Source organism: Panthera uncia, chromosome A2 (genome assembly GCF_023721935.1).
Source record: "Panthera uncia isolate 11264 chromosome A2, Puncia_PCG_1.0, whole genome shotgun sequence".
Lineage (NCBI taxonomy): Eukaryota > Metazoa > Chordata > Mammalia > Carnivora > Felidae > Panthera > Panthera uncia.
The window spans coordinates 16,861,279-16,927,059 of record NC_064816.1 but is presented as its reverse complement, the minus strand read 5'-3'; the positions used below and the strand labels follow the sequence as shown (position 1 = coordinate 16,927,059).

Here is a 65,781-nt window from a genome sequence, read left to right as displayed (position 1 = left end):
AAAAAAAAAAAAAAAAGAAAATTTGTCACTGTGAAGTATTGGCCAAGAAAGACATGATCTCAAATCAAGAAGTAGCCTAGGATTGTGACTTTACCTAAGAGAAACATTGACATCATTTAGAAGGAATTTGCAAATGACCTGTCTTTTCCCCTGTGCCTCAGAAGTCAGCATCTACCAAAAAGAGAGCATTCATATACATATATGTATGTATAATAAATAAAAATACATAATAAATATATTTATGTTAATATATAATATACTGATGTTATATAATCGTGTAGTATATATTAATATTATATATTATATATATATATATATATAATTTTATATATATATATAAAAATCTTCCAAAGAAAATGGTCTGCTCTTTACCTCTTGATATTTATCCATTACCTCTGAAAGGTTGTTAGGAACTGGATGAAGCCCGAGGTAAAAGCCAGCTCCTCTAATTAAACCAGAGACTAATTAGCCCATGCAGTTTACATGGTGCAGTAATTAGCCCATGCAGTTTACATGGTCTCTGCAGAGTGAATGTCTAAATAATTGTGTTAAGTGTACTGAGACGGGACTGCAAGTGTGTGTGACTGGACATGTCCAGCTGTGATTCTGGAATCAGTCTAGGTCATGTTTTCCACCTGCCCTAGACTAAAGCAAACAAGGATGGTGGGAACCAGGAGGTCGAGATTGCCCGTTGCCATAAGGGGCAGTACTTTGGAGAGCTTGCACTGGTCACCAACAAACCCAGAGCTGCTTCAGCTTATGCAGTGGGAGACGTCAAATGCTTAGGTAAGAAAAATAAATTCTTTATGCATAATACTTTTTTTTTCTAACATGCAGTATTTTTTTCCCAGCAGCAAGCCTTGACTCCACCAGTTCTCTCACACACCCAGGCATGAACAGCTTGTGGGACCAACTAGAAATGGGTATATATCCTTTAGCAATACAGCAGTATAGCCTGTGAAAAGAGCAGAAATGGAGGCAGGTGTCCAGGATTCTGTAGGGATCAAGAGAAAGGTGCTGCCAGGCTCTGCAAAGTCACAAACCGAGATGACACAGTCAGGCTGTACTCACGTAGAAACATCCCTCCTTTTTCCAGGTGCCCAGGATCCCACAGTCTTATCCCCTGTAACGTGAATGGGTATACTTAAGAAAAAGTTTGCGGGGCGCCTGGGTGGCTCAGTGGGTTAAGCATCCGACTTCGGCTCAGGTCACGATCTCGCGGTCCGTGAGTTTGAGCCCCGCGTCAGGCTCTGGGCTGACGGCTCAGAGCCTGGAGCCTGTTTCCGATTCTGTGTCTCCCTCTCTCTGCCCCTCCCCCGTTCATGCTCTGTCTCTCTCTGTCTCAAAAATAAATAAACGTTAAAAAAAAAAATTTTTTTTTAATTTTTTTTTAAATTAAAAAGAAAAAGTTTGCATGTGGGAAATGACTTTGAATTAATGATGTAGAGAATTCATTCTCTCGTGCACCTCTTTTTAACAATGCAGTTATGGATGTGCAAGCATTTGAGAGGCTTCTGGGGCCGTGTATGGACATCATGAAGAGAAACATCTCACACTACGAGGAACAACTGGTGAAGATGTTTGGCTCCAGCATGGATTTGATCGATCCCGGGCAGTAGGTGTGCCACACCACAGAGCCTTCTCAGTGTGACACCAAAACCTTCTGGTCAGCCACAGAACACACATGGAAGACAGACACAACAGAACTGTTCCTGCTGTTGCCACCGCCACTGCCATTGCTATGGCCGTGGGCATTTAGAAAACTTGAAAGTCAGCACTAAAAGATGGGCAGAGGTTCGACCCATACCTCCTCCACTTTGCTTCTGAAAGCCCATTATTAGACCACTTGTAATGATTATTCCAACCCAGTTGTCACATCTTTCGTTCAAAACGGCATGTCTCTCCAACAATTTAAGTGCCTGATACAAAGTCCAAAGTGTAATCATCTTCCTTTCCTCTCTGGCTGCTACTGTTGCTGTTGGAAGTCACCACAGGTCTGCACAAACCTGTGTATAACTGTAGACACCCACCCCCGACCTTTCTCAAGGGAGGAAATGTTGTAGCCCTCGATCTTCTCCTTTGTCCTTTGAGAAAGTCCACACGTTTGTTCACAATTGTAGCCTTTGGTTTTACAGTAGAAAATGGCAGCTGGTAGGACCGAGGTCTGTGGTCCTGTGGCATTGTACTGTCTGCTGACAGCTATACCCGTGACAGCTGTCTCCAAACTCACAGTGCTGTTTAGGAAAGGGCCCTGCCCAGGGCCCAGCAGGTCAGTGCGCCAGGGCACACCGATTGGTCATGAGGACCTGTGTTAGAGCAGAAAATTTGGGTTCAGCACATTCTTCACGTAGCAGAGAGCCAGGGAAGGTTTTCTGGGTTGGGGTGTTTTGTTCTGTTTTAGTAGGTTTTGTTTTGTTTTATTTATCTCTGTGCAGTTTGCATGAGTGAATCACTATGCATTTCTAAGGAGCCAGGGTCTGGACGTGCCATCACTTTATCTGACCCAAATACTTCCCTGGGCGACTCCTGCCATCTTGTTCCCAGTTGTCCCTACCAGCTAATGGCGGTGTGCCAGCAAGAGGTTGTACTACTACAAAGAGAGCCCTTTCCTTCTACTCCGGTGTTATCACATAGCTTTGCTGTTGAACTATCAATTTTAAACTCTTTAAAGAAGAAGCAGCTATTTTTTTTTTTGAAATAAAAAAAAAAATTATTTCTGTGTTTAGGGAATTCTTATTAGACCTATTCGCGTGTATCGTTTGTCAGCTGACTCAGGCATTCATCCTGAAGATCAACGCTTTGTTTTTAAAAATCAGAATTACTCACAATTTCATAGAATTACTGTAAAAACCTTTCTAATTAAGGTGTTGGGATATTTGGGGTTCCAATTATTAACCCCAGAGGAAAGTAATTTAGCTTATTTTAAAACTTTTTTAGCCTTTTAATTCTATCAGGTAGAATGCTGATGAATTATCCTAATTAAATATATTTCAGAATGGATTTTTTTTTCCTTCACAATGACTTAGAATCAAGAAACTACAAGAGATCCTAAGAGTAGTGTGAAGGCTGCATAGAGATAATTTGAATGTTGTAGCCAAGTTTATATTAAATCAAGAGGCCCTTCCCAATATGATTTATTTTTTAAATTTGTGTAACTCAATAGATCCCTAAGAGATCACATGCTGGGGCTTGAGTCATTCCTGTTATAGATAGTGATGGAGCCCACATGTCACTTCCATTGTCCACATAAGCCAGGCTCTCTGCTTTTGCCATGGACAGTGTGGTGGAGAGATTTCCAGAAGGGTGACCTACCACAACTTTGGTCAATTCTCCCTTTTTCTTACGTTCTGTGATGTGAAAGCAGAAGGACTCTTTTCACACTGCCCTAGGTAGCCTGCATCGCAGGTCTCAGAATCGTGAGAGGTTGTAACTAATACCCCAAAACAGGCAGCTAGCACTGGGAAAGCCCATGTGGTTTTTCCCACGATTTTCCAAGGTTGTTCTTCTCCAGGGTGTTGCTTTATTATCAAGTAAGTTAGGAAAGCAGATCTTGCACTTTAGCAGACAGGAATCACCCCTGTTTATTCCAAAAGTGGCAGGTACATTGAGCTTTAGGAGCGTCACAGAGGTCTGGCCCCAACTATGTGAGGACACTGTTTAGATACTGAGCAGATGCCCTCTTTGTACCCCCCATGCCAGCTTTAGTTAGGGCTGGCTGTGAGCTTAGTGCCAGAGTCACTCCTGCAGGCTGCTAGGCATGGGCCTTTTCAGCCTGCCTCCTTGCACATCCCAGTTCAGTCTTCCTCTTCACAGAAGCCTCTTTGATACCCCCAACTCACTGATGGTTGCTGTTTTACAGCGTAAAATCCATCAGTCTTAAGTCCTCCTGCTCTAACTACAGATTGATATATAGATCATGAGTCCAAACCGTCACTGCATACAGGGCCCTTTGGGGGTTTGGCTTGAGGAAGACCTTAAAAGGACCAGGGTGAGTGAAACAGGATACAACCATTACCAAGGTGCCAGGAGTCTGACAGTGTCCCAGTTCTCTTTGCAGCATGGAGATTCAAAGGTGGCAGACCAAGCTCAGCTGAGGGCTCTAGTGTCCACATTATGTCAGGCAAGCCCTGAACTGTTGGGTGAGCCTCAAGGGGAGGAGCATATTAGGAAGAGATCCCTGTGTTAATTGTTTTACATTGTTCTCTTCCATGGGTTAGAGCTTCATGCCCTCTTTCCTGGATTTTAGCTATTGTTTGGAATGGTAAAGAATATTCCTGAGAGCCTTGAGGTCCAACCTACAGTATTATCCTTCCTTCTGGCCCCAGTTTATCACACCCACTGTCTTCTTTTGGCTGTATTCTCTGAAGAAAGGGTTGAAGTGGGCTATCCTCTTAGTTGATAGTCTTTATATATAAGTGCTATAGATTCTCAAGTGAGAGTGCAGTTTTTCTTTGAGCAGTTTAATGAGTGAATTCAGCAGCAAAGTGGCAAGAAATGGCTCTGTAGCCAGGAAGGGGTCATGTTCATCCTCTTATTGCCCAGATTCTCTGCTCACAATGGTAGTCAGTGAGAAGTGCCGCTGGTGCCCAGCAGCACCCTGGGCACACAAAATTTCCATGTCATGTTGCAGTGTAGAAACAATCTTCTCTCATTTCAAAAAAGTGAAAACATTTTTGCACAGAGAAGAAGGGAAAAGACCCATGAACGTCATCTTTTAATTTTTGTTTTCAGTGGGCTAATGTTGAAATTTTTGTTCTTGACATGTACTTGTAAACCATTCTTGACAAGATACAAGTTGTTTGGTTTTTCACTACAATTACCTCTTGTTCCTCCTGTCTTGACTGCTGACGTTCCTCAATGATTCTAATGTCTATTTTATGGGAAGCAGCCTTTCCCTGTGGGTTTCCTTTTACACACTGCAGGGCTATCTTTATACGTAAAAAAAAAAAAAAAAAAAAAAAAAAAAAAAACCTGTCACTAACCTCATGGGGGATTTGCAGAAAACCATTTAGCCCACCTTGAGCAAAAGGTAGATTCCTCATTGTTTTCTTAAGCTCATTGTAATAAAAGAAATCTAATTCAGCATTATTGTGCTACCTCAAAGGTAAAATGTTTTAAGGTCTTTTTTTTGGTCCTGAGTTCTACACATAGTGTTTGAAATGTCTGTCAATTGGAATTGTTTTTAAATCATTGGGGACAATCTTATTTTAACTGTTTTACACTTACATTTTAATCTCAGAAGAATGAGTGATTAGAAAGTGATCAATTCTTGCTCTGTAGTATTGAACATATAATTAAATCATTGTTTGCCATAAACAAGGTTGGGTTTTTTTAAAAGGAAACTCTAGGGCTCGGCTTTGCTCTTGGTTAATAAAGGCTGACAAATCATGTCTGACTTTCTGGTGCAGCCCTGTGTTGTTTGTCCTCTCATTTCAGGGTTCCAGGCCATAATAGTACCCATCTGGCAGATACATTGTTGGGATTGGGATGTGAGCTCTTGAAAATTAGAGAGGAGACCTAGGAATATGTATTAGGGTTCTCCAACAAGAACCAATAAGGATTGTGTGTGTGTGTGTGTGTGTGTGTGTGTGTGTGTGTGTGTGTAAAGAGATTTATTATAAGGAATTGACTCATGCAATTATGGAGACAGGCAGGTCTCATGATCTGTATGATGAGCTGGCAAACTATAGACCAAGGAGAGCTGATGATTAAATTCTAGTCTGAATCTGAAAGGTTAAGAACCATAAGAGTTGATAGTGTAGTTCCTTTCCAGAGGCTGGCAGGCTCAAGATTCAGGAAGAGCTAATGCCCCAGTTTGAAGGCAGTCAGGCAGGAAAATTCTCTTACTTGAGCGTCAGTCCTTGTGTTATATTTGGGCCTTCAACTAATTTGATGAGGCCCACCCACATTGGGGAGGGCAATGTGTGTTACTTAATCTACTGATTTAAATGTTAATTTCATCCCAAAACACCCTTACAGAAACTCCCAGAACAATGGTTGACCAAATATCTAGGCACCCCATGGCCCAGTCAACTTGACACATGAAATTAACTATGACAGCATGGTATTTGAGTTGTTGAAGATGGTGTGGAAGGGCATCCAGTATATCCCTTGCAGGGAAGATAAACTCACCAATGAAGCTCAGCGGAAAACTCCTGTCTGGCAGTGTTACTTCTACCATTTCCTTCTCGGTAACGTGGCTGTAACAAGAACTAGCAATGATTCTGTGATAACTCAGTGTGCCTGCAGTTTCTTTCCAAGTGACCAAAAGAAGCTGTTCTACGATAAAATCGTGTTCCAGTTTGATCTTGCCTTGACCTGGTGGTACACAAGCGTCAAGTAGTGGGTGAACATACAAAATATCCCCTAGGGGCTCAAGAAACTAGTAGTTGAACTCTCTCAAAGCCAAAATGGCCTTTAAAATTAAATGGTTTGGCCTTTGTGGTTTTAGTGGTGGTGTTGCTATGAACAGTTATTAAGCGCCAGGACAATGTTAAGATCATATTGTTCACAGTCTCAGAGTACATGTCACTTGAGGACTTTGCTTTCTTGAATGTTCTAACATGAAGCTCTGAATTTGCCCCATCAAAGGTACCTGAATATATCCTCGGTGATCTTAGTGCATTCATTTTATAACAGAATTAAAACACTTTACTTATATTGTGATTAAGGAATCTGTGGTTATCTCATAAGGCATCATGTTAAGTATAAATTTCGCTTCCTTTACCCATCTCCTCTACAGACAAATGCTCCGTCACAGATGACGGCACAGATACTGTTACCTGGTTATATGGGGGATATGCAGATAAAATGCAGGGTGTTGACCAGGAACATACTGAATAATAACCACTTGTGAATTTAGATGAGTATTACCCAAGTTCTAAATGAGAGTGTTAGAAATTCGGTCTGAACTCAGTTTATTTATTCATTGAGCACATTTTGGTGACCTGCTGTGGCCATTCCTGACACTGTGTTTAAACTCCAGGAATTAGCAAGAACAATGATAGTAAGATTCACCAAGGCATTCTGGACCTTTCTTCCACTGATGATGGAGCCCATGTTTCCAGACTCACAGGCAGCAGCCCGGATCTCCTATTTCAAGGATGATCATGTTCCCAATACCTTATTGCTTCCCTTGGTCGTGCTGTTTTTCTCCTTCAGGGCTGCCATTGCCTCTTCGTAAAGTGAGTGCCAAGCATGCACTATCCCTCACTGCTCTAGCCCACATCACACCATTCTGGTTACATAAGCATCTGAGGCACTGTAAAAGGAGAAAGACTAGATTTGAGATTTGAAGGAGACTCCCTCCAGGTAGGGACTCCTCAGAAATTGTCACCGTCATCCTAGTCATCCTAAACATCATGGTGAAACTTGGCCAGAGATGCCTTTTGGGTCTAGGTTGCATTTTGTAATGTCATGTGCTAAAAAATCAAACTTTTCTGAAATTTGTTTCTACTGGGTGACATTTCTACCCCTTTTTCTTTGAGTTCTTCCCAACCAGAATCCTTGCTCCTGTGAGCACTTCTTTCTCTTCTATCAAACCAGTTATCTGGCTTGTCTTTAAGTGCATAAGTCAAGCAGTGCCCAACCCATTTGTAGACTAGAGGGCAGGAGGCTGCCCAGGCTGGAGTGTGAAACGAAAGGAGCTACCCACAGACACTAGGAAAGCCAGGACCTGACCCCACCAATCAGTCCATCCTGATAGGCAGAAGGATGGGCATTTGCCGGTCAGCTGTTGGGGAAGGAGGTCTAAGTAGTACCAGCCAAATCTCCATGGCCTTCTTGGCCATCGCCCTACCACTTCCTCCCTGTGCAGAATTGCACTGAGCCAAGGGTCAAAAGTCACTGTGTACTCTGAGGAAAGCCAGATCCAGCAATCTCCTTTCTGGCCAGGTCCTCAGGCCCCCAGAATGAGGAAGCAGGGATTTGCAGTTGGTTATTTTTCTGGCAAACTGGTAAAAAGGAAAAGCTTAAGTCTAGACCCACCAGACAAGCAAACCAGCACTTTCCAGCATAACATCCAAGCATAGCTAGCCTGGACATTTTCATTTTGAAAGTGAAAGGCCTAGGCTCGAGGGGACATCTGCAGCACACTCTCCCATGCCTGCCATGAGCCCAGCCTGGGCAGCTGGAGGAGTGGGGGACCTGATGCCGAGGCTTGGATCTGTAGGACAATCAGGGCAGAGGCCTTTGGGGCAGATGTGCATCAATCCCAAGCAAGATGGAATAGCACATGAGCCACGTTGGACTCCTGGCGTCCTGTCCCAGAGCTGGCCCACAGCCCCATGCCCACGATGCAAAATGAGGCCACATACAGACTCATATGACCCCAGATGAGGGGCTGTTGAAGCTTCCAGCTCTGGAAGCCAGAGTGCTCTCCTAACCAGGACAGAGCTGGGAGACAGAAAGCACATGACCCCCAGCCCCCCAACTCAGGGCACTGACCCTTCAGAACTCAAGATGGCTCCACTGGACTGGCAGCTCCAGGCTAAGGCTGGTCAGATGAGGAGTTGGAGACCCTCCAGCACCTTGGCTTCCTCTTCTGTAAAGAAGGAAGCAGGCTATTGGAGGGCATCCACTCCACTGCCCTTGGCTTTGCCTACATGCCTTGGCCCAGTGGAATTCCAGTCCGGCCCCTCCCTGCCTGTGCTGGGCCTAGGCCCAACCACAGTAGGGGGCTGGGGTTCAGTGGCTGGTATGGTCTCTCCCTTGTGATCACTTTAAGCTGGGCATCTCTGGCTCACAGCAAAAAGCAGGCCCACCCCCTGACAGAGAACTGGCCTCACAACTGAAAACCTATGTGAGTTATTCTCATACCTGAAAAATGGATAAAGCTAGTTTTATATCCCAGGAGGGCTAGCCTTGCACCTGGGAACTGGTCATAGGCCAGGTTTACAAAGTGAAGGCAAAGGTACATTAAGAGTGCCAGAGTAGGGCTCGCTGAGACCAGGCGGCCTTCCAGCACAATGGGAATTTCCAGTGTCCTTTGTGGCTCTTTGCAGCCTGGACATGGTGAGGACGAGGTGTGTGTCCAGGACAATGTGCTAGGAGCCGCCTCCATCTTGGTCCTGTGGGAGCATTTTCTTGGTAATTTTCCTGCCTTTTGTTCCATAACAACAACAACAAAATCGGGAGTGATTTGCAGCCAGCCCCTCCCCAACTGGCATACTTCCCAGGGCTATGGATGCAGGGGAGGAGGTAGGGTTGTGGGGGACCTGAGTCCCGCCCCTGCCCTGGTGGGAACATCATGTTCTGAACTGGGCTCGGAGCTGCCTGTACAACCCTCTGACACTGGGGACCTCGGGAGCCCTGGGCCCCGGGGGGTTGAGTTGATAGAGAATGGCCAGCTTGATTTAAGGAACAGGCAGGGAAGGGTTTCTGATAGATAACTGACCCCAGAACAGCTCTACCCACACACTCCCTCCCGACCCTTTCCCTTTCCCTGGCCCTGGCCCTGGCCCCAGCAGAGAGGAGCCCTCCCTTCCTCAATCCCAGGCCAGGGCTGTGTGGGAAGAACAAAGTGGTCCCCAACTGGGATCTCTAGCACAGAAAGGCTGCCTCCATCTTCTGGTCCAACTCTCACTCCTCCACTTTTGGACTTCTTTCGCCCTGGCAGATCCCTGCCTGGGGCCCAGCTACTTGCACCCCAGAGACAAGGTCTCTGCTTAGCAACCTCCGCCACGCTTCATCTCCAGGCCCCTTGCAGTGCTCGCTGTCTGGCCCTTGGCTCATCCTCTAACCTTTTGTACCCCTGCCCCCCTTGGCAATGGCCTCACCTCATCTTTAAAGAACACAGAAACGATGGGTCAGAAGCCCCGGGCTCCTCCTCCGTTCCCCATGTGCCCCCCTAGCTCCTGCCCCACTGTTCTCTTTTCATGGCAAAAGCCTTGAGACTTCCCTATAGTCGCCTCCTCACCTCCTGTTCTGGCCACAGTACAGCACCGCGGTCCCCAGAGATTTACAAGAGCGGAGCCAAAGCACATGCTGGCTCCCCAGAGTCTTAGCTGAAGTCACCACAATGGACTCCTCCCTCGTGCTTCAAGGACCGACCACCTTCTCAGGAACATCCAGTTCTCCTGGTTTTCTTCTCACCTCTGTTGCCAGCTTTAACTCAGACTACAGTTAAATGTTGAGTGTCCCAGGGGCTCCTGGGTGGCTCAGTCGGTTAAGTGTCCGACTTCGGCTCAGGTCATGAACTCACGGTTCGTGGGTTTAAGCCCCGCGTCGGGCTCTGTGCTGACAGCTCGGAGCCTGGAGCCTGCTTTGGATTCTGTGTCTCCTTCTCTCTCTGTGCCTCCCCTCTGTCTCTCTGTCTCTCACTCTGTCACTCTCTCAAAAATAAAGATTAAAAAAAAAATTTTTTTTTTTTTAAATGTTGAGTGTCCCAGGGAGGGCTCCACTCCACTCCCCACCTTGGGACCCTTCAGCATTTTGTTAGAAGCAGTGTGGCTTTGGGTGTTATCTCCATGCTGCTCAACCCCAGGTTTATACCTCCACCTGGGACACTGTGCCGAGCTGAGTGTCCAGTGGTCTGGGCTGGGATCCCTCCCCTGGGCTCCTCACTCTCCACCCACTGGGAACCTTCTGCAGTGTTTGCTTTGCTTTGCCTTTTTTTTTTTTTTTAATTAAAAAAATTTTCACAGTGTGGAATATAACTAATACCGAAAGGTGCATAAAACAAAGACATTCCGCTCAATGATTTCTCACAGGCCAAACACTCCTGGCGCCCTGCAGTGTCCCTGCGGCTCTTCAGTCATTCCTCCCTGCTCTGTCTTGGCTTAATATAAGGTGGTCATTACCTCGATTTTCTTGATCGTTAACCACTTAAACATGCCTCTCTAAAAAAACACTTTCTTGGGGCACCTGGCTGGCTCAGTCACTGGAGCATGTGACTTTTGATTTCCAGGTGGGGGGTTCAAGCCCCACATTGGGTGTAGAGCTTACTTAAAAAACAACAACAAATAAATAGCCACTTTCTTCATATGGTGATATAAACACCTATAATTAAATGCATAAGGGAGAACCCATCCTAACTGCTGGGTCTTAGCACAGTCTTTATCTTTTATCCCTTGAACAACACGGAGGTTAGGGGGCACCAACCCTCTGCACAGTCAAAAAAAACCCATGTATAACTTTTGACTCCTCAAAAATTTAATTGCCTACTCTGTGCTGACAGCTCAGAGCCCAGAGCCTGCTTTGGATTCTGTGTCTCCTTCTCTCTGCCCCTTCCCCGCTTGTGTTTTCTCTCTCTCTCTCTCTCTCTCTCTCAAAAATAAACATTAAAAATGTTTTTTTAATTTAATAGCCTACTGTTGACTAGAAGCTTACCAATAACATGAACAGTTGATTGACACATTTTGTATGTTATATGTATTATGTACTCCATTCTTACAATAAAGTAAGCTAGAGGAAAGAAAATCATAAGAGAAAATACATATGCAGTACTGTACTGTATTTATGGGAAAAATATGCAAATAAATGGAGTCCAAACCTGTGATGTACACGGGTCAACTTATACTGACATAGAGTGGTTTGCCTTTGTTGTGTACATTAGGCCATTTTGTACCCACTTTTCTGCATCTTTCTTTTCTCATTCATCTCAACTTGTTTCAAGCCCTCCAATTCAAGTGGTGTTATTCCAATTCCTTCTTTTTGATGATGACATAAAACCTGTCCCCAAGGGACACCTGGGTGACTCAGTCGGTTGAGCATCCATCTCTTGATTTTGGCTCAGGTCATGTTCCCAGGGTTATGGGATCGAGCCCTGTGTTGGGCTCCACGCTAACCATGGAGCCTGCTTAAGATCCTTTCTCTCTCTCTCTCTGCCCCTCTTCCCCTCTCCCCCTCTCGTGCCTTTCTCTCAAAAACAAAACAAAACAAAAACAAAAAAAAAAAACAAAACAGGGGTTCCTGAGTGGCTCAGTTGGCATCTGACTTTGGCTCAGATCATGATCTCATGGTTTGAGCCCCAAGTCGGGCTCTGTGCTGACAGCTCACAGCCTAGAGCCTGCTTTGGATTCTGTGTCTCCCTCTCTCTCTGGCCCTCCCCCGCTCTCTCTCTCTCTCTCTCTCTCTCTCTCTCTCTCTCAAAAATAAAAAAATTAAAAACATTAAAAAAATTAAAAACAAAACAAAAACAAAACTCTGTCCCCAGACTTTTTGGTACTTCTCCAGTGAAAGGTGGAGTTTAATTTCCCTCTCCTTGAACATGTATCCCAGACCTAGTGACTTTGCTTCTAATGAATAAAATGAGGCAGAAAAGACACTGCGACTTCTGAGTCTAGGTTAGAAAGGGGACACAGCTTCCACCTGGCTTCTTCTCTCTTGGGACAACCATCCTTGGAATCTAGCCACCAAGTTGTGAGGAGGCCCAGGGCACATGGAGGCCACGCGTAGGCATTTCAGGTCTCAGCTCAAGCCTCAGCTGACAGCTACACCTCAAGTGAGGAACTTTGGATGATTTCCGCCCAGCTTTCAAGCTGCCCAAACTGATGCAGCAGAGAACAGTTTCTGCTGAATCTTGCTCAAATGGCAGATTTGTGAGCAAAATAAATGTAACTGTTTTAAGCCACTAAAGCTGGGTAATTTGTTACATAGCATAGTAGCCAGAAGAGTGTGAAGGCACCAAAATGTTCCTAACGATGGCCTTGTGGATGGGCCATCACTTTGCAATTTTTTTCCCACTACACATGATGTAGCAATAAATATCCCTGACCATATAGCCCACATCTCAGTGCTTTTATTTCTATAAGTGAGAATCCAAAGTTTGCGACTATAGGGTTTAAAGGCGTTTGCATTTTTATTTTACTGGGGTTTGCAAAATTGCTTTCCAAAAAGGTTGTAACCAGTCTTTGTCAATAATGTTGGGACAAATCCTTTTCCTTACATCCTGGAAAGCAAGAGTTGGTGCAGTTCTTTTTAACTTTTGCTAGTTTACTAAATATAAAGTGACTTACCTTGTTTCTCTTCTTAAAAAAAAATTAATAGCCAGGGTGCCTGGGTGGCTCAGTCAGTTAAGCGTCTGAGTCTTGATTTTGACTCAGGTCATGATCTCACCGTTCATGAGATCAAGCCCCACATGGGGCTGTGTGCTGACAGTGCAGAGCCTGCTTGGGGTTCTTTCCCTCTTTTTCTGCCCCTCCCCAGCTCTCGTGTGTGTGTGTGTGTGTGTGTGTGTGTGTGTGTGTGCGCGCGCGCATGCGCTCTCCCTCTCTCTCTCAAAATAAATAAACATTTAAAAAAAATTAATAGCCTTGGGGTGCCTGGGTGGCACAGTCGATTCCTGATCTCCGCTCAGGTCATGATTTCGAGGTTCGTGAGTTTGAGCCTGTATTGGGCTCTGCACTGATGGTGCAGAGCCTGCTTGGGATTCCGTTTCTTCTTCTCTCTGTCTTTCTACCACTTGTGCTCTCTCTCTCTCCAAATAAATAAATGAACATTAAAAAAATGTTCAATTTAATAGCCTTTTCTTAAAGGAGTGGTTTCAGGTTCATAGCAAAATTGAGCAGAAAGTACAGAGTTCCCATATATCACCTCTTTGCCCCAACACACAGCCTTGCTCACCATCAGCATCCCACATCAGTGTGGTATGATTGTTAGAATCAATGAACCAATATTGACCTGTTATCAACCGAAGTCCAGAGTTTACGTAGAGTTCATTCTTTTTGTTGTACATTCTATGGGTTTTGACAAATTGATAATGACATGAGCCCACCATTATAGTATTATACAGAACAGTTTCACTGCCCTAAAAAATCCTCCGTGTTCCACCCATTTATTCATCTCTCCCTCTCCCTCAAATGCCTGGCAACCACTGATCTTTTTATTCTCTCCATAGTTTTGCCATTGTTACATTTTAACTTTGATTTGTATTCCTTGCCTTCTGATGAACTTGACTATTGTTTCATGTTGTGAGGTTCTTTTGGTCGCCTCCCAATACCCTTTTTCTCCTTTATCTTTGCTAATAAATCCAAATTGTGTCCCGGGGCACCTGGGTGGCTCAGTCAGTTAAGCATCCAACTTCAGCTCAGGTCATGATCTCACAGCTTGTGAGTTTGAGCCCCACGTCAGGCTCTGTGCTGACAGCTCAGAGCCTGGAGCCTGGTTCAGATTCTGTGTCTCCATCTCTCTCCGCCTCTCTCTCTCTCTCTCTTTCTCTCAAAAATAAACATGAAACAAAAATTAAAGGGGCACCTGGTTGGCTCAGTCGGTTAAGCATCTGACTTCAGCTCAGGTCATGATCTCATAGCTGTTGAGTTCGAGCCCTGGGTCAGGCTCTGTGCTAACAGCTCAGAGCCTGGAGCTTGCTTTGGATTCTGTGTCTCTCTCTCTGCCCCTCCCCCGCTCATGCTCTGCCTCTCTCTCTCTCTCAAAAATAAATAAACATTTTAAAAACTTTTTTAAAAAGGGTAAAAAAAAATCCAAATTTTGTCCAAAGTGGCAAGTGTCCAGTTTCAAGTGATGGATGAATCCTGACCCCATTCCCCGACCTCTAAGATTCTTAATACAATTTTCTGTAGGAAATTTCCCATCTAGTACAATTCCTATACTTTTCATAATAAATTATTCCTAAATATTTTATAGCTCTGTTATTGTTAATTGAATATTTTCCTCATTTTTATTGATTTCTAGGGGCTTATTTGTAGGAAATTTTTGACATATTTTTCTTGTATTTACTACCTTAACATTTTCTCTTATTAATTGTTGTAGTTTTCAAAGAAGTCCTTTTGATTTTCTAGATTTCCAATCATGACATTATGCAATCATGAATGTTTGCTCATTCCATAATTCCTTTATGCTTATTATTTTTTACTTTACGATTTTATCTTTCTATTCAATTGAACTATATGAAACTACCAACTACCTACTACTTTCCTCTTTTTTCTCTTTTAAGATGTAATTCATTCCATTTTTTTCTCTTGGTAATTCGGAAACTTCACTACTTTTTCCATTACATTAATGGCTACCTTCTCCCTCCGGGCATGAGGACTGATCCTTCAGGATAATTTACCTGTTATGGGGGAGAGTTTAAGGCCAGTTGGCCCTTCCTCCTTGGTAGGTAACTCATTCTATCTACCTGTGAGCTTGTACAATGTTCTCTTTCTCCTTGGAGTTTAAGAATTCACTATAGTCTTTCCTTTTCCATACTGCCTGGGAATGAGGCCAGTACCTCCCATCTGCAGACACAGCTTTTTCTTCAAGTCAGAAAAGTTTTTCTTCTATCATTTATTTGGTTTGTGCCTCTATTTCAGCCATCCCTTTTTCTCCTTCTAGAACTCTTGTTTGCACAATAGGACGCCTGGATTTGGCCTCCAGATCTCTTGTCTGTGGTCTGTTCCTTCATGCCTTTGAGCTTTCCATTGAACTTTGAGCTATTTCTTCCATTAGACCCAACCACTTTCTTCATATTCCTCCAACGTACCAAACTTGTTCTTTCCTTGGGGATCTTTGCACTTGTTATGCTTTCTTCCTGGAATGGCTTCTCTTTCCCTGCTCAGCCAGGCCTCTAGGTTCATCTTAGCTCAGATGTGCCCTTCTCAGATATACCTTTCCTGCTGCATTGGACATAAACACCATACTCTGGACATCAGCTTGGTTCCTTTTCTTCATTATTCACACTGCCCATAATGAAGCTGAGTTTTTATTTGTTTGGCTGTTGTTGTTGTTTTTACTGTTGGATCCATCCTTTACTTCCCCACACTCCTCACTGTGGGGCAAGGACTCTATAAATCCTTCAAATTCTTGCTGTGTCCCTTCTTCTCATGTACCTAGTGTCTAGCCCAGGTCACCCCTTGGTAAACACTTATGGAAGAAATATAAGAGTGAATTAATGCGGGGCTGCCCCAGGGAGACTCTACTCTGTCCAGCCTCAACCCCACACATAGGAGCATTGGAATGGGAGAGTGGGTCATCAGAGGAAGGTGGGACAGTGCTTATCTGTGAGGGCTTGAATGACTGGTGCCTGTTGGGCTTTTTTTATTCTGTGACTATAGGCAGGGAACAGGAGCAAACGCTGGGTGGGGCTTCCTAGCAACCCTGCTGAGTGTGGGGACCTTTGGGCCTGACCCAGGCAGGGCTAGCCTTGATCTGGGGTACTCTCACCCTGCCCCAACCTCCCTCCTGCTGCCCCATTTTAATTTTTTTCCATAGCCCTTATCATTTAATACCACATGCCATTCTTATTCAGTCAGCCAACAGGTACTTCTGGAGCTTCCTTGGTATTTGAGGTGCTCAGGATATATCCATGACTAAAACAGAGAGATTCTTACTTCACAGGGCTCTTGTTCTAGTGGAGGAAACCACACTTCCTATAAAGGATAATAAATGCTTTCATAAAAAAGGTAACTGCTATGGAAAAGAGTGGAGCAGCATAAGGGGATAAAGGTGATCTCACGTGCTGGTTGAAAGGTGCCTGTTGCAGTCTGAAATGAGGGACTTCGAGGGCATTTGGGTACAGTCCTGTGGAAATCTGCAGAAAGCATTCCAGGTATGGGAACACCTGGAGCCCAGCTCCTGAGCCAGGGGAGTGCATGGAGTGTGATATGTGAGAAATCGAGCTGCTGAGCAGAGGAGCCGGAGATGAACAGGGGAGACGCAGCCACAGAGGTAATGGGGGATCATAAGGCCCCTGACAGCTCTGACTTTTCCTTGGGCAGGTGCTACTGCAGGGCTCTGAACAGGGCGAGAGGGATTCTGATTTATGTATTTACAGGCTGGTGTGTGGAGAATGGACTGCAGGTGGCAAGAGCAGCAGCAGGAGACTGGAAGGTGGCCGTGACATTGCCCTAGAGAGAGAGATGGTGGTGGTCTGGGCTGGGTGGAAGCCATGGACCTGGCTAGAAGTGCTCTCATCCTGGGTAGATGATGCATGGAAGGAATAGGACTTCTTGAATGTAAATGATAAGAAAGTAGTTAAGAGGTACTATGAGGCCTTTGGTCTGAGCAATAGAAAGGACTAAGCAGTCATCACTTTGAGCTGGGGGAAGTGAGGTAGAGTGTGTTTGGGGGATGAGCCAGAGCTAGGGTGGCACAAGTTGAATTTGAGACGCCAAGTGGAAGTCAGAGTGCAGATGCAGAGTCTACAGCTGGGCATTGAGTGTGGCCCTCAGGGTCTGGACTAGACATACACTTTTGGGAGTGATGGACATGGAGGTGGAATTTGAAGCCATGAACCTGGATAAGATTATGACAGAAATAATGTAGACAGAGAGAGGAGGCAAAGAGGAGGAACCAGTGAGGTGAGAGGAAACCACAAGGGCATGGAGCCCTGAAACTCACAGGTAAAGTGTTTCCAAGCGAAGAGAGATCAGCTGGTCACAGGAAGTCGTTCTTGCCCATTCCTATAAAGGCAGCCACCCGCCACCCCCCCCCCCCTCCACCTTTGAACCATTTTGGTTCAATGCTATATTTCCAGCACAGAGTATAGGTATTCAGTACCTATCTGTTGAATAAATAAGCATATGCATGAATCCACACCTCTGCAACCCCCCCAGTGCACATACAGCATGGGGCTGCAACGCTGGCCTCATTTACAAAAAAGTGAGATCAGGTAGGAGGCTCTGACCACTCTCAGTAGCACCTCCCTCCCCCCTCGCATTTGCCAGCTACACTGACATGCACTCAGGTGGGAGCTCTTCTGGCCAACCCATATGACCCAGGACAAATGAGCCTCAGACAAGTCACGCAGTGGTGGAGGGTGGTAGGGCCTATGTTGGCAATGGGTCATCTGCCAGTCCCCAGAGGACTCTACAGTCATTCCTCTGTCCACCCCTCTGCATCCAGTCATCCATCCACCTGTGCATATAACCTTCCTTTGCTCACCGTCTACAGTCACTCTATTGCCCATCTTTCCATCCAACCACATCCAGTCCTGTGTCCCGCCGTATGCCAGGGTGAAGAACTTCGCAGTTTGTTGCAGACTGCCTCAGTATTAGTCTTGGAAAGCCCACATCCCGGGAAACCCTTGGACTCTGGAAAAATGGGACACTTGGTTGAGCCATCCGTTCACCCAAGCATCCCTAGCACCCCACATGCCCCAAACCCATCTGTCCACCCTACCACCCACCTGACCTCCCCCTTGAAGGCAGGCAAGGCTCCGCCCCATCCCTGGCCCCGCTCCTCGCCCCGCCCCTCCCGGAAGCCGCTGCCTCGGATCCCGGCGCCCTAGCAACAGCGCTTTTCGCGCTGCCCAGTCCGCGAGCTGGGCTCCCGGTGTGAGCCAATAGCGAGGGGCTCCGGGAGCGAGGCGCGGTGGGCGGGGCTCGGCGCGGCCGCCGCCATCTTGATGGGAGAGAAACAATAGGACGGAAGCACCGCTGGACGGGCCGAGGCCGCAGGTAAGGCCCGCCTTGTCCGGCCTAAGGCTCTGCCGCCCTGGTAGATTTCGTGGAGGATGTCTCCGGGCCGTTCGGGGGCGAAGTCTCTGGTCATTAGGAGTGTCTCCGAGTTATTTGGGGAGGGGCTCTCCCGCGATCTTGGGGGCGGGGGGGATCTCTCAGGGTCTTTGTGGGGCCGGATATCCCCGGTCATTTGAGAGAGGCATTGTTTCTTCAGGTTACTGGGGGGAGACTGTCTCCCCTGATTTTGAGGGACAGAGTCTTCTCTGGTCATTGAGGGGTCTCCCAGGTATTTTGGCGGTGCAGGATCTACCCGGGTCGTTGAGGAGGTTTTCTCGGACCTTTGTGGGGGAACGATCTCCTGGGTCATTGCTTCCCAGGACAGCGGCGTCCGTGGTGTCCCGGGTTATTGGGGGTGGGGGGGTTCTCCTTGAGTCTGCGGGTGGAGGAGTCAGCCCACCGCCTCAGGTGCCGTTTACCTGGGGCCGGCAGATGTGCAGCCATTTTGAGTGTTGAGTGCCAGTGGGGCCTGTCAGCTGGTGTACGGTGAGGAAATCTGCCCACCTTGTTATCCAAAAAAGTCCCAGAATGGATCAGAGGACGCCTTCTTTAATAGTGATAGCGTCGCCGTCGGTGGAGCTTTCATTTCTTTCACATTGGCTTAAAGACTGCTTTTGTCTCTTGCATTCTAAGGGTTTGTATCATTTTCCTCAGTTTCCTATATTAAGAAAGCTGCACTAGCAGACAAATGAGGGCAAACGTTGCGAAAACAAAATGTGGAAAACAGAAAACCCCGTGCTCTTACCTACCAGGGAAACAGAACTAGTTACTGCTTGGAATGAAACATTTTGGTAGTTGTACATAACCCAAGAATAAAATAATAGTTTGAAGAATGAAAGAATAGTTTGAAGAAAAAGTACTGAAACTTTTCAAAAGTGGCTAACAGAAATGTTCCAGTTCACCAGCTTTATGATTTTTTTTTTTTATGAAGCACCATGATTACAGTGATTTTGATGAATTCTAGTATTTAAAGTATTTGCATTTTTAGTAGGGTTACATTTAAGTGACCTCAGATGCTTATTTACATAGGTTGCTGCTGTGGAGCTCGTATAATTGCATCCTGTAGCCCGGTGTTAAGTATGTGAAGAGAAGTTTCAGGGTGGTGGTGTTACTGTTTTAACTTTAGCCACTATCAGAATTAGAAACCGACCAAAATGAATACTTTATCATATTTGACCTAAAAGGCCAGTTGATGGCTTAGTGACTTTTTCTTTGGAGAAAAAGTCAGTTGAACTGTTAACTGTTGCTCCAATTGGTTTATTTGCCTTGTGACTTTAGAATTCACAGGAATTGTTAGAAAGAAATCAAATGCATGAGAGCCAGCACTAGAGTTGAGATAATTGTAAAAACCAGTTCAGCAGATGTAATAGAACTTCTGTGCGTCACCATTTTGTAAGTGACAGACCGGTACAACTGTATACTATCCTGGGGTCTGTTGGGCAGCGGAATGTGGGAGGAAGGAGCAACCGCTGACTGGTGAACCTTAGCCAGTCTCCCTTGCAGAGGGGTGCCAGAGCCTTCTGTAGGCACCAGAGATGTCACTGGTATCTAGGCAACAGGGATGAGCCTGAGCCTCCCTGAGGCCAGCTTACTGAGGTGAAAATTTTCCATTGTTGGGATCATAAAGAAGATGCTCTGGGGAAGAATTTTCCCTTTCGGTGAAGTTATTGTACCTAGTGAGATGATCACCCTAACAAATTGAGCACATTGTTTTACAGTGGATGGTAAGCAGATGATTTCTCTTGTGTGATTACGTTTTTGTTTTTTAAATAAATTATATTTTTTGCCTACTTGAATACCAAGTAATAAAAGTAGCAAGTAGTATTAGTATTTTGCAGTATACTCTGGGAGCAAGAAAAGGTCCTGTTTCCACAAAATTGAATTTATAGTCCACCTCAGAGTTTGAAGGAAGAGACAGTCTCCTAAGCTTATGAACAGTTGGTTTGGTCTGTCATCCATCACTGGCTTCTGTAGTTACCAACTCCTAGTCCATCTTGTTCCATGTCACTCTGCCTGTCACTCCCCACCTTAAAAAAAAGCTGACTTTTTTTAGGCGGCATACCCCTAGAACATATTTTATCCATAAGTATTTCATTGTGTATCACTAAGAGTCAAAGAGCTACCCATGCTATCTACAATGCCATTTTTTCTGCCTAAAAACCAATGACAGTACATTCTTTTTTTCACCCAGATATCTGGTTGTGGTCAAATGTCCCTGATTTTCCCGTAATTTTTTTTTACAGTTGATTTATTCATATCAGGGCCCAAATAAGATATGTGCATTGCATTTGATTGAAGTGTCTCTTTTGTTTCTTAATTTTATATATGCTCATTCTGTTTTCCTTATAGTTATTTTGTTATTATTGTTGTTTTTAATTTTTTTAACATTTATTTATTTTTAAGACCGCGAGCAGGGGAAGGGGCAGAGAGAGATGGAGACACAGAATCAGAAGCAGGCTCCAGGCTCCGAGCTGTCAACACAGCGCCCGACTTGGGGCTCAAACTCAGAAACCATGAGATCATGACCTGAGCTGAAGTGGGATGCTCAACTGATTGAGCCACCTAGGTGCCCCTCCTTGTAATTGTTTGGTTGAAGCAATTGTCATTTATCTTTTAGGATTTCCCATACGCTGGCTTTTGCTGATCACACCCTGTGCTTGAGACCTTTTCACTATGGTGGCTTGGTTTGAAGGGATTCTTCGTGTAGATCTTTTCAGCGAAGAAGTTGGGAAGGCTTTGCCAAAGCTCATTCAGAACTGAGCCGCAGACTGTGAACTCTGAGGGGTGTCAGGGACCTAAAGGGCCACACAGTGCAAGACCCTCCTCCTCTCTCTCTGTCATGTGGTCCAAAGGGTATGTATGAGACCTAGATTTCCCATGTGAAACTGGGAGGAATTTCTTAACCCATGGCTTCCAGGGAGGGGGTAGATGTTCTGCTTCTTTGTCTCTTTACAGACCTTCTCTCACACTGCTCAGGCAGTTCTCACCTATAGGGGCCCTGACCCAGTGCTCTTCTTTCTTTGCACATTACTCTTAGAGTGCCTTCTGTCTTCCCTTTGTAGGCTATTCCCAAATCTGTTTTCGAATTAGGTTCACTCAAGCTGCAAATCCATTGCTCCCAACTATCTGCTGAACATTTCTTCTTGGGTGTTTGACCATCCCCTTATATTTAAGTGTCTGCAGCTCAACTCCGTGAATTCATGAACAAAAACATCCTTGTTCTGATGTGGGAAGGGTCAATATTTGACTCATTCCTCTAATTTGATTCCCTGTATCAGGAGTTCTGAAGATAGAGTCCACAGTTGCTCACATCCCAGACTGTATGTAGAGTTCAGTGAGGGTGTGCATTTTTCAGGAGAGAGGCCCACCCATCTCAGATTCTTGAGGGGGTCAGTGACCCCCTAAAGGGTTAAGAACAGTGTGGTACACCTAGTCATCTACCAAATCCTGTTTCTCTACTTTCACACCCCCTTCCTTCTTTAATTCCCCTGTGTGGGCTGGCCACCAGCCTCCCTCAGTACATTGGAGAAGGCAGGAGAATCTGTGCCCTGCTGAGTGCCACTGAATGTGGGGAAATCATTCCAGGTGGGCAGGTGTCTGGAGAAGGCAGCTCTGGTGTTTTGGGAGCTCCAGAACCTGGGGGTTCTCAGGACTCTTTCCTACTCCCTGCCCCTGGGATGACGGAGGAGAGACCCTTGAGGGAAGGAAGCCTAGGCTGGGAGAGGCTGGAAAGATCAGCTTGGTCTTGATCCTTAAGTCCTCCTAGAGGTTGAAGCTCTACTAGGGGTACTCCTGCTATCATCTCCTCTAGCAGACTCTCAGGCTCAGGACTGTGAAGGCGGTGTTGCCTCCTTCTCTTTCACCTTTGGTTTTGACATCTTCAGGTAACCAGATACTAAGTTCATGAGCCCACAAAGTTACCTGAAACATGTCTATGGTGTAAAAGGTAACAGAGTAGCTTGAGAGCTTTCTAAGCACACATAGTTTTTCTTTAAAGGCTTTTCTCCTCTCAAACCTCCTTTTTCACACGTGCTTCTTTTTTTATGTTTACTTATTTATTATGAGAGAAAGAGCATGAGTGGAGGAGGGGCAGAGAGGGAGAGAGAGAATACCAAGCAGGCTCTGCACTGCCCATGCAGAGCCTGACATGGGGTTCAATCCTACAAACTGGGAGATCATGACCTGAGCCAGAATCAAGAGTCGGACACTTAACTGACTGAGACACCCAGGTGCCCTTTCACATGTGCTTCTAATGTGTATAAGAATTCTATTTTGTTTACTCCTTAAGTAAGAATGCAGACAGTAGACCCCAATAGATGCTGGTTCCTCTTCCACCGTCCCTCTACCTATGTCACTGCAGTAGTGACCTGCGAAACCAGGTTTTCCCTTTTCTCTCTGCCAGCTTAATTTCCCACAATCCTTGGTGGCTCACGGACATTACAGGGCAGAGTGAAACTGGGTGCAACTTCTATGCTTTGTCCCAGCAATTCTACTTCTAGGAATTTTCCTACAGAAATACTTCCACAAGAGTGCAAAGACAGCTACAAGGACACTCATTGAATTATTATTGTAATAAATAAATTAGTGTCAGTAGGGAAGTTAAAAAATGCATTATGATTATGTGTAAATATTATGCTGTCTTTGAAAGGAATTCTGTATGGACAGATACATGGCTAAGGCATATAGTTTAATGGGGAAGAATAGCAAAACAACAAATGTAGAATGATCCTACTTGTGTGAGAAACTGGAGTAGTCAGAATCATAGAGGCAGTTGAATGGTGGTTGCCAGGGGCCTGAGGGAAGGGAGACTGGACAGTTAATTGTTTAATGGGTACAGAGTTTTAGTTTGGGAAGATAAAAAGTTTTGGAGATGGGTGGTGGTGATGGTTGTATAAAATGTGAGTGTACTTGGTGCCACTGAACTGCACCCCCCAAGCAGTTTAAAAGGGTGAATTTTAGGGGTGCCTGGGTGGCTCAGTCGGTTAAGTGTCTGACTTAGGCTCAGATCCTGATCTCACAGTTGTGAGTTCAAGCCCTACGTTGAGCTCTGTGCTGACAGCCTGGAACCTGCTTCAGATTCTGTGTCTCCTTCTCTCTCCCCTGCTTGGATTCTGTCTCTCTCTCTCAAAAATAATAAACATTAAAAAAAATTTTTTTTTTAAGGTGAATGTTCCATTGTTTCACACATTTCATCACATTTTTAAAAAGGTGAGAGAAACAGCCAATTTTACTGGGGGAGATGGGGGGAAGCAAAGTAATACAGCCTGATCCTGTTTATGTAAAGAATAGAAAAATGCATGGAAGAAAATCTGCAGGATGAAGAGACTAATAATGGTGGTCATTTTATCACACTTACAACCAGTTAAAAATCTTTATTTATTTATTTTTTTAATTTTTTTAAACGTTTATTTATTTTTGAGACAGAGAGAGACAGAGCATGAACGGGGGAGGGGCAGAGAGAGAGAGGGAGACACAGAATCGGAAGCAGGCTCCAGGCTCTGAGCCATCAGCCCAGAGCCTGATGCGGGGCTTGAACCCACGGACCGCGAGATCGTGACCTGAGCTGAAGTCGGACGCTCAACCGACTGAGCCACCCAGGCACCCCAAAAATCTTTATTTTTTAAAAGGCTAAACAGGATATCCTTTGGCACTCCATTCCTCTGCCTGGCGTTGAAGCCTCCTCTCTTTGCACTCCTTCCATGAGCACAGGCTTAGTATGCCCTTATTGCCTCGTACTGTCAAGTCCCTCCTGTGACCTCCATTTCCCAGTGGACTCTGGAGGAACAGGGCAGTGGGTAGAGAACAGCCCACGTTTGGGGAGTGCACTGCATGCGAGCCAGGCAGGAGGCTAGTTGTTTTACTCTTGTTCCCACCTCAGAGCACCTCTGTAAAACTGTACCATGCCTGGTGTACAGATAAAGACAGGCACCAAGAAGAGGTAACGCACCATTTTTACCCCAGTGTAAAGCAGGCCTTACTTTGCCAGGAGAATTTTTTGAGGGGCGCCTGGGTGGCTCAGTCAGTTAAGCATCCGACTCTTGGTTTTGGCTCAGGTCATGATCTCATGGTTAGTGAATCTGATCCCCGAATTGGGCTCTGTGTTGACAGTGCGGAGCCTGCTTGGGATTCATTCTGTCTGTCTGTCTCTCTCTCTCTCTCAAAACAAACAAACTTGAGAAAATAAAAATAAAAGAACTTTTTGATACAGCCCAATAAAAATAAAAGAATTTTTTGTATAAACTTAGAGTACTTGGAAAGTTGGCCTCCCTACAATATTTATTGTTTTTAATTACACATACACATTTAGTTATTATCTAAACAAAATGTATTCCTTTAGAAGTTATACTTTTTACCCACATATTTCATGAATTTTGTTCCAGCTTGTCTGTTCGCATCTTTGCCATTCTCAGAGCCACATTTGGAGGTGCTCTCCTCCTTTTTCAAAAAAATTTTTAATGTTTATTTTTGAGAGAGGCAGACAGTGTAAGCAGGGGAGGGGCAGAGAGACAGAGACAGAGAGAGAACAGAGAGAGAGAGACATAGAATCCGAAGCAGGCTCTAGGCTCTGAACTGTCAGCACAGAGCCCAACGCAGGGCTCAGACTCCTAAACCAAACCGTGAGATCATGACCTGAGCTAAAGTTGGATGCTTAACCGACTGAACCACCCAAACGCCCTAGAGGTGCTCTCCTCTTGAACATTTCCTTCTCACTTCTTAGTGGTAGAGATGTGACATTGTTACTGGAACTGCTACCCTGAACTGGTTGTGATCTCTTGGGTGTGATCCTGCTACTGTGTTGATATATGTATATTTTTCTAAGTAACAGTATTACATACCATATAATGCATCCCAAAAGGAATCCTGTATCCTTCATCCTCAGTGTAGCTCCCCTCCCTACTGGCTCGCTCGCTCGCTCGCTCTCTCTCTCTTTTTCTTTTTAATGCTTATTTATTTATTTATTTATTTAATTCTTACTTATTTTTGAGAGAGCATGAACAGGGGAGGGGCAGAAAGAGAGGGAGACAAGAGGATTTGAAGCAGGTTGTATGCTGAGAGCAGAGAGCCCGATGTAGGGCTCAAGCTCACAAACTGTGAGATCATGACCTGAGCCAAAGTCAGACTCCACCCAGGTGCCCCCTCACTGGCTCTTCAGTCTTCCTGAAAGTCTTCTCACCTTGGCCTGTTTTAAAGGGCACCACTGCACTGGGTTAAGCTCTGGGGATGGAGGGAGGAAGCAAGCTCTTCCTGGTGTTGGTTGTGATGATATACCCCACAGGTACTTGCCTTGGGATCAGGGAGGCTGTAGCACATTACCATTTTGCCATTTTACATGGGAGGTTGGAGGGGAGATGAGGACATCTTTTTACCCAGAAAGTTTGTTGGACCTGACCGTAGTCCACATCTGGCTCAAGTGCACCTTGGGTTCATTTTTCTGTTTACAGACATTTTCTCCAATCTTTTTCAAGGTTGTGTATTTGTTTTTAATGTAAATTTGCATAAGTAGGGTTCTCTTCTAAGTGAAATTACGCTAATTCAATTTTACAAGTAAGGATTAAGCTATGGTGACACATGAGCATTATCATTATATGCTGGCTAAAAGTTAATATTCTAGTAACAAAAAGTTTTTGTACTTAATGCCTCTGAGATGCCACTTAGTTAAGATTGAAATGGTTGGGAGGATGAAAGCTCCTAAATGTGGTCTCCAGGTCAGAACAGACAGCAAAACAAGCATGTGGTTAAACAGAAGTCATGCCTTGGTTTGATTTTAAATGTTCATGAAATGTAGCTGTTGGTGAAGATACATAGCACCTACAGCATCCTGCCCACACAAAAATAGAAGTAACAGCTCCAGCAGGTGCTCATGGGACCCTCACTATGCTAAGTCTTTCACCTGTGTTCTTTTTGTTCCTGGGGTAATCTCATCCCACTCTGAACTGAAGGATTTGAGGCTTTGGGTTGTTTTTGAAACCCTTGTGACTTGGAGATGGAGCTCTAGTACCTGCTGTCATAAACTCCTTAGGACAGCCGGAATCAGTCTGGGCCTCTTGGGCTGCTTCTGCTTGCTTTCTGTTGTAGAGAATTCACAAAACTTTCTTTGCACTGCTGGGTTTGTTTGCTTGTTTTAACTCATTCTTGTGAATGTATTTAACTGAAAGTCATAATTGATCAAAATGGGAGGTTATTTAGTTTTGTTCTGTGTATCCATACATTTATCTTACTTCAGACACTAATACATGTTTTAGAAATTGAGTGTCCAATCCCAGGCCAAGGAAGATTAAAACTTTTCTTTTAAGGAAATAAGATGTGTTAGAGACAAAGAAGCAGAACACCTGGCTAGTGTTGCTATTTCTGCTCCAGACTTTTCTATCCCTAGTTGCACACTCAGAAATGAGGGGCCCCATGGGTTGTGTGAGCTCTGCCTTACTCTTTTGGGGAATGTAAAAATCTTGCATCCCCCTTCAAAGATTGTTTTATAAGAATAGTAGATTATTTTTGTTTAACAAGTATAAAACTCATGCTAGATATGAATTTTTACTGTAACCCTCCTCCCTACCTTTTTTATCTGGGATTGAGATCCCAGGTCTATACAACTTTGGTATCTTTGCTAAGGCTGCAGCAACTTTTGTCTTGGGATTAACCTAGCTCCATGCCTGCCTTCTTTCACTCTGATGCCTATTTGTTTAAAATGTGCTTGAAACTTGGTGTCTGTGGACTGCACCTTTAGCTCATTCCTCCCCTTTTCATGAGCAACAAGTGATGCTGTATCTCTGGAGTTCTCAGTTTAGCTTCTTTTACAGGGTGCTCTGTGGAGGTGTGTGAACCCAGCACCTGTTGGTTCTCATGCTAAACAGAATCATACTGTTTCCTTGAGAGACTGTCTATAGAGTTACCCAACAAAGGAAGAGGAAGGGTGGATATAGAATACATGACCAAAGAATGTATGTATATTTTTTAAAGTTTGTTTGTTTATGTATGTATGTATGTATGTATGTATGTATGTTTATTTTTTGAGAGAGAGACACGCAGTGTGAGCAGGGGAGGGGCAGAGAGAGAGGGAGACAGAATCCGAAGCAGGTGAGCTTGTGAGATCATGACCTGAGCCGAAGTCAGGTGCTTAACTGACTGAGCCACCCAGGCACCCCTAAAGTTTATTTATTTTGAGAGAAAGTGAGAGAGAGAGCACCAGCATGGGAGGGGCAGAGAGAGAGGGAGAAAGAGAATCCCATGCAGGTTCTGCACTGTCGGTGCAGAGCCCGATGTGGGGCTTGATCTCATGAACCACTGTGAGATCATGACCTGAGCCGAAATCAAGAGTTGGCCGCTTAACCTACTGAGCCACCCAGGTATCCCAAAGAATGTATATTTGTATGAGCTTGAACAACCTGACAGGAAAAACATACAGTACTCTTAAACCACTTAATTGCACACTGCTGAGATTATGGTCTCCTAAATGAGTTCTTAATGAACATTTTCAAGTTTTCTGCTGTTATGAGTAGAGGTTTTACATGTAAGGCGGTGAAAGATGTTCTTCCATGAACAGTATCTCTTCTCTGAGGTGAGTGCTTCTGGAAGAGAGATAGTGGAGTTGGTTGCCAACTCCCTGCTGAGGGTCTGGGTTTCTCTTCGTCTGTGTTCTTATTGGAGAGTATGGGAACACAAGTGCCTTTTCCCCAGGTCCTTTGAGCTGCCCCTGCCCCTGCCCCTTGTAGTATCTATGCTTGGCTTTATGGGACAAACACAGCAACACCTTCACAGGGTTGCATGCTTGAGGACCTTAGGGTTGATTGGGATGCTGCACCTACCTTGAGAGCCCAGGGGAAGACCGTAAGCACCAGATGCAGAATCCTGGGGCATTTGGAAGTGTGGACCTTGCAGAGGTGCCAGGTGGGAGCTGACAGACTCTAGTCCCTGAAACACTGATGGATGTGGCCAGCAGGTCTAGGGCAGGTGAAGGCTAGGAAAGGAGGAAACAGGCTGCCCTCTTCCAGGAATGATTCATTTCACTCTCAGAAGAGTGTGTGTGTGTGTGGTTTTTTGTTTTTATAGAGAGAGCATGTGTGTACAGGGGGGACAGAGGGAGAGAGAGAGAGAATCTCTCCATGCCCAGCCCAGCACACAGAGTTGATGCAGGGCTTGATCCCATAACTGTGAGATGAGCTGAAATCAAGAGTCGGATGTTTGACTGAGCCAGCCAGGCACCCCAAAAAAGTGTTTTTATTTTGAAAATACTGGAGGTTCTTTGTATAGAACCAAAGAAAGGGAACACAGTGGTAAGATGTCAAAAGTGAAAGTGCCCCACTGGCCTTCCCTCCCAGTCCTCAAATGTGCTCTTGAGTGACTGAAGTCACTGCCCTTCTCACAAGCTGGCTGATTCCAAAGGAGTCCGTGTATGATTTGCTTCAGAACTGTGGATGTGGTTGAACTTGATTTCCTCAAAGTTTCTTAATATTTTGCTATGCTTTATTTTGGAAAGAAATCTCAGGACTTACGGAGGATGACTGGCAAATGGCTCTATGTTAGGACAAAGTGCTGTGACCTGTGCCAGTGTCAGGAATTTTTTCATACCCGTATCTCATTCTTTTTCTGGCTGGTCGTGGAGGAACACTGAGTATACTGAGTGGTTTGTGATAAAAGCTGCCAGATTGGTGCTTTGAGCCTGGGACACTTTGCAAACCCTTGAGGAAAGTATTAACTAAGTGAGGTTTTGCAAGGACCTGGAGCAAATTGTGCCCCCTGGACATATAGGACCTGGTGCAGTGCAGGATACACTTTGGTCCCTCCATCAGCAGGTACAGCACTCAGGGTGTCGGCCTAGGCATGTCAGGGATGCCTGGGTTCTGTGGCTGCCCATGAGGACTGGATCATTTTTGGCTCCCTGTGTTTTAGAGAATGAGCTCGTGTGTCATCTGGTTAGGGAACCAGCTGAGGGATGAGTAGGGGTAAACATCAACAACATGCAGAGAACATATAATCTTGCCTGAAGCCAATGGACCATTATTTGTCAGCACACGAGAGAACTGTGACTCAAGGTAGGAAAGTCCCTCATGGATTGAGCCCTCACAGCAATTTCGGCTGCAGTCTGAGACAGCCATTTCTGTGTGTTTCTGTTGTGTGTATTTTTTAGGGGGTGGTGGGAGTCATAGACTGCACCAAGGAGGAGGAGACTAGAAATGAGAATTGCCCTTGAAAGAGGAGTAATGGGCTTCTTTCTAAGGAGGACTGAGAATTCTTGGTGTATGTATGAAATACATTTAGTTATTTATAAGAAAATGTGATTCTCAGATAAAGAAGACATGTGACACCTTAGAATCAATAATTTCAATTTCCTTGAAGGAGCCGTGCTATGCTTTTAGCTAAAAAAAGCTTTTTAAGTTGCTAAAACTTTGTAATTCTAGCAGTATAACTCTGATGAACATATTTCTAGGTAGGCTGAAAGTTCCTTCTCATCCCCTTCCATTTTGGGACCTTCTAGTCTTTCATTCCAGAAATCTAATTTAACAAGGCAGAGAGATGGGGTAATGTGTCATGCTGGTGGTTCTAGAGAGGAGAAGCATCTGAGAGGCTGCTGCTTCCCTTACAGAAAAGCTTGTCTGGATTTTTGGAACAGAATCTGGTGTTTTATTTGTTCCTCAGCATTGGGGGAAGGATCTGTGTTATTATGGCTTTAATGAAACAGTTCCATGTACAACTTCCAGCTTTTCACTTATTAGAACTAGAATAAAGGGGCACCTGGGTGGCTCAGTCAGTTGTGCGTCTGACTTCAGCTCGGGTCATGATCTCACGGTTCGTGAGTTCGAGCCCCGTGTCAGGCTCTGTGCTCAACAGCTCAGAGTCTGGAGCCTGCTTTGGATTCTGTGTCTCCCTTTCTCTCTACCCCTTCCCCACTTCCTCGCTCACTCTCTCTCTCTCTCAACAATAAATAAACATTAAAAAAAATTTTTTTTAACTAGAATAAAATGCTAACGAGGGAGAAAATGAACACCTAGTCTTGGACCACAGGCATCTGTGTCAAGTTGATGCAGAGATTGTGTCTTGTCTCTGGCCCTGCTGCTTTAGTGGAGCCAGTGCCTACTATGGCATTGGGAGGATGGGGGGAGACGGGGCAGACAGACACCTTGCCAGCCTGCCAGTCAGGCTGCAGCTCCTTTAAGGTTAGGACTAGGATTCCAGCCATTCTTAGCAGTAACTCTTTCATCTCAGGCACCTGGTTTTTGTGGTGACGCATACCTGTTATGGTGACCTCAGTACCTGGCACCTCAGCATACCCATCATGGCCATGTCTACTCCAGAGGGCTGTTGTAAGAGCAAGGGTGTTACAGAACAGACTAAGTGCTCCAAAATGGGAGCTCTGGTCTCTAGCATGTTTGTATCACGTTGTCATTGAAGTTTGAGGAGTTGGTTACTTCCTTTTCTGATCTTCCAACACCTTGTATACACCTTAGGGTATGTGGGGGTTGTTAACATATGGTCCATCTCCCAGGGTCTTCATCATGGAGTGGAGCTCTGAGCATGCAGTGTGGGCTAGGGCAGTGTTGGATGAGCTTAAAACCTTCAAGAGCTAAACAGCTATGTGGGTTGTCCTATTTTGGTCTTAGTGATTTCTTTTCTTTTTTCGCCTCTAATATTTTCCCTCCCTGTTGTAAAGATAATATATGCTCTGAGTTTGAGACTATTTCAAGAAGTTTGGGACATTTAGAAAACTGAAAAGAAAGGAATAACGTCTTACTATTTGGTACAAGGCAGATCCAGGTTTTGTGCTGTCTGAAGTTTATATAATGTAATATGAATATATATATAATTTATTTATATAAATATGTAATTATAACTGCCATCTTTAAACAAAAGAATTTACAATTATGAAACCAAGTAGGTAGGAAAGTGAATATCTGTTTAGATTGAAAAAAAATCAGAAGATACACATTTCAAAATCAGACAAATACTACAACTGCAATACTTTTCCCCCTACATTTTGAGGCAGGATTTTGATTGCCTCTTCTGTGACAACAGTGTTATAATGTTTCTATAGAAAGGGCATACAGTTGCTCCCCTAGGTTGATGCTCATCTGCTTTCTCTTGTTGACAACTTAGAACAGTTTCTTTCAGCTTCACAACTCATCCTATGTCATGTAAATTTTTAGAATTGTTGTCAAATTTGGGAAACCTGTATCAAGTTTTTTTCACACCTGAGCTGGGAGACTTGGAGGCATTCAACTTTTTTTTTTTTAAGTTGCCATTTTTAGGTGCACCTGGGTGGTTCAGTCTGTTAAGCCTCTGACTCTTGGTTTTGGCTCAGGTCATGATCTTACAGTTTTGTGAGTTTGAGCCCTGTGTTGGGTCTGTGCTGAGTGTGTGGAACCTGCTTGGGATTCTCCCTCTCTCCCTGCCTCTCTCCAATTCGTGCTGTCTCTCTCTCTGTCTTCCTCTCTCTCTCTGAAAAATAAACGTTAAAAGAAATAAAGTTGTCTTTTTTTAACATTTATTTATTTTGAGAGAGTGCGAGCAGGGGAGGGGCAGAGAGAGGAGAGAGAGAATCTCAAGCAGGCTTTTGCGCTGTCAGTGCAGAGTCCGATACAGGGCTGGAACTCACAAACCATGAGATCATGACCTGCACCAGAATTAAGAGTTGGATGTTCAGCTGACTGAGCTACCCAGGTGTCCCAAGGCATACAGCATTTTTAATGCAGTGGCAGTGATGAAAGGGCCTTGGAAGGGGGTGGGACAGCCATGACCTCTGTGAGTAGCTGGTACTTTTTAAAATTTTTGTGTGTATGTGGTAAAATATACTTTACGTAAAATTTACCATTTTAACCATTTTTATTGTATGATTCAGTAGCATAGCTGGTACTTTTTGACAGTCTTTTTCTCTATAATTCTTTCGACATAGTTGAGACAATATAGATTATACAATTTTTATATCTTGCCTTCATTTAAAAGAGTATATCATAAGCATTTTCTCAGATTGCTTAAAAATCGTAAAATTGATAAACTTTTTATAATATCTCGATAGTTCATCATGCACTCTTCTGTTGCTTGACATGGAAGTGAGTGCGATCACAATGGGGTATAAGAGATATCTTGATCACTGTGGTGCAGTGGTGGGAATTTTCCTGAGGTTGGTAGTTTGATGCCCTGTACTCAGATGGGTCAATCTGGTCAGCCTCTTATCCTTGCCTCCCACAAGGCACATATTGACAGCTTTCCTCTTACTTCCTGGCTTTATTTTGCTAAAACTCCTTTTTGTGTATTCATTTTGTTATCAGGGATTGTGCCTCATCTGGTACCCAGCTTCCCCAGAAGTCCAGGTCATGCAGGGAATGATTTTCCTTCTGCATTGTCTTGCTGAGATAACTTACTTAAATAAAGCTGGATGGCAGACCCACCAGTGTTGCTGAAAGAGGCCTTCAGCAGAGACTCAGCACCAACCCATGGCCATTCTTTGCTTTGCCTGCAAAAGATGGGGATGATCATCTTGTAGTGATAACTTTGCAAAGCAAAAGGTTTGAGTCTTTGGGATGTGAACTTTGAACCAACACAGAATTTCTGATTGCTAGTTAGTATATTTGTTTTAAACTATGATAGAATTTTAATCTTCTTGAGGCCACATTTTTAAAGTTTATTCTTCAGTGACCATTCTTTTCCTGCCTGATTTTCTACAAGAGATAATTTTCCAGGAGGTTGATTGTCATTACATTAAGAGCTTAAGCTTTGTTTACATGAAATGTTTCCACATCACCAGGTCCCACATGAGTGTTAGGTGCAGAGTCCTTCATTTATATTCCTCAGTTATTGTAGACTTGATAGATGGGGAATTATAAATGCAAAATTAATACCAGTCGGTGCTCAGAATACATTTTGTAAAGTGTGTTGCATGCCTCATTTTAATAATTGTACCCACTGTATGTATGATTGGTTTGGGTTTGGATAATTGCAGTGGTTGCCTTTTGAGTTCTCTGTGTTAATCTGCGTGTGACAGGTGTTCATGACGCAGTAGTGATTTTGAGGCACATCCTGTGAAGTGCCTACTCTGTTTGTGTTCTCCTGGACTCTGGAGATTCAGCAGTGAACGGAGCGGTCAGAAATCTCTGATTTTATGGACCTTTGTTTTTTGGTGGGGTCAGGGTCAGGGATAACAAAAAATAAACAAGACAATAAAACATAGTATGTTACATAGTGATAGGTACTAAAGAGAAAGCAGGGTTGTATAAGGGAGTGTGGACAGGGAGATATGTTACTTTCAGATGGGGTACTAATAAGGAAGGCCTCATTAAAGAAGTCACATTTGGGGGCGCCTGGGTGGCTTAGTCGGTTGAGCGTCCAACTTCAGCTCAGGTCATGATCTCACGGTCCGTGGGTTTGAGCCCCGCGTCGGGCTCTGTGCTGACAGCTCAGAGCCTGGAGCCTGCTTCGGATTCTGTGTCTCCCTCTCTCTCTGACCCTCCCCCGTTCATGCTCTGTCTCTCTCTGTCTCAAAAATAAATAAAACATTAAAAAAAAATTTTAAAGAAGTCACATTTGTATGAAGAGCTGAAGGAGGTAAGAGAGTAAGCCAAGGGGGTACCCAGGGGAAAAGTGTACAAAGCAGAGGGAATGGCAAGTGCAAAGGCTCTGAGGTGGGTGTATTCCAGGCATGTTTGAGAAATAACAAGGAAGCTAGTATAAGAGGAGCCGACTTGATGCTGATTTTTCTTTCCTTCTGGGTGTTTTACAAGAAAGGCTTATTAAGGGCCTTCATGCTTCTGTTTTGCTTGATTGTAAAGGATGTTTTGCTTTGACTTTATAAGAATTAAAAAAGATAACCATGCAATTGGTAGTAGTCTGTGAGTAGGGGTGCCTGGGTGGTTCAGTCGGTTAAGAGTCCAATTCTTTTTTTTTTTTTTTTTTTTTACAATTTTTAAATTTTAATTTTTTTTTTTTTTTTTTTTTTAAAATTTTTAAATTTTAACTTGTTTTATTTTTTATTTTTTAAAATTTACATCCAAATCAGTTAGCATATAGTGCAACAATGATTTCAGGAGTAGATTCCTTAGTGCCCCTTACCCATTTATCCCATCCCCCCTCCCACAACCCCTCCTGTAACTCTCAGTTTGTTCTGCATATTTATGAATCTCTTCTGTTTTGTTCCCCTCCCTGTTTTTATATTATTGTTTCCCTTCCCTTATGTTCATCTGTTTTGTCTCTTAAAGTCTTCATATGGGTGAAGTAATATGATTTTTGTCTTTTTCTGACTAATTTCACTTACCATAATACCCTCCAGTTCCATCCACGTAGTTGCAAATGGCAAGATTTCATTATTTTTTTTTTTGATTGCCAAGTAATACTCCATTGTATATATATACCACATCTTCTTTATCCATTCATCCATCGATGGACAAAGTGTCCAATTCTTGATTTCAGCTCAGGTCATGAGCCCCGAGTCGATTTTCTGTCTCTGCCCCTCCCCACAGCTTGCGCACACATGCGCATACTCTCTCAAAATAAATAAACTTAAAAAAAAAAAAAAAGTCTACCAGTATTAAGAGCCTGATAAAAATTAGGCTTTCAAAGTGAGCAAATGGCTTTAGGATTAGCATTGGGTGTCATGGATTTACAAGGGGAAATTTGGCTATCTCTGAAAGTCTATACCATCTGGCAATGCCTTCACAGAAAGGGAGGAGTCCGTACTTTGACCAAGATGGTGACCCAGGCTGACCTTGGCAGGAGTGACTCAAAGATGCTCAGTGTAAGGCAAATGACCCGAGTGAGAACAGATGGGAAGGTAAATTTCATCCAGTGCATTTGCATGTAGAAACTATTTAAAAGCTAATACGATCTTTTTAAATACAGTTTTTTTCTGATTATTAAAATAATATATACTTATGAAAATTTGGTAAATTAAAAAGTATAAGAAAAAATTTAATCCCTTTATTGAATTGTAAATTATATACAATAAGATTCATCAATTTTAAGTCTAATTTTATGAGTTTTGACAAATTTATGCAGTCATATAATTACTGCCCCAGTCATAGCTAAAACACTGTCATTACCCCTAAAAGTTCTCTTGGTCCCCTTTGCAGTAAATCCTATTCTTCTACCTCTGCAACTGCCTATCTACTTTCTATAGTTCTGCTTTTTCTAGAATTTTGTATAAATGGAATCTTATAGCACATAGTCTTTTCTGATTGGCTTTTTTTCACTTCTGATGCTTTTATGATGAATCTTTGTTGTTGCATGTATCAGTACATTCACTTTTATTACTGAATAATATTGCATTATATGGATATACCACAGTTTGTTTATTCATTCACCCATTTGATGGATGTTTGGATTTCCACCTTTTGGCTGCTGTAAATAGTGCCTCTGTGATCATTCATGTATAAGCCTATGTGGACATTTGTTTTCATTTCTCTTAGGCATATGCATATGTAGGATTGTTGGGTCATATAATAAGTATATGTTGAACTTTCTAAGAAACCGCCAAACTGTTTTCTGAAGCGGCTGTTACCTTTTTGCATTCCTACCAGCAGTGTTTAAAGAGTTCAGTGACTGACCCTGGTGGTGGAGACATGGGTTATGTGCAGATGCCGTATGGTGGCGGCTGTGGGGCTCAGGGAGAGCAGGTGTAGATGGTGAGTGTTGATTTTCCACCATCAGGCTAGTGTGCCTCACAACATTCCCTATCACTATCCAACCCTGGGGCTTTTCTTGAGGCAAATAAGTGGCCCCAGCAAACTCCATTTGTAGCCTCAGTAAACTAAATTCTAGATGTGTGAGCTAACGGCTCAGGGCTTTTCATGAGTCATAGTTGTTTTATTTGCAATATTTTAGAAGCTAAGATTATTAAGGTGTTGTTTCCAGTAAATTCTTCAACCAGTTTGACAGATTTAGGGAGATGGACTGTGGAGGAAATCTGTGTCCTGTCCTAGGATGAATTATGTTGTTTTCCTTCCCTGTTCAGAGTTCATGGGTCAATGTGAGGCAATGTGGAAAATAAAATAGATGCTAAATCTGAAGGCAGTATTTTGTTTGTCCCCCCCTCCCTTGGTACAGGGTCCACACATTGCATGGACATCTCAGTAACCATTAATACTCTAGGATTCTTGGGAAACTGGGCCTTAGACTTTGGATGTTTAAAAACCATTGAGAGAACCCTCTGCTCAAACCACATGTGGAACAGAGAAAGAGTAGCAGGTGAAAAAGCAGGTGTTTTGGGTACTTTTTCTTCCTTCTGGCCAGGTTGAGGCCACTGATATGCTGCTCTGTAATCCTTGGGAAGTTTGATTTCTTCAATTTCCCACAGAGATAGGGCCTATAAGGGAAGCTAGACTGGAAGCTCCACTTCTTCGTCTGCACCCCAAATGTAAGAAATATGTAGTACAGTGAAGCCATACATATGTTCATATTGAGAGATTGAACATAATTGAAATAAAACAATCACAAAACAGGACTTACATTATTATGTGCAATACAATGATAGTTTCTGTTTTTTAAGTTTATTTATTTATTTTGAGAGAGAAAGGGAGAGAGGAGCGAGTGGGAGAGAGGCAGAGAGAGAGAGAGAGAGAGAGAGAGAGAGAGAAAGAGAATCCCAAGCAGCCTCCGCACTTCAGTGCAGAGCCCGATGCAGGACTCAAACTCATGAACTATGAGATCATGACCTGAGTTGAAGTCAGACACTTAACTGACTGAACCACCCAGGTGCCCCTATTTTTTTTTTTTATATGATTAAAACAAACTACTATTCACTAATTGCATTACACCACCCACAGAGTAGAGATCTACTTCAGGCCTCTTTTCTCTATTTTAGAAACCAGAAAACTGGAACCCAGAGGGAGCCAGGGACTTGGAGTCTTTCTCTAAGCAATCAAGTGGCAGAAGTGGGACTAGAACCTGGCTTCACCTCCTTACAGGATAATCACTTGTCTCCCTAACGTCACCTCACATTTGGCAGTTTCCTCTGTCATCAGCTTGCCTCAGGCAAGGGTTGGCCTTATTTTTCTTGCATCTCTACCCAAGATGATGATTACTCTCCAGTGAGCAATGTCCTACGGACTGCCAGAGTTGGGTGCTGCAGGGAGGGTGGCAAGGTGCCATGTCATACCCAGCAGCTAATGAATACCCTGAGGACCTGGGAGGAGATGGAGACATTCACCTGGCCTTTTGGCCTCTAGCCACACTCCTGCACCATACTAGAGAGTGCTATGAAGGACCGGCTTTTGTTTTTGAGCTTTGGTGTGGAGGTGGGTAAAAGATGCCTGGAGAGAGATATTTTTCTATTTAATTGAATACGTTTAAGGAATCTTGGACAGAGTTGGAAAGGGATTTGCATTGGTGTTAGCATTACTGACAACGAAAGCAGTTTATACTTGTATGAAAGGTTTGGATTGTGTTTCTAAAGTCTGGACCATGAGGAGCATCTTGTGCAATAACAATAATTATGGTACCTGGTTCGTGCTTGGGTACTTACTGGCAGACCGACTGTGAGTCAGTACAGTAGCTTTCCTTTGGTATTGCTCGTACTCCTGAGGTCTTTTCAGTGGGTTATTATGAACTGGTCTGTGTAAACCTGGAGAAAGGGCTTGTGTGGCCAAGTATACCAGAGCTCCACCTTCTGGAGAGAGTCTGGAATGTCTGGAATGTACTCATTCTTTGAACTGATTGTCACAGAACCCTTCCCAGCACTTGCCCTCCTGAGGGCTTCTGTGATGCTCAGAAGGTGGTGCCAGGAGAGGAATCAGGACCTTTGATTTTCATCTCTTTGCATTTGGCACCCACAGTCAGTTCTCTCTAAAAAGAGATTAATACCAGTTGAAACTCTTAAAGAGAACTTTATAAATATATAGGAAATAAGACAAATATAAATATAAAACATAGGGGCGCATCTGGGTGGCTCAGTCGGTTGAACATCCAACTCTTGACTTCGGCTCAGGTCGTGATCAGATCATGAGGTTGAGTTGTACATGGGGCTCTGCGTTAACAGTGTGGAGCTTGCTTGGGATTCTCTCTCTTCTCTCTCTGCTCATCCCCCACTTTTGTGTGCACGTGCGCTCTCTCTCAAAATAGTAAATAAACTTAAAAAATAAAAAATATAAGTACATGGTGAAGGCACTCTCACAACAGGCTAAGTGTCCCATGGATGTAGGAGTACTGTATGAAGGTACTAATGCCAGAGACCCTGGGCACTAGAGGTGGCCCTATGATGGCATCCAAAAGATTGAGGTTCATTTGGGAGCTTATTGTCCCTGGCCCTGGATGAGTTCCCTCACCTCCCCAAAGCAGTGTCATTGTTTGCAACAGAGAGAATAGTGTCTTCCTCACAGAAGGTATCTCAAGGACCAAATGAGGTAAGTTCCTGTGATGAGCCAACATTTAATAGGTGCTTTACTCACCTTAGAGGACAGTGGACCCATCTTTAGCAGACCTATTCTTACCCAGCATGTCAGCTGGGGTAATGGGAACTGGAAGTGTTGCCATTAAAAACCCTGTATGGGGGCGCCTGGGTGGCTCAGTCGGTTGAGTGACCGACTTCGGCTCAGGTCATGGTCTCACAGTTTTTGAGTTCAAGCCCCGCATCAGGCCTGGAGCCTGCTTCCGATTCTGGGTCTCCCTCTCCCTTTGCCCCTCCCCCTCTCATGCTCTGTCTCTCTCTGTCTCAGAAATAAATAAACATAAAAGAAAAAAAAAGTAAAAAAAAAACAACAAAACCCTGTATGGTTGATGAAATGGCCTACATGCTGTAAGTAGTGCTAGTAGCAACCATGTAGTCTGTAAATTACAGACAGGAAACAGAACTAGCTTGACATGCCTTGAAGTGGTTAACAATTGTGTAGAGGTTGCTTTGCTAAGATCTGGGTGTTTAGTGATGCAAAGTCAGGTCTAAGGCCCTAAACCTCAGAGTGGATGAGAGCCCTGATTACGGTAGGAGCACAGCTTTGGTTTAAAGGTGTGCCCCAGCTTTTGGAGATCAGGATAGAACTGATAAAAATAGTCAGTGACCTAGAACACCGTGTATCTTTTTAAATGGAGTTAGCCAGCCTTGATCAGTTGTTTTTAGATACAGACGTTAATCATTAAAGCTAGGCCCAAGCTCCACTGCTAATAAGGTTATTGGGGCTTGTCTTTGGCCTTGGGGTGGGGGTGGGGGGTGGACACCCTGGGGGAGTAGATCTTACTAGATGGTGACTAAGCAGGTTTTCCTTTTAACTGCATTTTATAAAAATACAATTAACGACTAAGAGTGAACCCTAATGTAAACTATGATGATGTGTCAATGTGGGTTCATCATCATTTGTAACAAACGTACCACTATGGTGGGAGATATTGGTAATGGGGAAGGCAACACATGTGTGGGAGCAGGCGGTTATGTGTGCAGTCAGTGTATCTTCCTCTCATTTTTGCTGTGGGCCTAAAACTACTCTAAAAAATAAAGTTAAAAATATATATGCATGAAGTTAATCTTATTAGAAAATGGTAAGATTTAATCTGAATTCTTAGGCTTGAAATGGGACTTTACCTTATGTGGCTTTGCGTTTTTCCCGCCCATCTAACGCCGTTGTCGTGGTGGGAGGGCACTGGCTGTGTGGGTACACCTGGAGCCAGTCGCTGCCTGTCGGCATCTGGCCCCGCCCCGCAGGAGCTCTGGCTGTTTGTTTCTGCGGGAGAAGGCGGGAGAAGGCGGAGCCGGGGTGGGCGGCGTGGGTGGGGCCCGGCGAGAGCACAGGCTGTTTGTCTTTCCCTGGAGGAAGGCTAGTGGCTCTAAGGCGGTTCCCAGGCCGCTTCCAATGCCAGTGTCTCTCTTTGCTTCCGGCAGAGCGTCCTGGCCCGCGCAACTGAGGAGCCAAAGCCAGGCAGACGGACGCACGGACAGACGACGGACGGAGGACTCGCTGGCCGCTGGACCCCGCCGCCTCCCCCTTCTTCCTGCCGCCTGCGTCTGGAGGATGAGCCCAGCCTTCAGGGCCATGGACGTGGAGCCCCGCACCAAGGGCGTCCTGCTGGAGCCCTTTGTCCACCAGGTCGGGGGGCACTCATGCGTGCTCCGCTTCAATGAGACGACCCTATGCAAGCCCCTGGTTCCGAGGGAGCACCAGTTCTACGAGACACTCCCAGCCGAGATGCGCAAATTCACTCCCCAGTACAAAGGTGAGCCCCCCGCTGCCATAGGGGTCTCCGCTGGCGAGGAGATGCAAGGCGGCACTTCGCAGCCGGGGAAGGCGCGGGCAGCTATCCCGGGAGCCCTCCCCTCCTTCCTCCCCACTCTGTGTTTTCCCTTCTCCTCTTGGCCCTCAGCCCAGCACCTCACACCCTCAGTTTGCAAGCCCTGGTAAGATTGCTTAATTCTGTTTTGTTTTGTGGATTTGTTTTGAGTTTATTTTTGGTGGAAGTGTAGTTGTGTTTTATGTTCAGGTATCTCTTGATCACAGTACCCTATAGGAGTCCCCCCACCCCCGCCCATGGGAGACAGCGGGGGAAGACTTTGGGAGGATTTTTCCCAGAATCCTTGCCGCCTGCTTTTTGTCCTCCAGGAAACCAGAAGGCCTGGTGATTAGGTAGGCTGGGAGCAGGGTTGAGTCAGATGGAATGCAGGAGTGGGAGGCCTGTGCTGATTAGCTGAAACCCTTTGCTATTACGGAATGTCCCTTAAATTGCAATGTTATGGCAACTCTTTGATTCACATATGGTGACTCTCTCTTTCTTTTTATAATGCATTTTTGGGGGGACAGCATTAGCCATCATCATGGTGTGGACTTTCCTGGGAATGGGGGATATTTTGTAAATCAAAGAACCCATTAAGGAAATTAAATTTACATTGCCTGGTTGTACAAAAGACTCTTGAACAACTTAGGTTCTTTTGGGACTGTTGAAACATGCTCTTTGAAGACAGAATGTACTGGGCGCCTCTCTCTGTACTCTGTGAATATGCATGTGTGTTGTGGTTGGGGGTGGGGGAGTTGAAGGCCCTCACTTGGTCCTTCTCTGTTGTTTTTTCCAGGACAAAGCCAAAGGCCCCTTGTTAGCTGGCCACCCTTGTCCCCCTTTTCCCCCTGGTTGTTTCCCCGTGGCCACAGGGAAGTGTGGTCCCCTGAATTCCCTACCCAGGCTCCTCTGCTTCTCTGCGCCCAAAGACAGGGACCACCTCAGAAGTGTCATCTCTCTCTGAGCACGCATTCCCCTGCAGCAAGCGAGCAAGCGGGCGGGCAGCAAGGACTGAGCAAATTGAGTGATCCCAGGCCAGAGAGGCCTGGGAGGAAAGGTGTTCAGCCAGTCGGTTGTAAGGCGCTCGTCGGCACCTGCTGAAACGCTCCCACCTGACAGCCCCCTCCTCAAAGACTGTCTAATTACACATGGCAGGTTCTAGAGACTCAAGGGGGAGAGCTGCTTTCAAGGCCACCATGCGTCTGTGCTCCCGGCCCAACCTTATTTGCCTTGTGTTCATTTTGTTCTTTTGTGACTGCAAAGACCAATAAAGTAATATGTTTGAGGACAAAAGGCTTGGGGTGCCCACCCGTGTGGGGGTGCTGCAAGAAGCCTCTGCTAGGGTGTCTGTTGTGCTGTGTGGTTTGTTTTGTTTGCTCCTTTATTATTTTGTTTTGCTTGCCCAGTCTTCCCTTACCCTTGGACCCTTCTTACCCTTCAGGGCAAACCTTTGTTCCCAGTGTTCAGGCTCTGCTTTAAAGCAAGTCTCAGGCCGCCGGAGTTTCTGTTTAGGGCATCAAAAATTCCCATAAGATATAAAGAGCAAATGTTTTTACGTCTCTTTTAGGATTAGAAGAATTACATAAAATTTAATAAACATTTTCAATAATGGAAAAATGTGTCTTGTAATTCTTTGGCTCTTGCCTTGTTGAGTGCATCAGAGAGGAAGACTCTCGGCCATGTTTGCTCCCTAATCGCTTGTCTTGTATGGTGTCATCTTTTCTAGCTGTTTTGATATTTGTTAGGTTTGCAGATGAGTTTGGGGCCTCTGGCAACATAGAGACTAAGGAACAGGGTAAGAAAAAACCAAATGTTACAATCATGTTATTTATAACACATCATCTTTGGAATTAAAAGTTCTTTCTGCTCCTCACCCCCCTTCCAGGTGTGGTATCAGTTCGCTTTGAAGAAGATGAAGACAGGAACTTGTGTTTAATAGCATATCCATTAAAAGGGGACCACGGAATTGTGGACAGTGTAGACAATTCAGACTGTGAACCAAAAAGTAAGCTTCTGAGGTGGACAAACAAAAAACATCACGTCCTAGAGACAGAAAAGAGCCCCAAGGACTGGGTGAGACAGCACCGGAAAGAGGAGAAGATGAAAAGGTGGGTATAAACTGAGAGGGGAACCCTGGACTCTATGGGAGGGGAGGTGTCATGGGATCTTAGTTATAGTCCAGTCGTCTGGAGCTAGAGACTCAGACGATGGTGCCTTGTCACTCAGTGGCCAGTTCCCACATGGCAGCTTCTTTGTAATGATTCTGGGTTAGGTCATGCCATTTTGGGTAAACAGCTACAGTGGCAGCTGTAAAAGAGTTTTAGTCACTCACTGCTCCTGCAGCTGCCCTGTGCCAGGCCCTGTGCTACATCCTGGGGATGTCGCAGTGGCCAAGATAGGAACTGTCCCATCACCTCAAGTTGCTCATTGATGGTGGGAGACAAAATGGTCAGTTGGGCATCCCCGGAATGTAGGATCCACTGACACAGAGCCTTCCAAGAGCCGGTTCTTGGCAGAACTGGTAAAAATATAAATAATATATAAAAATTGAGAAGTGTTTATAACGTGGCTAAGTAGGTTGGCTTATTCCCATGGGATTTCAGTTCAGCTTTTCCCAGTCTCCAGCATTTGGAATCCGGGAACTTGGATGTAGCAGAAGCCAGGGGACAGTACTGCCTAGAAAAAAAGGGCAGTGAAGGCTGCTTGGGGGTGGGGGGGGGTGTGCAGTGGTGGAGGCAGAGGCTGTTCTTGCATCTTAGGTTCTCTTGCTATAGAAAAAACAGTGATCTGGCCCTTTAATTTTTTCAAAGTCAACTTTCTTGAGGTATAATCCACTTAGAATAAAATGTATCCATTTGAAGTGTTCAATGTGTACGCTAAAACCACCACCACATCAAGATCTCAAACTTCCCATCACTCCAAAAGTTTCTTCATGCCTCTTTGGCCCTGAATTCTGATAAGATGTTGTGATTTATTGGCTCCTTGTCTCTTTACAGCCATAAGTTAGAAGAAGAATTTGAGTGGCTAAAGAAATCTGAAGTCTTGTACTACAGCGTAGAGAAAAAGGGGAATGTCAGTTCCCAGCTTAAACACTATAACCCCTGGAGCATGAAGTGTCACCAGCAACAGTTACAGAGAATGAAGGAGAATGCAAAACATCGGAACCAATACAGTATCCTTTGCTCACAGGGTATCTTTGCCTTGGGGATAGGGGAGGGTAGGTGAGATCCTAGGAGCTCAGAGAGGTTGGGTTTATTTTCTAGTCATGGTTGTGCCAGGGCACGCTTTGTGGTAACCATAGGCAAATACCACTCCCTCAGGAACAAGGGCTGGTCTGGGAATACAGGTGGTGGGGAGGCGGTTGAGGGCCACCTCATGGAGGGACCAACCTGCATCAGGGAGGCTTTAGCCTAGAGTGCAAGGGGCTGGTTTGTGTTTTCAGACTCCTACAGAGAAGACCCCAGATAGTGCTTCCTGCCAAGAATGGGGGTGGCAGGTGGGTGCTTACCTTTCAATCCTGGTTCACCAGACTGGCACATGAATAAAGCATGGGGCTTCCCCCCCCCCCCCCGCTTTTTTTTTTTTTACTCAGTGATTTCTTTTTAATTTATTTAGTTTTTAAAGTTTATTTATTTTGAGAGTGAGTGTATGCGCATGCATGAGCAGGGAAGGGGCAAAGAGAGTTCCCAAGCAGGCTCTGTGCTGTTAGCACAGGACTCTATTCCAGGAACCGTGAGATCATGACCTGAGCTGAAACACAGGTGCCCCTTCTTTCTTTTTTTAATCTTGAGGGGGTAGTTCCTCAGAATCGAGTATGTTTTATTTTATTTTTTAACTTTTTACTAGGGAAAATTTTACACATATTAAACATAGAATAATACTTTGAACTTATAAGTACCAGTCACCCAGTTTTGGTGATTAACCTACTTATGTCAGTCTTGGGCCGTGACTGTCTCTTATACCCAGCATCCCCCAACCGAGCTGTTTCTTTCTCCCTTTCCCTTTCCCCCTTTCCCCCTTTCTCCCTTTCTCCCTTTCTCCCTTTCTCCCTTTCTCCCTTTCTCCCTCTCCCTTTCCCTTTTCCTTTCTCCCTTTCCCTTTCTTCCTCTCCTCTCCTGTCCTCTCCCCTCCCCTCTTTCTTCCAGAGGGAGGGAAGGGAGGGAGAGAAAATCCTAAGCAGGCCCCCATGCTGTAAGCATGGAGCCCAATGTGGGTTTTGAACCCATGAACCATGAGATCATGACCTGAGCTGAAACTAAGAGTCAAATACTCAACTGACTAGCCACCCAGGTGCCCCCAACCGAGCTCTTTCTGAAGTGTCTCCTGTGTCATTGCATCCATACACATCTCATCATCCATCTTTAAGAGATAGGAGTTTTCTTTTAATTAAGTTAGAAAACGAGAACGAGTGGGGAAGGGGCAGAGAGAGGGAGACAGAGGATCCCAAGCAGGCTCTACACTGTCAGCTCAGAGTCCGATGTGAGCTCAAACTCAAGAACTATGAGATGATGACCTGAGCCGAGATCAGGAGTTGGACGCTTAACTGACTGAGCCACCCAGGCGCCCCAAGACAAGGGTATTTTTAAGATGTGAGCTCCTTAAAACTGGACAGTAGTGCCTTATTGTCAAGTATCTAGTTTGTGTCCACATTTTCCTAATTGTCTCATAAATATGTTTTTACTGACGGTTGGTTTGAATGGAGAGCCAAGTGAAGTCCACACATTTTTGGTTGAAATGTTTAAGTCTTTTTAAATACCCTTTTTATTTTTTCATCTTGGAAATTTCTTGTCAAAGAAACTAGGTCTTCTAAACTTTCCCACCATCTGAATTTTACTGATTACATCCCTGTGGTCTTTTACATGTTACTCTTTTCTCTTTGTTTCCATTAGGTTTTGATAATTTGATCTAGAGGCTTGGTCAGATTTAGGTTCAGTTTTGGGGTAGGTAGGAGCTAGGATCCCTTGGAAATGGTAGTGGCCATCAGGAAGTGCAGTATTTGTCTGTCTTGCCTGTGTTGCCATTGCCTTAGATCCATTTTTTCATTAGGCACTTTTCTAATTTTGTCATTCCTTCTTAGCTGGAATCTGTAAAGATAAACTTATTCTCATCAATTATATGCTTATACTGAGGTATAGTTTATATAGGAAAGGTACATTATTTACTGACTATTTGGAATAATGGGTGGGTTTTTTAACATCCATTCAAAATGCCAGTGGGTTTTTCGGCCTTATTATGAACCTATGAATTTAGACATATTTGATGTGGTTTTAGTCCGTTGCAGTTTTATCTTTACTGATGCACAGATTCTTCCATGTTTTGTTTTGCCTTTTAAAATAGGCTCTTGAGAAGCGCCTGGGTGGCTCAGTTGGTTAAGCGTCCAACTTCGGCTCAGGTCATGATCTCATGGCTGGAGAGTTCAACCCCCGCGTCAGGCTCTGTGCTGACAGCTCAGAGCCTGGAGCCTGCTTTGGATTCTGTGTCTCCCTCTCTCTCTGCCCCTCCCCTACTCATGCTCTGTCTCTCTCTGTCTCTCAAAAATAAATAAACATTTAAAAAAAATTTTTTTTTAGTACTTTAAAACAGGCTCTCAAGTCCTTCTGACACAATCATAGTAGTCTGTGACGACTCTCTTACTTTCTGGTATGAAAAGATGGCCCAGGGTCATGTATATTTCCTACTCTAGATGTAAGTTCAGTCATTCCTCTGAGGCAGGAGTTACAAACCTGCTCAGTAGAGGGCCAGGTAGTAAATGTTTCTGGCTTCACAGGCTGTACCCTCTGCCACACCTCTGCCACTGTAGCTTGAAAGTAGTCATAGATAATCATGTAAATGAATGAGCATGACTATACCCCAATGAAACTGTTTATGATCACCAAGATTTGCATATCATTTAATTTTCCATGTGTCATGAAGTATTATGTATATTTTTTGACAACTTAAAATTTTAAGAACGATTTCTAGTTCATAGGCTGTACAAGTAGCCATAGTTCACCAATCCCTGCCCTAGGAAAACTGGTCTGGACACTAAGGGTGCTCACACAACTATCTGGTCATTGTTTCTAGACCTTTTCAGTGCCACACAGCTGGGAAATACACTTTTATTTTATTTAAAAAAAGTTTTTTTTAATGTTTATTCACCCTTGAGAGAGAGAGAGACAGAACGCAAGTGGGTTAGGGGCAGAGAGAGAGGGAGACACAGAATCCGAAGCAGGCTCCAGGCTCTGAGCTGTCAGCACAGAGCCTGATGCAGGGCTCGAACTCACAAGCTGTGCAATCGTGACCTGAACCCAAGTCAGATGCTCAACTGACTGAGCCACCCAGGCGCCCCCGCATTTATTTTAAAGAGAAAATTTTCCATGAGTTTATGCAGATATTTCCACTTCACATAGAAGGTTACGGGATTTATTTATTTGATGTTCTGTTTGAAACTTAGGACAGTGTGAAACCCTGTTCCCATACCTTGTTGAGTTGTGGCAGTGCCATATGTGTGTCGCCCAGGCCTATGTTGAGTGCGGATGCAGGCGGTCCTCATGCCTGTTCCCTGACAAGAATTCAGTTCTTCGATTTTAGCCCTCTAGTCAGCCTTGGGCTCCCTACATGGGGGATAGCAGGACTGATGGGGCCTTCTGTGGACCTGGGCTTTTCTGAGGCACTGTGTGCAGGCATTGTGCCCTGGAGTGGCAAAGCCCCCATGCAGCAGCACCTTTTCTTTAGAGGGAGGATTGTCCTTAACCACTCAGAATTCATCTTACTGGAAAATCTGACTTCCCGCTATGAGGTGCCTTGTGTCCTGGACCTCAAGATGGGTACCCGCCAGCATGGTGATGATGCTTCAGAGGAGAAGGCAGCCAACCAGATCCGCAAGTGCCAGCAGAGCACATCTGCGGTCATCGGTGTCCGTGTGTGTGGCATGCAGGTGAGGGGAGTGCTGGTGCATACCACAGGCTGGCTAGGGCATCCAGTAGCTTCTACTCTCCACCGTGGGCATAGTCCTGCTGTTTTCTCAAGATTTCAGCATGGCTGAGTGAGTCTGTTGCTTTCTGGTTAGAAAAAAAAAAGCATGCATGCCTGGTGAACTGTCTGGGGCTGAGCTGGTTGACTGAGTCCAGAGTCTCTGGACAGGAGTGGGAATGAAGGCAAGATGGTTAGGCCCTCTCCACCAACTGATATGCTAAGCAGGGGTCTGAGGACAGAACCAGGTCAGAGGGCTGCGTCCTGAGTGGTGGTAGATCAGAAAGGGTATTGCCTTGTATGACTGGTGTACTTAACAGGTTAAAGGATCTGATCCAGGGGTGTCCTATTGCTGCTGTTCCCCAGGGTCCAGGCTCTGAGACAGCTGTCAGCACCTAACCTGCTGGTCTCTTCCCACAGGTGTACCAGGCAGGGAGTGGGCAGCTTATGTTCATGAACAAGTACCACGGACGAAAGCTGTCAGTGCAGGGCTTCAAGGAGGCACTTTTCCAATTTTTCCACAATGGTCGGTATTTGCGCCGTGAACTCCTGGGCCCTGTGCTTAAGAAGCTGGCTGAGCTCAAAGCCATTTTGGAGCGACAGGAGTCCTACCGCTTCTACTCAAGCTCCCTATTGGTCATCTATGATGGCAAAGAATGGCCTGAGGTGGCCCTGGACTCAGATGCTGAGGACTTGGAGGACCTGTCTGAGGAGTCAGCTGACGAGTCTGCAGGTGCCTATGCCTTCAAGCCCATCGGCACCAGCTCAGTGGACGTGCGCATGATCGACTTTGCACACACCACCTGCAGGCTGTATGGCGAGGACAGCGTGGTACATGAGGGCCAGGATGCTGGCTATATCTTCGGGCTCCAGAGCCTCATAGACATTGTCACAGAGATAAGCGAGGAAAGTGGGGAGTGAGTTTGCTGGCTGCACCAGCACCTGAGAGACTCTCTGTGTCCCAGGCACAGCTGTGCTGCGTCGGGGAGGAGGCCAGTATGGCCAGGCGTTGGCCCCTGCAGCCTGGAGCTGATGTGCAGAGGCCTCTGTGAGTCCCAGCCTGAGCCAGCCCCAATCGCGTTCGGAGTCTTTTATTTATTTTAACTATTTCTTCAACATTCCACATTTGATGATGCAGATACCTCTTTCTTCCCTGAGTGTAAATGTTCTAATACAAATCTTTTTGTTAATTGTACACAGTGCTGCTGTCGTTCTTAACTAGGGGCAGACAGCCAGACCCCATCCCAGCCCTCAGAATCCTGACACATGCTGTGTCCTCTACCCTAGCCCAGGAATATTCTCCTTGCCACTGCCCCCACCTCACGGACCCTGAGGTCACCCAAAGAGGACCTCCACACATATAACCTTAGGTTCCTTTTGGGTCTGTGCTGGCCTAGTGTCCCAGCATCCCCTAAGAACTACGTGACCCTTGATACAGGTCTTTTCCTGTCTTCCATGCAACTTAAGCCAAAGTTGGGCAGCAGGTGTGCCAGACCTTGGATCCATCTCCTGGACCACTGGCAGCAGCTAATTGGCTGGTCATTGTGATGTCAGATGTCCTGGAGCCAAACCAAGGCCTCAGGTAGCTGCCAGGCTCTGGTCTTTTGGCGATGGTGGACTCCATGGTAAAAGGTCCCAGCAGGATGAGGGGGTGGGGGTCAGTGAGAAAGGGTGTTCCAGACAGGGGGGTCCTCTTAACCAAACCTCTTGTCACCACTGCAACCCACAACTATGCCAATCTCCTCTCCTAAGCAGCTGTAGCCAGGGCGGCCCCGAAGAGAGCTACTTCTGTGCTAGGAGGGTTACTGGGAGGTGTGGCAGGAGGTCTTGAACTGCAGAACCAGACACCAGGGAGAAGGGCAGACCCAGTGCCAAGAAGGTAGGGTCTTGATGTCCAGTTCTATCAGCCCCACACTCCTTTCTGAGGCCCACTGTGCCTCTGTGTACTATGTCCCCCAATGCCAACTGCATGTACTGGCCTCGCTGTGCCCATACCCGCTACACCCTGGGCCCAGGCTTCTGGTGGGAAATGTGGCTGGACAGGAATGGGAGGCCCCCAGGACCCTTAGGGCCTCTCCCCTGGGTCCCTCCCTCCCTCAGGACATCAAGGACCAGTCCAGGCTAATTGGAGGTGTGCAGGGTCAAACCAGCTCTTAAGGCTACCTAGCACCCCCCTCCCCACCCTTACCAGCTCTTCTATCTGCTCAGAAGGGCGCATCAGACATAAGATGGTTTGGAGTTGTAAGTCCTATAAAGACAATAGAGCAATATGACAGCGACTGGGAGAGTAATGACCTTATGCTGTGAGGGAGGGAATTAGGTCCCAGGCAGAGGAAACCCTATGGAAAGACCCACATTAGAGGGGTAGAGAGAAGCTATTGAAAGGAGTGGGAGTGGGGGGGGGGGGGGGCATCCAGGACGTGAGAAATTGGGACTGGGGAATGGCCGACCTGGTTTCGGTGTGGCTGGAGTAGGGACTCCTCAGAGAGGGGTCATGAGGCCTGGGACACCAAGGAGACGGACCCCCCACAGGCGCCTCCAAGTGTCGAATCAGCGAGATCCAACAATGGGACTACGCTCGCGGAGTCGCCGTCCCTACTGTTAGTAGGTCAGGACCCACTCCCCCGGGATGGCAGGGACGCATGCGACTAGAGCGTAGGACACAGGCTCTGCCAAAGGAGGAAGGACGGCCGCACACCCGGTTTGAGTGGAGGGCCAGGACGGAGACTCTGGGGTGGGGCGCCCGGGAGGGTGCGGAGCCAGTGGCCGGGGGTAGGGGTGTGTGGTCTCGGAATCGGAGGTACCGGGACCGGACTGGAGGCCGACTGGAGACGGACTCGAGCAGCACCGGGTCGCGCCGCTTGGAGCCGCCAGGGGGCGCCGCGATCCGCGCGGGGGCTGCCCCCCTCCGGAGGCGGGGCTGCGGCTGGCGGGCGGGCGGGCGCGCGCACGCGTCGTGTGTCACGGGGCGGGGCGGGGCGATCGCGGTTCTCCGGGCCTGCCGTCCTGGTTCCGCAGCCCCCGCCACCTCCACTGCCCCGGCGCGGCCCGGCCCGGCCCCATGTATCGCGCGCTCTACGCGTTCCGCTCGGCGGAGCCCAACGCGCTGGCGTTCGCCGCGGGCGAGACCTTCCTGGTGCTGGAGCGCAGTAGCGCGCACTGGTGGCTGGCGGCGCGGGCGCGCAGTGGCGAGACGGGCTACGTGCCGCCCGCCTACCTGCGCCGCCTGCAGGTGAGTGTGCCCCTCCCCAGCCCGGCCTCACCGGTCCTTAGACTGGGCCCCATCGCAGGCTCTCGGGACCGACCCCGGAGCCCCAGGCCCGCCAAAACTTCCCTCAGATAGGGAGTTTGAGCACCTGACCCTGAGACCCCAGACCCACGAGAACTGGGACCCCAGGAGCCCGCACTCCCAGAAAAGGCCAAGCCCTTGACAGCCAACTCTGAGGACTCCGGACCTGCAAGCCTAACTCTGGGACTGAGACTCCTTGGATCCCAGACCCATTGAGACTCATTATCTGAACCCCCATCTAAGTAGAATTCAAGACTCAGTTCTGAGAATCCAGTACCACTGAATTCTGACCAGTTCCTCAGATCCCTGAGATCCCAGATTCGTAATTGGCCCTTTCACTGGATCCCCTGGATCCTACCCTCAGACCCCCAACTGGAGCCACTGCCTCCACCACTAAGACCCCAGGCCACCCTGGACACCACCTGTTTCCCCACTGCCCTCCATCCTCACTTCCCCACTGAGGCCCTGGAGCCTAGATGATACTCGTATCTCCTAGATGACCCACTAAGGGTGGGACCTGAGTGTCTTTCACCCTCCTGTACTCAGCCACCCCTAAGCTCTTCTTCAGACTGACCCCAACCCTCTTGGAACCAAAGATCTCAGCCCTTGCTGACACTCCCTAGCACTACTCTCCCCACCCCCACCCCTCCATTACAAGCCACGTTCAGGCCCTGACTTAACAGACTAATTTTCTCTGAAAGTGAAAAGCTCCATCCCTCTGTGTCCCCAGCCTGGGGTGGGGGCTGCTCCCATTGTAAGGAAGTGAGATCTCTTCATGGCTTCCCCTGGTCTGACTATGACCCTATTTCCTTCCAGTGGAGGCTGCGTCTCCAGTTCCTGTTTCCCCAAGAATAGTCCTGCTGTGGGGGCTGGGGTGCAGTGTCTCTAGCTGGTCTATTCTGACCTCAGGGGAAAGGAGGGCCTGGAGCCTCCAGGCCTGGCCTGTGCCAGACACCCCCGCCCCATCCTAGTCCTTATCCTTTTGGAAACATCCTGTCCCAGCCTGGTTCAGGACAGAAATAACAGGATAAATTTGGAGATGTCATCTGGTCTTGCCAGAGGGGATGGGCCCTGGACCCTCAGCTTGTTTCCATCTAGGAGTGCCTGGGGTATGAGTGGGGCCCTGGACACAGAGGCTGCCAGCTCTATCGTGAATGTGTCAGACCCAGCCTCTCTGGGGCTGGGGGCTTGTTGGAGGCCTCTTTCCGAAGAGCCTGTGAGGCTCCTCTCCAGGGCCAGTGAGGCTTGGTGTTTGGGGACGGCAGAGAGGCCACGGTTTCTCTCATAGTTTCTTTCTGCATACCTCCCTCTGCCTCAGTCTCCCTAACGCTGTCTGTCATTATGACTCTCCCTTTCTCTGTCTCCAGCTTTCAATTTCTTTCTGCGTTGTCTCCCTCTGCCTGTCTCGCTCTCCCTCCCTCCCTCTCTCTCTTTCTATCTCTTCCTTATTTTCTATGTGTATGTATTTCTTTTTCTGTTCCCCTTTCTGTCTGCTGTCTCTCTGCATTCTGGCACACCCCATGGTACCTGGAGGGCTTTGCTGACCTCTGCATCCGTCTGTCTGTCCCCCTCAGGGAAGCTCCTTAGACCCTCTCTGGAGTGACGTCACCTCAGTTCTGAGACTTCCATGCAGCCTGATGGACCATCGTGGACAGGGAAGGGGTGAAAGTGGCTGGTCCCACAGCTGCCACCCCTTACTCTTCACACCATGCCAGGCAGGCTGGGTAGATTGGACCCCTGAGTTGCTGGGTCTGCAGCACGGAATCTGGGACAGGGGCCAGGCCCCTCTCCCATGTCCGTCCTTTGCCACAAACAGAACTGCCGCTTCCCAGGGCAGGTCTGGAAGATTCTTTGGAACAGCTGAGGGGGATGAGGGCTAGAAGCAGGGGTGGAGAGAGGAGATCCCTTTGGCCCATCCCCAGCTGGTCCCTCAGGCCCATCCCAGGGCCTGCAGAAGGCTCTATGAGGACAGGGCTATTCTGGAGTGTGACCTTGGTTTTGCGAAGGATCAACAAGATCCAGAGTGATTTGTTAAGGGTTCCAGACACTAGAGGCTCCCTGCTTGGCATTTCAGCCTGGGCTCTGAGCCAAACCTGGGGAGAGACTAGGTGTGTACTGCTGGCCTCAAGCTGGGGGGCCCTGGGCTGTTTTTGCCCTGGACCCGTGATTTTCAGAGCCAGCTGAGAGCCTCACTGTGGGGCCTGAGTGGGGCCCCAGGATGTAAAGCAGCGGCATGAGGCCACCCCATACCCCAGCTCCCTGAGTAACACCGTTTGAGAACCTTATTTGATATTCTGGTTCAACTTCAACTTCTGTGTTCATGTCTACCATTCCAGCCTTTAGCTATAATGGTCCTCTGTCTGCCCCGGTTGCATCCCGGGCTGGGTCTGGGCTCAGTACCCTCACTTGGCCCCCAGGTCTAACTGCCCATCCTTGCCCTCCCCCCCAGGGCCTGGAGCAAGATGTCCTCCAAGCCATTGACCGGGCCATTGAGGCTGTGCACAATGCAGCCATGCGGGATGGTGGCAAGTACAGCCTGGAGCAGCGTGGAGTCCTTCAGTGAGTGTGGGTGAGGGGAAGAGGGCACCGCCTCCACCCCATTATCCTAATGAGCACAGTTGGGTGGGGTTCCTTCAGTGGATACTGGGGTTGTGTGTAAGGCAGAGCTGGGGTAATGCAGAGTAGGGTGGGGCATGAGGGAGGTGGCAGGAGCCCAAGCTTTGGGGGGCCCAGGACCCATGGGGAGCATGTAAGGACTTTGGGAGTTTAAGGTAACTCGCCCAGTAAGCTCCCTGTCCCTCCATCAGGAAGCTGATCCACCACCGGAAAGAGACTCTGTCCCGCAGAGGCCCCTCAGCCTCCAGCCCTGCAGCTATGACCCCATCCACCAGTGACCACCATCTGGACGCTGCTGCTGCCAGGCAGCCCAATGGGACGTGTCGAGCTGGGTTTGAGCGGCAGCACAGCCTCCCTAGTTCCGAGTATCTCGGGGCGGACGGAGGCCTCTACCAGGTATGTGGGGAGGACATCCTGGCGGAGGGAGGTGGGTGGAGCTTAGGCTTGGTCCAGAGGTTCCAAGGGTCCAGTCGGGTCAGTGATGCAGAGCCGTAGCCCGCCCGTGCCAAGAGCTCAGGGCTTAAGCCAGGCCGGTATACCAGATGGCAGCGTGTCCTCCCAGATCCCGCTTCTGTCCTCTCAGATCCCACCACAGCCTCGCCGAGCAGCACCTGCCACGCCACCTCCACCTGTGAAGCGCCGAGACCGGGAGGCCCTGATGGCCTCAGGCAGTGGTGAGAGGCGGGATTGGGGCAATTGGGGAAGCACCCTGTGGTGGAATGATTGCTTTGCCTGTGTCAGGAAGTTGGGGGCTCTGGGCTTGGAGGGGTGGGTCTAGCAGAGAAACCAGGCCCTGTGTCGGGAGGGTGGGGCTCAGGGCCTGGAGGGGTAGGGGACCCAGGGGGCTGTCCCAGCACAGCATCCACTCTCTGCCCACAGGCGGCCGCAACACCACGCCCTCCGGGGGCAGTTCTGTGTCCAGTGGCTCCTCAGTCAGCAGCACCTCCCTTGACACGCTCTGTACCGGCTCTAGCTCGTCTGAGCTGGGCCCCAGCTGCTCACCCACGCCCCCACCTGTGCCCCGCCGAGGCACTCACACCACTGTGTCCCAAGCTCAGCCCCCTCCCTCCAAGGTGCCAGCCCCTGAGCCCCCTACAGAGGAGGTGGCAGTTGATACAACCTCAGCCCCTGATGAGCTGGAGGCCCTGGGTGCGCTGAACCTGGGGACCACAGAGGAGAAGGTGGTGGCCGAGACTGCTGTGCCCAAGACCATCGGGGCAGAGCTGATGGAGCTCGTGCGGAGAAACACCGGCCTGAGCCACGAGCTATGCCGTGTGGCCATTGGCGTCGTGGTGGGTCACATCCAGGCCTCTGTGCCGGCCAGCTCGCCTATCATGGAGCAGGTCCTCCTCTCGCTGGTAGAGGGCAAGGTGAGGGTGGGCGGCAGGGCCAGGGGCCTCCCCATCCTCGGGCCGCCCTGCCTCCCCTGCCCCATTCCCACTCTCATGCTTGTGTCCAGCCTTGACTCGACAGGTGTTTATTGAGCTCTAGCCTGGCCTTCATTGTGCTGGGTGCTGGGGACATTTGAGCTGATCCTTGGAGGAGAAAGGGAGGAAGAGCATTCCAGGCAGAGGCTCAGCCTGGACCAAGGCCATGAGGCAGGACCGAGCTTGGCTCGCAGGAGGAGGTGGAACAAGGCCAGCATGGCTGTAACACAGGGAGTGAGGGAACAGGTGGTGTGGGAGAGGTGAGACCCGGGGCAGGTGATAGATGAGACCAGATGCAGGTGGGCAAGAGTCATCTCTGGCTGCAGGGCAGGAGTGGACATAGAGCATGAGAGAAGGCAGTACCTCGCTGGCCTTGGCAGTGGAAAGGAGTGGGTGCTTTGAGAGCTGTGACAGAGGCCTCAGTACTGACTCAGGTGTGAGTCAGGTGCGTGGGCATTGTAGGGTGGGTGGGATCTTTTGCCAGGGTTGGGGCACTGGTCAGGAAGCAGGATTGGAGGGCGACGAGCCATCTCCATATGGGGACTAGATGGGCCCAAGGTCCCTCCTTAGGGCCCCATGACCTAGCAGCTCTGGTGTGGGGTGGAGGGAGCAGCAGGTCAGTGGACTTGTCTGTGTTGAGTACGGTGGGTGCTGCCAGGCTGGAAGCATTTGGGGGAGACGGGGGAGGTGGGGAGATGACAAGGCCTGGTGCCACTTCATGTGGATTCGGAGGGTAGCATCTCAGTCACGCTCAGGCAGTGATACAGTCGGTGGCCTTCCTCGAGGAAGATGTTTCTACAGGGCTGGGATGAGCGGCAGGTTGTTGCAAGGCACCCACAGATGTGTCTCAGGCAGAATCTGGGCCCAGCAGGTTATCAAGACTGGGGGCAGTGGACTTGCTTGCAGAGGGGGTGTAGAACTGGGCTGGTGCCCTTGGGAGCTTTGATGTTGAGGTGTGGGCCACAGGAGCAGGGTCCTTAGTGGGAGCTCGAGGTGGGGCAGAGGGGAGGAAGGAAGAGAACCAGGGGCTGGTCCCCTCACAGGTTCTGGGAGGACACTGACTAGGAGCAGCCCTGAGAGATGAGGCTGGGAACCCTTTCCTGTTGTCGGCCTGGAACTCACGCCTGTGACATTCTCAGGGTCTGGGTTGACTTCTAAACCTTGGGGGCTTCCTGGAGAAGGTGAGGGACAAGGAATGTGCTGAGCCATTCCTCTCTCCCCCCCAGGACCTGAGCACTGCCCTGCCCTCAGGGCAAGTCTGCCATGACCAGCAGCGGCTGGAGGTGATCTTTGCAGACCTGGCTCGGCGCAAGGACGATGCCCAGCAGCGCAGCTGGGCCCTGTACGAGGATGAAGGGGTCATCCGCTGCTACCTGGAGGAGCTGCTGCATATTCTGGTGCGGGGTGGGGGCCCACGGGTGTCTCCCCCCGACCCTGCACTGTCCCCTCCAGTGCTCAGGAGCCTCCCCTGCGTGTACGCAGCTCGCTTATGTGTGGCCACATGGCTCACAACTGACTGATTGTGTCATGCTTCCTCCTCTCCACAGACGGATGCAGACCCCGAAGTTTGCAAGAAAATGTGCAAGAGAAATGAGTTCGAGTCTGTCCTGGCCTTGGTGGCCTACTACCAAATGGTGTGTGCAAGACAGAGGGGCGGGGGCGTGGAGGCACCCGGGTAGAGGTGGGGGTTCCAGGCACTGAGTGCACAGGGTCTCCTGCCAGGAGCACCGGGTCTCCCTGCGGCTGCTGCTCCTCAAGTGCTTTGGCGCCATGTGCAGCCTGGATGCAGCCATCATCTCCACACTCGTGTCGTCTGTGCTGCCTGTGGAGCTGGCACGGGACATGCAGACAGACACGCAGGGTGAGGCGAGGGGGAGCTTCCTGCCGTGTGGGGGGTTCCCACCATCTGTAGGGGCTCTCACCGCCTGCCTTGCCCCCCAGATCACCAGAAACTCTGTTACTCCGCCCTCATCCTGGCCATGGTCTTCTCCATGGGGGAGGCAGTGCCATATGCGCACTATGGTAAGTGAGCAGGTCACCGACCAGCTGACCGCTGGGAGCCCCACTGCACGTACCTGACAGGGATCGGGTGTCCCCAGAGCTGACGGAGACCCAGGGGGCTGGGTGGTGTGCACAGACGGGGAGGGCTGACTCCGTGCACCCCTCTCCCAGAGCACCTGGGCACACCCTTTGCCCAGTTCCTGCTGAGCATCGTCGAGGATGGGCTGCCCCTGGACACCACAGAACAGCTGCCCGATCTCTGCATGAACCTGCTTCTGGCTCTCAACTTGCACCTGCCAGGTGGGAATGGGGCCCAGCGGGAGGTGGCCGACTGGCTGGGTACCTGTGCGCTGATCTACTGACACCCATGTCCTTCCTCAGCCCCTGACCAGAACGTCATCATGACCGCCCTGAGCAAACACTCCAACGTCAAGATCTTCTCCGAGAAGCTTCTCTTGCTCCTGAACAGAGGAGGTGAGGGTGCAGGAATCTGTGTGGTGCTGCTTCGCTGTCCTGGGACTCCATGATCCCCAATAACTCCCTGCAGTGGCTCTGGCCCTCCCACGGTGACAGCCCTGACCCCTCTTCTCTTCCCCCTGCTTCCTAGATGACCCCGTGCGCATCTTCAAACATGAGCCGCAGCCGCCACACTCCATCCTCAAGTTCCTGCAGGACGTGTTCGCCAGCCCCGCCACGGCTGCCATCTTCTACCACACAGACATGATGGCACTCATTGACATCACCGTGCGCCACATCGCGGACCTGTCGCCCGGAGACAAGGTACCTAGAGGTGGCTGCAGTGGGGATGGGAGGTGTGTAGAAACCGAAATAAAATGGACTGGAGACAGGACACTGACGGAGACTGGGGACGGGGCACAGCTGGAGCCAGGCCAGTGTGGAGGCCACTCAGTAAGCCATGGCAGGTGTGCCCAGACCCAGAGGAGCCCCGGTGAGCTGATCTGGGCCAGACTTTCTGGACAGAGCTGGGGTGGGGAGGGCAGCGGGGTCAGACGGGAGGAGGTGGCATTTACACAAGGCCTCAGAGGCTGCAGCAGGAGCTTCTGATCTCAGAAGAGGAGAAGTGACCTGATGGACACCCCGAACGGAGTGTGGACTGTATGAGTCCGGGGGAGGCAGAGGTCTGTGAGGAAGCAGCCGCAGCTGTCAGGGCAGCCCAGCCGTGGCCTCCTGGGAAGAGGTCAGATTTGTGGGTATGGGAAGTGGGTCCCAGGGCTTACCACTGGACTTGTGTTGAGCAATCAAGTGGATGAAGTGTGATTACTGAGGTGGGGAAACACTCTTGGGGGGGTGGAAATGGAGTTGCATTTTGACGTGTCAGGTTTGAGAAGATACCTGTTAGACAGCCAGGTACAGAGCACATTCAGGGGCAGTGGAGCCGAGTTGGGACACTGGAGAGACACACTGGAGAGTTGCCTGTGCACCAGTGTGACGGGAAGCCTGTTTCAGGGCCACCACCTAGAGTGTGAGGAGGAGGGGTCAGAGGGCAGCTCGGGCCTCGGCCCAGGGCACAGTGAGGACAAGTAGGGAGGAGCCCAGGAGGAAACCCTGGAGAGAGCAGGAGCCCAAAGCAAGGTTCGGAGGAGGAGGGAAATGAGCCGTCTCCACAGTTAAGAGCCTGAGTAAGACGGAGGCTGCTAATTGGCCACTGGAATTGCCCCCACAGAGTCCCCAAGTGACTGACAAGCAGCGTCCATGGAGTGGAGGGAAAAAGAATGGAACGTTTAAGAGAGAATTTGAAGTTGGAGGGGAGTGAGGGGGAAATTGGAAGCCGTAAATGGAGACAACCCCTGTAGTTCTTCTGTGAAGGGAGCAGAAAAGAGGGGGTCCGCCTGAGGGAGATGTGGAGTCATCAGGAAGTGTTCTAGAGGTAGGAGATGCTGGTGCAGGTGTCTGGGCCAGAGGGAATAATCCAGCAAGCATCAAGAAATGGCTGACGGGAGAGTGGGCCACCACAGAAGTCAAGTAGATCAGGCAGTGGCAGAGGGCCCAGGGCTGTGGAGGGACACCCCTCACCCTAAAGGGAGCCAAGGCAGCTTATTCTGGCAGAGACAGGTGAGATGTCGGTGCTGCGAGGGGAAGACAAGGGCTTTCTGAAAGATTGCTTGTTTTCTCCATGAAGCACAAGGCCAGCTGTCCAGGCACTTTGGGGTCTGGAAAGCCTAGAAGAGGTGGGCCGTGGTCCTTAAGGGCGTGTGAACATACCGGAGAAAAGTGGCAGGAGCCAAGGCAGTGCTGCGTGTCCATCTGAGGCTTGTGGTAGGGAAGGAAGCTGAGGCCTGCACACGGCTCTGTGGCTGTCTAGGGCTTAGACACTGGGCAGTGATTTGCAGGTGCTGTGGTCTGACCAGGCTGGGGGGTTACAGGGTGGTGCTGCCTAGAGAAGGGATTGAGTCCTCTAACCATAGGGAAAGAGGGAAATAAGGGATGGTGAGGGGGGCAGACAGAGGAAAAGCACTGGGATCGTGTCAGTGGATTGGGGGTCTGTGGGGAAAAGGAGCAGCTGGGGTGTCAGACTAGAGGGCGTGTTAGAGCTGGACTCTGGGCCCGTGTGGAAGGTAGGATGGTGGCCAGGTCCTAGGAGTGGGTTGGGTACGAGGTGTGCCGACAGAGGGGAGAGAGCAGTGTCACGGAAGACAGCTGTGTTACTGGCCTGTGCATTTAGATGGACGGCTGTGCGCTTTAGTCAGAGAAAGAACATGAGAAAGCCTTCAGTTTTGGGAAGATGGAGCTGGCGGTTTTCCCTTGCCGCCTCTCTGAGCCAGGACTCCTGGGGGCTGGCCACGTTCTGGGACGCCTGTGTCTGGAATGGTCCATTCATTCACTTACTCAGCAACTGTTGAAGGCCAGTTCATGTGGCAGGCACATTGTGGGCGCTGGGGATGCAGCCCTGATCTTCGGTGCCGTGAGGCGGTCCGCAGCCCTGGGGTCCACGTGGCAGCCTGTTCCTGTCTGGTGGCAGTGGCAGTGCCTCCCAGGGTCCCTGAGCTCACCTGCTCCTCCCACAGCTTCGCGTAGAGTACCTCTCCCTGATGCACGCCGTCATCCGCACCACACCCTACCTGCAGCACCGCCACCGGCTGCCCGACCTGCAGGCCACACTGCGCCGCATCCTGACTGAAGAGGAAGCCTCGCCCCAGGGCCAGATGGACCGCATGATTGTCCGAGAGATGTGCAAGGAATTCCCGGTGCTGGGCGAGGACCCCAGCTAGCGCCTTCCTCCCCTCCCTTCCCTGCAGCCCCGGTCAGGGTGCAGGGGACGCGGAGGCTTGGCCCTAAGCATGTTTTGCACAGACGGTGTGGGGGAGGTGGTGGTGGAAGGGACCTGAGCAGGGCCCCCACCTGAAGTAGAGCCAGTGCCAGGGGCCAAGTGTGGGATTGGGGACCACGCTCTGGGAGCTATGCTGGGGCAGAGGGCCTGTGTGAGCTAAAGCCCCTCCATCTCCCGGTAGGCTGCCTCTTCAGCATGCCGCCTCCCCCCCCCCCCAGCACAAACACACACTCAGAGTCCCGCTGCTGCTCCGGGCTGGGCTAGAGCCGCCATCCCTGTCCTGCCTTGTCTGGGTCCTGGGCCTCAGCAAGCCATGTCTTTGGGGTGAGGGGAGCCACCTTCCGCCAGCTGTTCTTTGCCTTAGCTTTGCAGTGAGTGCTTCTCCTGTGCTCCCCGCTCCCCGTGGGGGTCGCTTTCCCTTGCTCCCACCCCCAGGGGTCTTGGCCAAGCTCCTGCTTTAAAGCAGAATCTTAGAGACAGGCCAGCTATTCTGGAGCCTCACAGAATAGGGTGATGGCACTCAGAAAGCCAATGACAGAATATTTTCTCTGTAAAAATGTAGACTGAAAAGCCATGTGTATTTTCCCGTGTGCTGCAGCTCACCTTCGGAAATAAATCACAGGCATCCAGAAACAGGCTCCCCTGTATGATCCTGGGTTGTTGTGGGAGAGGATGGGCAGGGACGCTGGGGCCTCAGGACCTTGTCACTTGCTTGCCCTGATCTCTCCAGTGTAAGGAGGGGGTGGTCCCTGATAGGTCTGTCCATCAAAGTTCCTTGAGCCCTGTTCCAGCTTCTCTCCCTGAGTTCCTGCTTCTGGGCCAAGCCGAGTGCCCCATGGTCCGTTTGTAGGCGACTGCCCTCCCAGACTTCACTTACATCTTTCTTTGCTTTGAATGCTGACTCTCTCCCCTGTTGAAAGCCTCTCCTTCATAGCTGCTCTCAAATGAAGCAGGCCCCACCCCAGCCTCAGCCTCCCTCCCTGCCTGTCCAGCTCTGTTCCCTTTCTCATTTGTCAGTGGGTCCAACAAGAGCCCCTCATTTTGCAGCCTCAGCAGAGATTTGGCCATTACTGTAGGGCAAGGAGAGTATCTTAACAGCTGTGGGGTTTAGTTGGCACTACTGTTTGAGGAGAATTAGGGACCGTTTGGCAAAAACTTCATTTTCCTTGTGGGCTCTCAAGTTAACAAAGGTTCTCGCCATAAATGGGGGGAGGAGAGTCAGGAACCCACAGACAGACATCAGTCAGAAGTGGTTTTCATCAGTTCCCTTTGGTTTTTGACCCAGGACGATCCTCATAAGACCCTTTCACGTGTCCAGAGTTCCCGATACTGTGACTTCCAGTCATAACTTTTCCTTTTTCACTGGGGGGCTGAAGGCAGAAGGCTGTTCTGTTATTTTCTCAACAGGACTGTCTAATCCAGCAAGAAGCACAGAGAGGTCAGGGCTAGGAGTGGGGTCCCCTGAAAACAGGTCCTCAGGAAGCTGAGGCAGGAATATTTGACAGGGAACTAAGCACTGATGAGAACTGATGAGGGAACTAAGCACTCATGGCTGATGAGATGTCCTTCCTTAACTGCTGACTCGGGTTAAACGCACAGGCTCCCCTGCTGGACCTGAAGAGAGGCTGACAAAATGCCCCCCAGTAAAGCTGTGTGGCACAGCCTGGTCGCTCTTCATCCCAGAGCCATTCTGCCTTTCCCTTCACATCCAGAGTCAGTGACACTGACTTCCAGCCATGACTTCTTCCTCACTGGAGTGCTGAGAGAACCATGATTCTCCTCCTGAGATAGTGTAATTGAGTGAAAAGCACAGGTCCTGTGACAGCCCCCATGCCTTGCTCTGTTCCCTGTTTTGCGCACACACAGACACTGGAAGGGCAGGGCTGTGCTGTGCCATCTGTCCCCGTGCTGGCACCTATGATGAGCAAAGTAGGGCCCCATGGCATGAGGATCAGAAAGCCCTGCCGGTTTCTGTATGATTGTCCAAGAGGCCCTGGCACGTGTTTGTAAGGGATGCAAGAGCCCCAGGTGACAAAGTTACATACTGGCCTCTGGCAGCAGACAGATGCTGTGAGAGGGTGCAGACCTCCAGGACCCACTCAGCAGATACCCCGATGGTGCTCTCACAACACAAAATTAGAACCACAGAGGGAAATATGATTAGCCAGAGAGTTCCTCAGCGAGGAAACTCTTTGAGAGAAAACACCCCTTTGGCTGCTTGGAAGGATGGTAAATGTGGGATATGGTGAGCAAAAGAAAGGGCAGAGGGAGACAACTAAGCCACTCGGGTGGGTGTTTGGGTGGGACTGAGGGAAAAAACTCAAGAAATTTTGAGAGGCAATGAGGGCTGGGGGGTTGGGCTGACCTCTAGTGTAGAAACGGGTACCTAATGGTGCTGCCACACACACATCAGGCAACTCCAGAGTGAGGGAGTGGGTAAAGATCACACGCCTGCTCAGTCCCCCAAAGATACAGAGGCTCTGAGTAGTTGAAAACAATGTTTTCTTTTTTTCTCTCTTTTAAAGAAATATTTTAATGTTTATTTTTGAGAGAGTGAGACAGAGTGTGAGCGGGGGAGGGCCAGAGAGGGAGACACAGAATCCGAAGCAGGCTCCAGGCTCTGAGCTGTCAGCACAGAGCCCAGCGCGGGGCTCGAATCGCGAACCGTGAGAACATGAGCTGAGCTGAAGTCAGACGCTTAACCGACTGAGCCACCCAGGTGCCCCTTTTGTTCTCTCTTTTTGAACTCATGACCAAGACCAAGAGTCACATGTTCTTCTGACTGAGCCAGCCAAGTACCCCATTTTTTCTCTGTTTTTATGGAAGAATAACATAGCCATGAAAATTACACTATACAAAGAATAGAGCTGAATGAATGCTGACAGAGAATGCTGCTATAACCACCACCCAAGTCAAGAAATAGAGTATCACCGGTCCCTAAGGCCCACTTTGGTGCCCCCTCTTTTTAAAAATTTTTTCATGTTTGTTTGAAAGAGAGAGACAGAGCACAAGAAGGGGAGGGGCAGAGAGAGACTCCCAAGAAGGCTCTACGCTGTCAGCGCAGAGCCCGATGTGGGGCTCCATCCCGCAAACTGTGAGATCGTGACCTGAGCTGAAATCAAGAGCCGGACACTTTAACCGACTGAGCTGCTCAGGCGTCCCTGTGTGCCCCCTCTTAATCACTGATTCCTCCTTCCTCTCCAGACCTTCTCCCTAGAGGCAATTACAGATCAGCTTTGCCTATTTTTGAACTTTACGTAGATGGAATCATACAGTATAAACTCTTCTGTGTGGCTTCTTCATTCACCATTAAGTTTCTGAAATTCTTCTGTGTGACAGTATGCGGTTCCAGTATGTTCACCCCCAATGTTGTATGGGATATACCCTCATTTATTCACTGCTGATGACCTTTCAGTTTCCAGTTTTTGGCAGTTGTGAATAGCGCTCTCAGGGACATCGTTACACAGGTCTTCCTGTTGCACATACGCATTATACTGGGGAATATGTTTTCATGAGCGGAACCGCAGGGTCACAAGCCAACGCTCCAAATAGTTTTTGCAAAGTAGCTGTACCAGTGTATGCTCCTCCAGTAGCGCGACTTCCACTTCTCCACCTCTTTCCCCAAATTGGGTGTTGTCAGCCATTCTTTTTGTTTGCTTTTAGTCATTCTGGTACACTATGGTAGTATTTTTAAATTTGTATTTCCCTAATGGCTAAAGAGGTTGAACACTTTTTCATTAGTTTACTGGTTCTTTGGATCACTTGTGAAGTGCGTGTTCAAATCTCTGGCCTGCTCATCTGCTGGGTTATCTATTTTTTTGTTGATTTGTAGTATGTATGTGGCATCTGAGTCCTTGGGTTATCTATTTTGCAAAATCTTCTCCCATCCTTAACATAGTCTTTTGATGAAAGTACATTCTTAGTTATAACGTAATCCAGTTTCTCAGGATTTTCTTTGTGCTTAGTGCATTTTGTGTCCTGTTAATAAATATTTGCTTACAGTCATGAAGATATTCTGTATTGTCTTCTCAAAGCTGTGTTCTCTTTCTTTCATATTCAGATGTCAAATCTATCTGGAATTATGTATGTAGTATGAAGTAGGGGTCTCATTTAATTTTTTTCTACACAGATATCCAACTGACCCTGCACCATTTTTTGAAAAGCCCAGGGGCACCTGGGTGGCTCAGTCTGTTAAGCATCGACTTCAGCTCAGGGCATGATCTCACGGTCCGTGAGTTTGAGCCCCACATCAGGCTCTGTGCTGACCGCTCAGAGCCTGGAGCCTGCTTCAGATTCTGTGTCTCCCTCTCTCTGCTCCTCCCCCACTCATGCTCATTCTCTCTCAAAAATAAAAAAAAATAAACATAAAAAATTTTTTTAAAGGCCGTCATTTCCTCATGTTGATTCTCTTTTTTTTAAAGTTTATTTAGTTTTGAGAGTGGGGGCGAGGGGCAGAGAAAGAGAGAATCCCAAGCAGGCTCTGAGCTGTCAGCAGGGAACCCAACATGGTGATCGATCTCACGAACCATGAGATCATGATCTGAGCCGAAATCAAGAGTTGGATGCCCAACTGACTGAGCCACCCAAGGCACCCCTCCTCATGTTGACTCTTAAAAGCCACCCTTGGGGGCTCCTGGGTGGCTCAGTCGGCTGAGCATCCTACTCTTGATTTCAGCTTAGGTCATGATCTCAGGGTCATGGTATTGAGCCCCTCATCAAGCTCCATACTAAGCTACTTAAAACTCTCTCTCTCTCTCTCTCTCTCTCTCTCTCTCTCTCTCCCCTCTCCCTTACTTGCTCACTCTAAAAAAAAAAAAAAAAAAAAGCCACCTCATCAAAATTCAAGGCTTCCCACATCTTTAGGCTCATCTCTGGATTATGTTCCAGGAGTGTATTCCTGTACTGGCACCATAGTCTTGGTTTCCTGTAGCTTTCTTATACCCAGTAGAGGAAAAACTGTCCTCCTACTTTGGTTTTCAAGGCTGTCTTGGGTGGGGTGCCTGGCTGATTTAGTCAGTAGAGCTTGTAACTCTTGATTTCTGGGTTGTGGGTTCGAGCCCCATGTGGGTGTAGAGATTATTTTAAAAAATAATAATAAAACCTAAAAAAAAAAAAAGACTATGGGGTGCCTGGGTGGCTCAGTCACTGACTTGGTTTCGGCTCAGATCATGATTTCACGGTTTTGCGGGTTCAAGCCCCGCATCAGGCTCTGTGCTGGCAGCTCAGAGCCTGCTTGGGATTCTCTCTCTCTCCCTCTCTCCCACTTGCACTGTCTCTGTCCCTACCAAAATAAATAAGTAAAAAAAAAAAAAAAAAAAAAAAAGACAGTCTTGGGTATTCCTGGCCCTCATTTTAGAACCTAGTTTATTAGTTTACACACACACATGAATACACACAGACAAAACCAACTGGGGTTTTATTGGAGTTGTATTGAAACCACATGTCAATGTCAATTTTGGAAGAAATGGCATCTTTACAATATTGAATCTTCCAATTTTTGGACATAGTTTTTCATCCATTTATGTATTTATTTCTTTCAATATCATGTGTGTGTTGCACATTTTTTAAATTTATTTTTTATTTTTTTACATTTATTTATTTTTGAGAGACAGAGAGAGAGCACAACTGGGGGAGGGGCAG

The 65,781-nt window shown here is 47.7% G+C and overlaps 3 protein-coding genes across 7 annotated transcripts in view; all 3 read left to right on the top strand.

Annotated features, from left to right (window-relative positions):
- Positions 1-5,396, top strand: part of PRKAR2A (protein kinase cAMP-dependent type II regulatory subunit alpha) — a 111,621-nt gene extending 106,225 nt beyond the window's left edge. The window contains exons 10-11 of the mRNA XM_049640378.1: positions 645-786; positions 1,486-5,396. Coding sequence (XP_049496335.1) covers positions 645-786; positions 1,486-1,619 — 276 coding nt within the window. The 3' untranslated portion in view covers positions 1,620-5,396. The remainder of the gene's footprint in view (positions 1-644; positions 787-1,485) is intronic.
- Positions 5,397-18,233: 12,837 nt separating this feature from the next.
- On the top strand, positions 18,234-48,714 carry IP6K2 (inositol hexakisphosphate kinase 2). Of its 2 annotated transcripts, none has more exons than XM_049640377.1 (6): positions 18,234-18,335; positions 40,183-40,514; positions 42,454-42,676; positions 43,565-43,740; positions 47,309-47,484; positions 47,940-48,714. In XM_049640377.1, the coding sequence occupies exons 2-6, from the start codon at positions 40,313-40,315 to the stop codon at positions 48,438-48,440; spliced, it is 1,278 nt and encodes a 425-aa protein (XP_049496334.1). In that variant the 5' UTR covers positions 18,234-18,335; positions 40,183-40,312; the 3' UTR covers positions 48,441-48,714. The 2 variants fall into 2 exon arrangements, with proteins under 2 accessions (XP_049496334.1, XP_049496333.1); XM_049640376.1 differs by lacking the exon at positions 18,234-18,335 and adding an exon at positions 25,403-27,334.
- A 90-nt stretch (positions 48,715-48,804) lies between these two features.
- Positions 48,805-60,537, top strand: NCKIPSD (NCK interacting protein with SH3 domain). 4 transcript variants are annotated; one of them, XM_049640374.1, is made up of 14 exons: positions 48,805-49,144; positions 50,052-50,127; positions 53,258-53,367; positions 53,616-53,820; positions 54,008-54,098; positions 54,304-54,794; positions 56,078-56,248; positions 56,399-56,485; positions 56,574-56,712; positions 56,793-56,873; positions 57,024-57,152; positions 57,234-57,326; positions 57,460-57,632; positions 59,879-60,537. In XM_049640374.1, the coding sequence occupies exons 3-14, from the start codon at positions 53,321-53,323 to the stop codon at positions 60,080-60,082; spliced, it is 1,911 nt and encodes a 636-aa protein (XP_049496331.1). In that variant the 5' UTR covers positions 48,805-49,144; positions 50,052-50,127; positions 53,258-53,320; the 3' UTR covers positions 60,083-60,537. The 4 variants fall into 4 exon arrangements, with proteins under 4 accessions (XP_049496331.1, XP_049496332.1, XP_049496330.1 ...); XM_049640375.1 differs by lacking the exons at positions 48,805-49,144; positions 50,052-50,127 and adding an exon at positions 49,159-49,398; XM_049640373.1 differs by lacking the exon at positions 48,805-49,144 and having other exon boundaries at positions 49,942-50,127.
- The last annotated feature ends 5,244 nt before the right edge of the window (positions 60,538-65,781 follow it).

Excerpts from the sequence above, each read along its gene's own strand:
- IP6K2 (XM_049640377.1), top strand. The coding sequence starts at position 40,313 with ATGAGCCCAGCCTTCAGGGCCATGGACGTGGAGCCCCGCACCAAGGGC. Across the intron at positions 40,515-42,453 it reads ATTCACTCCCCAGTACAAAG|GTGTGGTATCAGTTCGCTTT; the intron begins GTGAGCCCCCCG and ends CCCCCCTTCCAG. Across the intron at positions 47,485-47,939 it reads TCCGTGTGTGTGGCATGCAG|GTGTACCAGGCAGGGAGTGG; the intron begins GTGAGGGGAGTG and ends CTCTTCCCACAG.
- NCKIPSD (XM_049640372.1), top strand. The coding sequence starts at position 50,581 with ATGTATCGCGCGCTCTACGCGTTCCGCTCGGCGGAGCCCAACGCGCTG. Across the intron at positions 50,752-53,257 it reads CCTACCTGCGCCGCCTGCAG|GGCCTGGAGCAAGATGTCCT; the intron begins GTGAGTGTGCCC and ends CCTCCCCCCCAG. Across the intron at positions 53,368-53,615 it reads GAGCAGCGTGGAGTCCTTCA|GAAGCTGATCCACCACCGGA; the intron begins GTGAGTGTGGGT and ends TCCCTCCATCAG.